The 72,089-nt window shown below is 41.3% G+C and overlaps 2 protein-coding genes across 2 annotated transcripts; one reads left to right on the top strand and one right to left on the bottom strand.

The window, feature by feature from the left end:
• Nucleotides 1-28,300: 28,300 nt before the first annotated feature.
• On the top strand, nucleotides 28,301-35,241 carry LOC103183845 (homeobox protein DLX-6). Its single transcript, XM_007901555.2, has 3 exons — nucleotides 28,301-28,763; nucleotides 29,681-29,871; nucleotides 33,707-35,241. The coding sequence occupies exons 1-3, from the start codon at nucleotides 28,460-28,462 to the stop codon at nucleotides 33,953-33,955; spliced, it is 744 nt and encodes a 247-aa protein (XP_007899746.1). The 5' UTR covers nucleotides 28,301-28,459; the 3' UTR covers nucleotides 33,956-35,241.
• Nucleotides 35,242-47,394: 12,153 nt separating this feature from the next.
• dlx3b (distal-less homeobox 3b) lies at nucleotides 47,395-52,854 on the bottom strand. Its single transcript, XM_007901556.2, has 3 exons — nucleotides 52,306-52,854; nucleotides 50,009-50,199; nucleotides 47,395-48,626 (listed from the first exon to the last, which is right to left on the bottom strand). The coding sequence occupies exons 1-3, from the start codon at nucleotides 52,646-52,648 to the stop codon at nucleotides 48,324-48,326; spliced, it is 837 nt and encodes a 278-aa protein (XP_007899747.1). The 5' UTR covers nucleotides 52,649-52,854; the 3' UTR covers nucleotides 47,395-48,323.
• Nucleotides 52,855-72,089: the final 19,235 nt, after the last annotated feature.

Raw genomic sequence — 72,089 nt, 5'->3', positions numbered from 1 at the left:
AGGGTTAATAGGAGCTGCATGGGATGACCCCTGCCCCTAATGACTCATCTGTCCTTCCAGGTCCTGCCGATGAGCCAGGCTGTCCGTGCTGGCTTGATTCCAACATTCCATTGCCAGGCATGTCACCTTGGAGCCAGTTCAGCTGCAAGGAGATTGTGTGAACAGTGATTCACTGATTCAAACTCCTGTGCTTCTGAAGTGAGCCATATAAGCAGCCCTCCACTAGTAGAAAGGGCTGCAAAATATGTGCTCTTGAAACAGTGATTGTAAGAGGTTTCTCTGAATCACCTTTTGATTTCCTTGACAACTGACAAGTGAAGCTGATACTCTCTACAGCGACAGTGCCTGATCAGATGAACTTAAAAAGTAATATTAAGGACACACAGAGGCTATTGTTAAGGGGCAGTTTCACTTTAAGTGATATTTTGAAAAATGGCAATTACGTTACAGATACTTATATACACTTAATGTGCACTGCATGTTGAAATCCACAACTTCTAATTCATCCACAGTACTGTAGGCTGCATGTAAAGGGCCTTATTATGTGCGTTTGTATTGTTTAAGTGTAGTGTGAGTAAGATTAATAATAATAATAATCCTTGCATTTGATATAGTGCTTTTACGTCGGGAGGCTGTCCCAAAGCGCTTCACTGTAAAATGAATTGACTGTATATTTGTGGGCAAACGCGGCAGCCAATTGCGCACAGCAATGTCCCACAAACAGTCGTGGATTGAAAATGACCAATTTATTATTGTTTTTGGTTTTGGAGAGATTATTATTGGGCTCTGTGTGGAGTAAGGAAACTTGCCCAAGGTTTCGCCCTACCTGGAATTGAACTCAGGTCTCTCGCTTGCAAAGCGAGTGCTCTAACCAGTGAGCTGCAGGACTCCAAGATTAATGAGAAATTGCATGGTAGCCTTTGAGAGTTCTTCCTTGCTAAAATATATGAATTCCCTTTGGTTACAATATGGAACGCTTCACCGCAAATGTACTCTGAAGTAAAGCCTACAGCAACACGGAGAAGGAAACTGGATCAATATTTGAGGAGAAATTATACATTTCAAATACTAATAATAATACTTGCCTTTGATTTAGTGCCTTATCACGTCATCAAGATGTCTCAAGTGCTTCATAGGATACACCACAATGTGGTGCGACTGCATTTTGTGGACGAAAGCATTCGCACAATCACTACGCTACACTACAGTCAAAATCATTTGAAGTGCTTTGAAATGTAACAACAATAACAAGTTACATTTGTATAGCATTTTTCACATCAGGAGGATGTCCCAAAGCGCTGTACAGTCAGGAATCCATACCAATGACATGATAAGGCACCATAACAAATGCAAGGATTATTATTACTGTTAAAGGAGCTGGGGAAGAGCAGGAAAATGGGATTGAAACAGCTTAGCCACTGTGATGTTCTTCGGTGCTGTATTCCCTGCTTGATTATCAGAAAAGGTTTGGAAGCGTGCTCCTTTCCTTTGGAATTATTTTACGCGATTCACAATGACTTGCTGCTGCTCCTTCTGCACAACGGCAATTATTTTCCTGGAGAAACATTCATTTCATGACAAGGTGGCAATGTGTCAGGCATCTAAACTTACAAAGCGAGCCCAAACTAGGCCAAGTCTTTGTACCTCTCTGCTATGATAACAGCCACGAAAGAATAATAGGGTACCTAATATTGAGAGGTGCAAATGCAATCCACATTGGTTGATAATTGGGCGGATTGAAGCCCAGAGCTTGAGGAACTAATACACATCTGTAACACATTACTCTCAAGGCTTTATTTACTTTACCTCTACTCATTGGGTTCAGTTGAGTGCACAGCAACTGTTGCTAATAAACAATGGGTGTGTGATATCCAAGGTCCAATGAGGATCTGATTTTCCTTCAAGTTAAAGTCGGCCTTTTTTTTGTCGAAAAGAGCATATTATTGCAATATTTTCAACTGTAATTGCAACTTTAAACTAATAATTTTCTCCCCCCTAACGACAGACAGAAAACACATGCCGAAATAGTAAGGGCAAAGAAGGGACATCCACTGGAGAGGTAATAATAATTATAATAAAATAATAAACCTTGCATTTGATTTAGCGCCTTATCATGTCTTTGAGACATCTCAAGCGCTTCAAACAATATACTGTAAAGACAATTGACTATATATTTTGTGGGCAAAGTGTGGCAGCCAATTGCAGCAGTGTCCCACAAACCATCGTGGATTGAAATGACCAATTTATTATTATTTTTTGAAGGAATTATTACCCCAGGAAAAGCGATCCGCTAATTAACTAACAATCGGGTTCCTACTTACTGCTAGGTAAATAGAGACGTGTGGAATAAGGAAACTTGACCAACATTTCACCCTGCGGGAATCGAACCCAGGTGTCTCGCTTGCGAGGCGAATGCTCTAATCGCTGAGCTATAGGATTCCACATGGAAGTTCTGTATGAGGTGGAGAAGGAAAGGGATTTGGGTGAAATCGATCATTCACTGAAAGTTTCCAGTCAATGTGAAGCTGTCATCAACAAATACGAGGTTTCATCTCAAAGACTAACAAGTAAATGGAGTTATTCAAGCTTTGTATAGGTAATTAATGAGGCCAACAACAACAAAACCTTGCATTTATTTAATAATAAAAATAATCCTTGAATTTGATATAGCACTTTTCACGTCTTCTAGACATCTCAAAGCGCTTCACAGAATATACTGTAAAGTGAATTGACTGCATTTTTGTGGGCAAAACGCAGCAGCCAATTGTGGACAGCAGAGTCCCACAAACAGTCGTGGATTGAAGTGACCAAATTATTATTGCATTTTTTTCTTGAGGGATTATTATCAGGCGTGTGGAGTAAGGAAACTTGCCCAAGGTTTCGCCCTACCGGGAATCGAACCCAGGTCTCTCGCTTGTGAGGCAAGTGCTCTAACAACTGAGCTACAGGACACCCTATTTATGTACTTCATGTGGGGTAGTGTCTCAGTAATGCACTTAATAATGGCGAAGCTTGATGCCGAGCCAGGGAGAAAGGGGAGATGATCTTAGGCATGGTCAAAGAGGAAAGACTTCATCCAAGCTTGGAACAGTCAATAGTATAGAAAACCCTGTCTTCAATAGAGCAATGAGACATTGGAGAGGATTGAGAGAAGAACTGGGATGATTGCAAAGAGAGGAATAAGCCTAATGGATTTTCTAGCTTCATCTTGTTCCATGCTTTTTTTACCTTCTTTTGGTCTTAAACTCATGTCAACAGGAGTCAGGTTGTGCTTTGAATATACAGTGGTTACACAAAATATACAATTCACTTTACAGTATATTCTGTGAAGCGCTTTGGGACGTCTTGCAGACATGATAAGGCACTATTTCAAATGCAAGGATTATTATTATTTACAGTGGAGCGAACATTGTGTTTGACTGGCATGAGCAAATCTTCCAATGGGAAACCAGGTTACAAATGTGGAATGCAAGGACACTAAAATAGAACATAAAACAGGTGTTAAATGACAACTATCACGGATAATTTTATCTGGACCATTGAGCTTATTTGGGAATGAAAATTAAGATGTTCCTCAACATGATGTATTGATACTAGCACGTGTTGGATTTCTGTGTCTCTGAAATAAGAGCAAATTGCACGTTAACGGTTTAGAATACAAGGAGTGGTTGAAACAGTATTTTGAGAGGAACAGAAGGAGAATTGGAACTAATTTCCAATAATCAAGGCAGCAGTTATAAATATCTCACTGCAATGAGTGAGTTAACCAAGAAATACTGGTTCCCCAATTCCAGTTCAACTACCCCCTGTTTTTCAGACACGCAACAAAACCCTTCACATCTCTCGTTTCATGAGAATGGTACATTTTTATTTCCATTGTTTTGACGAGCAAACATGGGGACCGAAGCCAAACTCAAAAGCAGAAGTTCCAACAAAACAAGCGGCACACTTCAGGGTGAGAATTTTGGCAACATGAGTGAAAGCCACGAGTGTTACCCTAAGTCAAAATACTTCGGAGCTTCGTAGAAATGCTATTTAAAGTGAAGCAGATCCTCGCTGCGAGCCAAAGCGATTTTCCAGAGGAAAACAAATCACAACTTCCTCTACATTGTTTACTGACTGTGGCTAGCAACCAAGAAACAAGGCATGTGTTGTCTAGCAAAGTGTAATTTCATCTGTAAGGTGGCGAGGCTGACAGGCTGTGGTTTTACTTGAAAATCTGTATTGATCTGGGCAGGAAAGCAAATCTCAAGGCAACTTGGAAGGCGAGGAAAAGAGGAGGGGGAAACGACAGCACAAAAGCAGCTAAAGCTATTAATTACAGTGTTTTACGGCTGATGTTCATGAAGTAATTTGAACTCACATTACTTGCTGAAAATGTATTTTTACCCCCTGTAGGTACAGATAGTCACTTGTAAAAAGTATTGAGTTTATATACATCTTCAAATACTTTTTCGCTGAAGATGTTCACTAATTGTCAATGCAATGGTAAATTAATTATAATCCTTGCATTTAATACAGCGTCTCATGTCAGGAGGACTACTCAAAAACTTCACAGTAAAGTGTAGCAACTGTGCATTTTGTAGGTGAATGCTGGCAGACAATTTGCACAGCAGCATTCCCCCAAATGACCGTAAAATAAATGCCCAATTTTATTGGGGTGCTCGTTGGACAGGATTAAATCCCTTCTCTTTTTTGAAAAGGGCTCAGGTCCTATCTGCCTGTTCAGGTGGATGTTAAAGATCCTGTTGTATTATTCGAAAAAATTAGAAGGGACCTTTTCCCAAAGTATTGGCTAACAATCCTCCAGTTAAATTGGTTGTTCACTTCATGGCTGTTCATGGGACATGTAAATTTGACTGCCTTGGTTGCCTATAAGGTTGAGCAGTGGGAACCCTGAGATGTAGGCTCAATACCTCCTCAATGCCCCTGGAGTGCTACCCCTCACGCGGCTGAAACTCTGGTTCACGCCTTTGTCACCTCAAGGCTGGACTATGGGAACTCTCTCCTCGCCGGCCTTCCCGCCACCTCCCTCCACAAGCTGCAGGTCATTCAGAACTCTGCAGCTCGTGTACTGTCCCGCACCAGGCTTCGGGACCACATCACTCCCACCCTCGCTCGCCTCCACTGGCTCCCCATCCCCCAGAGGATTGATTTCAAGATCCTCATCCTCACCTACAAGGCCATTCACGGCCTCGCTCCCTCCTACCTCTCCAACCTACTATCCCCCTACCTACCTGCCCGTACCCTCCGTTCCTCCGGCTCCGGTCTGCTCCACGTCCCCCGCCCCAACCGCCCTACCATCGATGGTCGGGCCTTCAGCCTCTCAGCCCCGAGGCTCTGGAACTCTATCCCCCAGTGCCTTCGCCTTGCTTCCTCCCTCTCCTCCTTCAAGGCCGGTCTCAAAACCTTTCTCTTTGACCGAGCCTTCAGCTCCCCTCTCGACTCTCTTCCCCCTTCTCGCTTCCTCCCATCCCTCCCCTCACCCTGACCATTTCCTCCCTCCTCGCTCCCTCCCCTCCCCTCACCCTGACCATTTCCCCCCTGCTCGGGTCATGACCCAACTGTGCAGCGCCTTGGGACGTCCTCCTGACGTGAAAGGCGCTTTATAAATGGAATCTTGTTGTTGTTGTTGTACCTTACAAAATATACAGTCACTATACTTTACAGTATATTCTGTGAAGTGCTTTGAGACGTCTCAAAGATGTGATGTCGCTATATCAAATGAAAGGATTATTATTATTATATTATTATTGTAGGCACAATATTAGCTGACAAAACTGCAGTAGAATTTACCTGTCTTGATACATTCTAGAATTACAAAGCTCTATTGCTAACATACATGTTTAAGAGTGTTGCAGAAATTCAATGTGTACTTTATTCTACAAATATGAAGTTTATTTGATTGAATTAAATATGTATTCCTTGCTGGTTCCCGCAAAACAATAAAATTGTTTAACAATAATTGTGGTTGAAAATATATCTTTGGCATGTGTTATGTGTTCATGTTACCAAATTGAATGTGGTCACATGCCGGAAATTAAAGTCTATGTCCACTATACATGGGCTCTTGTTTTGCCAGGGATCATGTGTGTAAAACACAATCGGATTTCATTAAATCCACTGTTATTTGTTCTCGGTTTCAATGCACTTTTTTTGTCCAATGCAGTAGAATAGAATTGGTTTCCCCTCAAGTGAAACGCTCTTCAGGGAAATCATTGGCTTGAATAAATTCTTCGCTCCAATTTGTGAATTGAAGAATTGATTGCTTGAACAGAAATCATTGATCTGACACCAACTTCCCAGCTGTGTGACCACCAGGTAATATGCCTCTGAACAAGCCTGAGCATCTCTGGCGATGCTCTGGCCTTAGGTGAGGGGATGTCTTCTGGGCCCAAGTGTCCAGTGGTCATCGCAAATAGCAGCAATTAAGTTTTCTCCACAAAATCTACTTTTACCTTGAAGTAATAATAAATATTAATCCTTGTATTTGATATAGGACCTTGTCACTTTTTTGAGACATCTGATACGGTACCTTATCATGTCATTGAGACGTCACAAAGTGCTTCACAGAATATACTGTAAATTGAAATTGTAGTATATATTTTGTGGGTGAAATGTGGCAGCCAATTGCGCAGCCAAATAAACAAAGCTTACCAGGCAGCTTAGTGGTGCTTTGCCCTGTTAGGTGAAGTTGACCAGATTTAAACTTTTCGGATCAGATGGTCACAGGTCAGTTCTCCTGATCTCGAAAACTGAGTTGGCTGATTTCAGAAGGGGTGCTGAGATTGGCTTTCATATCTCCGGAGTAAGGAATGAAAAAAATGAGTCAAGGTTCATGTGAGAGATTGAATGGGTGTAAATTGGCATGGAAACAAAACAAGTGTTTCTTAGAAGTAATTGAAAGAGTACCATTTGTTCTTTAAGTTGAGTGGGTGAAGGGTAAGAGAGGAAGGGTGTGGTAAATCAATGAATGGCCGGGGGGAACCTGATCTGTTGTTCTGGTATGAGGTAAAGATGACAAGCAATGCATGAGATCTGACTTGCATATTAAATCCTCATGTAGGTTGTGTTTTCGTGCAGTGTGCACATAAAGAATTTTTATGTTACATGTTTTGTAGATTTAACACACATGCAGTTTTGAAAATGCCAAAGAATATTTCTGGTCAACAATGTGGAAGGTGTCAGGCAAAAACATTTCAGAGCATTGATCCTTTTGCCAAAACAAGATAAATCGAAAGTTTAAGGATAAGGCACCAAGACTGTACAACAAAAGGATATACTGGTTTTGCAGCACTGACACAAAGGTTTTCTTCACCCAAATTAACAACTGGAACGGATGCCATTTGGGTGGTTGAGGCCAGGATGCTGGACTCATTTTTTTAAAACAAACTGCTTGACCCTGTGATGGGAGGATGGATATTTTGAGTAAGATTGAATTGATCAAAGGGCATTCTTCATCAGAACTGATTTTGTGATAAAAAGCTCTTGAGAGGGAAAAGCACTGGAGCTTAGTCTGTTAATAAAGATGGTTCTTTATTAACCAATCAACAATTGGCCATTCACTTTATGGCTGTTTGTGAGATATTGCTGTGGGCAAATTGGCTGCCAAGTTCAAATGCAATAATAATAATCCTTGCATTTGACATAGTGCCTTATCATGTCTTCGAGATGTCTCAATACACTTCACAGGATATACTGTGAAGTGAATTGACTTTATATTTTGTGGGCAAAACGGGGCAGCCAATTGCGCACAGTCGTGGATTGAGTGACCAAATTATTATTATTTTTTTGGAAGTACACAGTCACCACACGTTGCAGTAAATCCTGCTTTTGACATGTTTCAATAACGCAACATGCCGCTATTTCAAATGTAAGGAAATTGGAAGGATTATTCTAAAGATTCATTTGGAATATTGTTTCAGTTTTGTCAGTTTTTGTTAAATTCCAGTGTTATTCCAACTCAAAGAGCCATGTCCTAACAAGTTTATCTCAATCGGCAAGTTGAATAGCCAATTTTTTTTTAGCAGCAGACATTATTTTGATTATGGAGCAATACAAAAGCAGTGGTTTGGGTAGGGAGTTTCTTTCATGAAACTGAATGGTCTCCAGTTCACAAGAGCATTATGCATTGCTTTCCGCTCTTATCACAGCAGGGTTTGATTTCCCATCAGTTGCTTTGTGCTACATTTGCAGTACTCTAATCTAATCCCTTATATGTACCAGCAGAGTGAATAAATTCCAGTATTATTATTTCAACGTAAAAGGACATATCCTAACAACAAGTTTATCTCAATCGGCGAGTTGAATAGCCATTTTTTATCCAGCGGCAGTCTGCAAGCCAAATTCCTTTTACTTTTCATCAATGCTATTTTTTCACAAAAGGAGCAGTTACATTTAACATCACATCACTTTTTGAGCTGTTTGTATTTACTTATTGAATACAGGATTGGAGAAAATGGATAAACAATTAGGCTTTTTGAATTTGGATGACTAGCCTTTCTGTCTTTCAATTCCTATTGAATGGAGATATATATATTAAAAAAATCCACCTCCAGATACCATCGACTTTAAGGCTTTAGAATACATTTGTCATAAAAGGCAATGCTTTTAGTGCTCATGTGGATTGATTCGAAATTTCTAGACAAGCGGTGAATGACAGAAAACGCAACACAGCCTGAGATTACTTGGCCCATGGGGTCCTTGCTGATGCTGGCTAGCTCTGCCACGGGAGTTAGTCACTCTAAGTGCAATTTCCAAAGCAGCAACGAGGGGTTAAAGTCCAGAACCCTGTTAGCTTTCAGATATTTCACTCTCTGTTAGGTGTTTTTTTTCTGTATTATCCTCACTTTGCTGCTAACCTTTGTTCCTTATTACGGTGCAGGGTTGAACTTCGGAACCTTGTTTCACAGTGGGTCTCTAAACTGTGTCATTTGTGGGAAATAAAGAAGCTGCAAAAAGGCGAATCTGGAAATCAGTCGGCTGTCAAAGCCAGAATTCCAACATCAGAATCCAAACTGGAGCCCGGCAAAGGTCCAGACACACATTGCAGGATTCTCTACTTAAACATCCATTTGTGAATCTCACAATTTAGACCCCATTGTGATGACTACATTAATATACAGTCAGATACAGTTTTTTTTAGAAACCTTCCTCCAGCAGGCAAGTGCTTTCGAACCTCTCTAGGGCGACCAATTTGCTCACAGCAACGTCTCACAAACAGTCATGAAGTGAATGACAAATTAATCCCCATTTGAACACTTTGAATTCTTTTCTAAGGAATTCTGTTAAGAAACGTGACAAATTAAACCCAGTAAGCAGCATGGTAGTGATTTATTCATTGGTTGTCAGAATCAATACTGAGTGTTCTTCCATATGGAAACAAACCTTTGTTCAATTATTTGTGATCCACAAATTTTCATCATCTTGTTTCCAATAGGCTTGAAGGCAATGAGTAAATGAACCGATGTTAATGGTTAAATCCTGTGGGATATGTCACTGCAGCAGAAAGAATTCCCTGTGGATAAAAATAATTATCCTTGCATTTGATATAGCACCTTATCACATCGTTGAGACGTCTCAAAGCACTTCACAGGATATACTATAAATCGATTCATTGTGTGTTTGTAGGTGAACACGGCAGCCAATTTGCACACAGCAATGTCCCCACCTACAACCATGAAGTGAGTGACCAAATTACCCCTGGAAAAGCAATCCACCAATCGACTAACAGCCAGTTCTTACTTACTTCTAGGTAAACACAGGCATAAAGAAACTTGCCCAACGTTTCGTCCTGCCCGGGAATCGAACCCAGGTCTCTCGCTTGCAAGGCGAGCGCTCCAACCATTCAGCTACAGCACTCCACAGGATCAGGAACAGCCAACACAGGATTCAAAATTGGATGAAATGAATTGTTCACCTTAGCTGATTGTACCTAATCTAGAGTCCAATCTATAACTATCTGACTCGGGAAACTACTGTTCTAGAATGCAGCAATTCATTATAGTTCATTTGTTGCTCGGTCAAGTAGATCAACAACAACAACAACAAAATTACATTTATAGAGCGCCTTTCACATCGGGAGGACATTCCAAGGCGCTGGACAGTCAGGGGTCAGGACCTGAGCATGGGGGAGGGGTGGGGTGGGGGTGAGGGAAGGCAGAGAGGTGGGAGGGCGACTGAAGGCAGATTGAAGAGGAGGGTCTTGAGACCCGCCTTGAAGGGAGGAAGCGAGGCGAAGTGACTGTGAGATGGAGTTCCAAACTATGGGGGCAGAGAGACTGAAAGCCCGGCCACCGATAGTAGGGCAGGTCGGTCAGGAGATATGGAGCAGGCCAGAGGCCGCTGAACGGAGGGAGTGAGCAGGATGGTAGGGAGTCAGCAGGTCAAAGAGGTAGGAGGGGGCTGAAAGTGAGGACAAGGATCTTGAATTCAATCCTCTGAGGGATGGGGAGCCAGTGGAGTCAGGCGAGGGTGGGAGGGATGGAGTCACGGAGCCTGTGAATGAGAGTACACAAGCTACAGAGTTTGGGATGATCTGCAGTTTGTGAGGGGAAGAGTTGGGAAGGCCGATGAGGAGAAAGTTTCCATGATCGAGCCTTGATGTGACGAATGCGTGGCTGAAGGTTTCGGCAGCCTGAGGGGTGAGGCAGTGGCAGAGTCTGGCAATATTGCGGAGGTGGTGGTAGACAGTGCCGGTCATGGCGCAGATGTGGGGGAGAATGGACAGTTCAGGGTCAAACAAGACACCCAGGTTCCTGACTGGCTTAGTGAGGTTGAGTGTGCAGCTGATGCTGCCAGTGCCCGAGGTGCAGAGGCGCTGGTGCGAGCCAATCAGGAGGGCCTCGGTCTTGCTGACGTTCAGTTGGAGAAAGTTGTCCCTCGTCCAGGACTTGATGTCGGACAGGCGGTCGGTCAGGTGTCCAGTAATCCTGGAGTTGAGGGTGGAGGCAAAGCGATAGAGTTGGGTGTCATCCGCATACATATGGAAATTTACCCCACGTCTGAGGATGATGTCACCAAGGGGGAGCATGTAGAGGGTGAAGAGGAGGGGACCGAGGATACAGCCCTGAGGAATGCCACACGAGACGGTGCGGGGGCTGGAGGAGAAGCCATTTGCAGAGACGAAGTGGAGGCGGTGTGAAAGGTAGGATCTGAACAGAACCTTAAAGGTTGAGGTGGGAGGAGAGGCGGTGGAGGAGGATTGAGTGGTCCATAGTGGACAGCATGGAAACCCGATTGGAGGGGCTCATGGAGGGAGTTGGGGGGGGAACAAAGAGCGAAACTGAGAGGCGATGGCTCTCTCAAGGACCTTAGATAGAAAAGGGAGGTGGGCGATGGGCCGATAGCTGGATAGCTATGCTGGGTCAAGAGAAGGTTTCTTCAAGGTAGGGGTGATAGTGTGATAGTGACTATTTTGAGGGGGGTAGGAACAGTGCTGGATGACAGGAAGCAGTTGATGATGTTGGTGAGTAGTGGGGCAATGAGGTGGACCTGGAAGTTAAGGAGAGCGGTCGGATGGGGTCCTGGGAGCAGGTGGTGGGCTTCATGGAGGATATGGTGGTGATGACAGAGGAGGGGGTGACAGGTTCAAAGGTGTGGAAGGAAGGATGGGTAGTGCTTGGAGTTTGGGGGGGTAGGGAGGGGGTGGAAGTTGGGAGGGCAGTGGCAGCTGAACTGATTCCCTCGATTTTGGACTCGAGGAAGTTCAGCATTTCAGGTTTGGAGGCAGTGGGGAGAGGAGTTGAGGGAGATGAAATAGTGGTCAGAGATGGCCTTGTCAGTGATGGTGACATCCGAGACACTGAGGCCCCAGGTGATCACCAGGTCGAGCGGGTGTCCGTGAACGTGGGTAGCAGAGTGGATGTGGAGAGAGACGTTGAGAGAGGAGAGGAGAAGTCTGAGGAGGTGGAGCAAGAGGGGGTGAAGTGGAGGTTAAAGTCGCCTAGGATGATGAAGCGGTTGGAGCAGAGGCAGAGGGAAGCTAGAAGGGTGGAGATGTCAGAAATGAATGTGGGGGAGGATTTTGAGGGGCAATAAATCAGGAGAATTTTTTAGTGAGAGATGGGAGGGATGGCAGAGGGTAAGGTGTTCAAAAGAGGGGAATGAGCCAGCGGAGTAGGGGGATAGGTCAAGTGATGCCCTGGAGATGAGGGCCACACCACCGACACGGCGGTTGGGGTGTGGGCCATTGTGGTAGCCGGGTGGTGTGGCCTCAGTGAGGGGGAAGGTGTTACCTGGGGTGATCCAGGTTTCCGTGAGGGCCATAATATCAACGTTCTCATCAAGGATGAGATCATTGATGGCCAGGGTCTTATTGTAGATGGAGCGGACGTTTTGAAGGCCAATGAGGAGTGGGATGGGTAGTGGATTGGTTAGTAGGAAGGGTGGGGATGCGGATGAGGGAGGAGAGGTTATCCCCCAGGGTCTGGGTCCGGGATGGCTTGCGGTGGTAGTGGGGAATGGGGCAGTCGGTGTGGCTGCTGGACAGCCAGCGCTGAGTGCCACAATGAGCCCAGCGGAGGATTCCCAGGCTGGAGCAGAGAGAGGCAGTGGGGGTGTCAAGCAGAGATAAGAGGCGGGGAGGGCGGAGAGAGAGCAGGATAGAGCGGGAGAGTTGCAGGGAAGGGGGAATTTTGAGGTAAGGCCAGCTCGGGTCGGGGGTGGCAGTCAAGATGCGCATGCTTAAACGAGAGGCGGAGGGTTTAGTGGGACTTTGTCAGCCTGCAGGAGGCTGTGGGGGCTAGAGGTGGTGCAGAGGGGGAGGGCGCTCATTGTGGTTAGCAATGAGTAGCCTGCAGGGGAAGAACAGGGGAGGGCGACAGACAGAGGATAGGAGGGAGACACACTGGTATAAACTATACTATACCTGCTACCAGGGTTTCAAACCTTGAGGGTGGAAATGACGTCACGCAGAATGGAAGCTTCATCCAATGAAATGCATGGGGTTTTTTCATAACCTACATCAATAAAACGAGTTAGAAAGGGTAAAGTATTAACCCAAAATGTTGGAAATCTGTAGCAATCAATATCTGAACGAGAAAGACAGGTTGGCGCATTAGGTAGGTCACTTCCTCAGAACCACAGGACAGGGAGTGAAGAGGTGCAATGGTGGTCACCATGTGCCTGATAAAAAACCATGGATGTGACAATCCCTCCTGAATGCCAAGAGAGATCCAGGCTGGGATAGTTTCCACACTCCTCCATTGATGGCTAATGGAATGTCAGCCTAGACTATGTGAGTGCAAAGTCTCGACATGGGGCTTGAAACCACAATGTTCTGATTCAGAGGTGAACCTGCTACCAAGTTGGGTATTCAATTTTTTTAGGAATGGTTAGATAAGGTAAATAATAAAGAGTCATGAACGAGAGACAAGAAAATAGTGAGGATTACCGCTGGAGGAAAGTGGGGAAGCATCGAAGAATTATTTTTACACAGAGAGATTGAATGTGAAATCCTTCACCACAAACAGCTGCTCATGCCAACAGCATAAACAGCATTTAAAAGAGAATTAGATAAATTTTCAAAGAGAAAAATATCAATAAAGGGAATAGGAAAGGAACTAGAGAATTGGATTAGAGCAAATAGCTCCAGTGGAGACAGCACAGCGACAACAAATCAAACGTTTTTTTTCTGTGCTGTAAAATGTTCTATTATTTTGTTAAGAGAGAGAGAGTGAGAGAGAAGGAGGTAATACAGGGCTTCTTGGGCAAAATGCTCCTTCCCAGTTTTTTCTCCGTTAAGATAACATGGTACTTGCTGGAGCAACCTATTCAGTTGGCGATCTGCCACACTTGCCTTGTACAAAGCCCGACTGTGCGGAATTTCAGCTGCAAAGACATAATTGGTGGAAACTTTAATGGTTGCAGCTGTGCAGCTGACAAGAAATGATATCATCCTGCGCGAAGATGTTAACATGCTAACAAACGATGGTTCAAGAGCTTTTCTATTTAATATTCCTTCTCTCTCTCTCTTCCTCTCGCTCCCTCCCCTGCAGGCGGCCCAAAAAATCATTAGACTGTGGAATTAATGGTCAAATGCTGTTCTAGTCATTTGGGTTTGAATAGCTTCCCAGCCTTTCTGGGCAAGCCTTGTGCCAAATTATGAAGCAAAGGAAAACATAGTTGTGGTGGGAGCCAGATTCTAGGACGTAAGTGAGGGTTACTAAAAAACAAGTGACTTTACATCATGGTAGAGGATATACTCATGAGACATATGTCATTATGGAAATGCTTCTCATTAATAGGATAATTAATATTTACGTAAAACTAGCAATAAGTCTTGCTTACTGTATAAATCGTATAATCACCTAAGTCGTACATCTGTCCAAGTCCCATTCAAGTGTTTATGTTGCCCACAAACATCAGATATTTTTTCCCACAGAAATTCACTTAACAGTATATTCTGTGAAGCGGTTTGAGACGTCTCGAAGACGTGATAAGGAGCTATATCAAATGCAAGGATTATTATTAATGTATTCTATGCAAGTTTGACATCACTCATACTTTGCAGAAGTCATATTAAATGTATGATCCCAACTGATCTGAGTTATATGAAGTTTAAGGCAGTTTAAAAAATTAATTGGTTTGCTACCCCCCCAACTAAAGTGAGCACTCAGTCAATTCAGATTTGAATCCTGGTCTGTGCTGTATTGGCTGAGCTCGGATAGAATCATAAAATAATACAGCACAGAAAGAGACCATTCGGCCTATCATGCTGGTGCCAGCTCTTTGGAAGAGCTACCCAAACAGTCCCACCCCCCTGCTTTTTCCCCATATCCTTGCAACTTTTTTCTTTTCAAGTGCCTAAGTAATTAAGTATTTATTTATTATATTTATATTTTTTGGTTTTATATTCGTCATTCATCTGGCTACTACACCTGGCAAACACTGGGAACATGCTGAGGATTGTCAAAGGTTTCTAACCCTTTTCTTATCCTTTATTGCTCCCTTTTCCTTTCCGAAAGAAACTAACCTGTTGAGTTGCCCACAACTGCTAGAGTGGAATATGGGTTCAGTCATGAGTGCCACAGCTTACTGCAGAGAGACTGGCAGTGATGGTGGGTTCTGTCCTTCTTGCTCTATCAGAGTGGAGAGTGATGGGATATTCCGTTTTCTCTGGAGGAAATGTGCCAGAGGCTTTCCTCTGTTGGTTGTCGGCCACAGATGTTAATGGGTAAGATGAGGAAAGACAGCGGTGCAGACAATATTCTTGCCTTATTGCTTGTTTGTGTATCTGCTGTAGTCTCTTGATATGTATCGTTCAGTGCACCACACAGAGTGACTCTACTCCAGCAGTGGGAGACTGATGTCAACCAAGTCAACAATGGGCCAATAGTTGGCTTCATTATCAGTGGATTAGAGTGCAGGAACATCAGCCAGGATACCTGCTCCTAAACCTCCAAATTTCACTTGTTTTTTGCCAGTAAAACCTATTTGCCTTAGAATGAAGATCATGTGAAAAATTCTTCAATTCCATCCTCGATTTGGAAGCCAGCTCTTTTTAAGAAATGTAGAGGCACTGGCCTCCGAGGTAAAACTCAATTTAAAAACCTAAGACAAATGGTCTTACAGAAACAGACTAATTGAATTCAGGGCACTAATCACTGTCCATGGAGCCTTGCTAACACAGTTTTCATGCATAAATGTAGTGTAAAGACTGAATCAGTCTCAGCTGTGAGGCCCACATGGATGAATACCCTTCCAACACTCACTGTTAGCAACATTGGTGACATAACAGTGTCTCACTTGAGTGAGATACTGGAGGACTTAGGATTATTGAACAGGAAATACAGGAGGAGGCCAGCTCACCGAGCATGTTCCAGCAGTATAGTAGGTAATAATACCCCTTACATTTCGTACAAACTTTCACGTCGAGAGGACGTCTCAAAGTAATAATAATAATAATCCTTGCATTTGGTATAGCGTCTTATCACATCTTCGAGATGTCTCAAAGAGCTTCACAGAATATACTGTCAATAATAATAATAATAATCCTTGCATTTGATATAGCGCTTTTCACGTCGGGAGGACATCCCAAAGCGCTTCACAGAACACACTGTAAAGTGAATTGACTGTATATTTTGTGGGCAAAACGCAGCAGCCGATTGCGCACAGCAGTGTCCCACAAACAGTCGAGGATTGATTGATCAATATATTCTGTAAACGCTCCCCCAGCACTGCCCTGGAGTGTCCCCCACCCCACCACCAGATAATGAGCTCCAAATGTGTCCAAATGTGGGACCTGATCCATAACCTTTTGACTCAGAGGGAGAGCGCTAACAACTGACCAGGTAATTTTCAAACTGTAACGTTTTGTCTTAAATGCACTTAGCTACTTTGCCAGACTTTTGTTATGCCTATTTTGAGAGCTGCAGTTGTTTCTGGACCACAGCTGACATTCGAAGTTGGTTTAAACCCTCCACCCCCCACAACCCACTGACTAATAATGTACGGTTATCATGAAGCTATGAACGTGTTCATTAAATTGGGCTGAAGCTGCAAATGTAACAGAATTGCCATAACAAACGAATTACAGTCAATTCCGCTTAAGTGAATATCTGACAAATAAATTTTCCCACTGATTGTAAAGAAATTGAAAATCCCAAACCAATTTGAAATCAGCCTTTATTGGGTTCATTCCGATCCACTGAATAATTTCAGCTCTGCTTCTGTTCACTAAACACTTTTTTGTACAGGTCTTAGGGAGAAGCATTCCACCCAGGTCTGGATTTACTCCGTTAACATAGCATTTTAGAGCATCAGGATTTGGAAAATTGTAACATACAGCCTCAATTTTCAAGCTGGATTTCTGCATGTTTCTTTTAAGAGCTTGTAAGAATTTGTCTAGTTCTAGATGTTCTGAAATCTGCATAAATGGAGCGAATCCAGGTGGAATTTTCCCCCCAAAACCCACTTCTGGGGTAGCTTTTTTTGGTTAAATACTTCATAATTTCCTATCTTTTTAAATGCTTTAAAATTTTGTTACTTTACTTACTGGTTGTACGTTCTGATTATGCAGTATTATATCCTATCCATCCTTTACCAGACTTGTGTCTACAACAAATAACAACAAATCAAATTGATATCATGCCTTTCACGTCGGGAGGATGTCCCAAGGCGCTTGACGGTAAAGGGTTTGGACCTCGAACTGGGGGCTGGAGTCAGGAAGGATGGAGGGCAAGGGGGAGGTGTGTGAGGTGTAGAAGTGGGAAGAAGACCAAAGGCACGGTCAAAGAGGAAGATTATCTATTTGTAATGTGGTTTTGGAGGCCCCAAGAGGTTTTTCTTTGTTGGTGGTGGTGTGAATTGCCTGACGTACCTAAGCAGGAGGTGATACAGACAGTGCTTCTGTCTTGTCTGAGGTGGGGAGTGAGGTGGGGGGTAGTTTTTTTTTAGGATTGGTTTGTTCTGTTCTGATCTGTGCATGCGATGACAACAAACAGCGCAGCGAAATGTTCAGTCCACGTTTCAATGGTGTTTCCATAGAGGAAAGATTCTGTGTGCATCTCCAGAAATAGAGCACAGATTGTTTCAGTAAGATATCCATTCTTGGGAGAAGGCTAAACAACATTCTTTGACTTACATAATCTCAATGTAACTGCCCATGGTGATGGAGTGGAACTCCACTAGAACAACAACAACTTGCACTTATATAGCACCCTCCACGCAGGGTAGCATCTAAAAACGCTACCTTTTGTCTCTTGAGGTAAACGTGATCCCACAAAAGATTGGAGTGAATTATTAGTTTTATCTCGGGGCCAGGACACAGGGAGTAACCCTCTATTCATTTAGAATAGTACCATAGGATTGTTAATATACACGTAGAACCATAGACATTTACAGCACAGAAGAAGGCCATTCGGCCCATCGTGTCCATGTCTTTTAAGAGCAATCTTTTCAGTCCTATTTACCAGCCCTTTCCCCATATCCCTAAATGGGCAGACAGGATGTCTTCTCTGAAGGAAAGAAAATATTCATATAAGATTAATTGTTTTTTTATTAGTGTCTGCTAAAAATGTCACACAACAGGGGCAGTAAAAATTCTTAAAAGAAGTCAGTGATGGAGGAAGACATGAAGTACAGTATGAGGTAAAGTAACAAAAAAAGGCATCTGAATATAGCAGTTTGAAAATTACAAGGAAATAAATAATCTTCCTGTTCTGACATGGCAATGTATAGATTACAGGACAAACCAATTCCAAAATTACAAAGAAACATTTTGTATATATTATTAAAGGACTAATATCCATTATAATATTTACAGTCTTGCAAATGAGCCATGTGATGATGGCAAAAATAAATCATGCGTTGTCGTGCTCACATATTCACATATCGAATTAGATAAGGGGTGAGACAGTTTATAATAATAAAAATAATCCTTACATTTGATATTGCACCTTATCATGTCTTCTAGACGTCTTAAAGATTATTATAAGATTATAAAAGCTTCTTTCATAATCTTACAGGTGAATTTTTGACCTAGATTTCACAAATGTGAAAGAATATGATTCACCAAGACAAAACATATGAGTTGTAAAAAAAATAGATTTGAAGAGGCTTTAGAGCCCATTTCACGTTAAATTAAAAGACTCTCGACTCTATGCTGTGTTTTGTGTCTCTCTTTAATACTCATGGTTTTTTTTTGTTTATTCACATGCTTCGCAAGAATAGCATTGCTCCAAGCTTCCCTCCCCACTCCCTCTGTATTTGCATTCTGTGTGTGTGCGGAATAAAATCAAACATTATTCAATTTCCCTCCTCCTCCCCTCCCCCCCAAAAAATTACAGAATAAATGGATTGAATAATTCTGAATAATTCTGAAGCCAATTGCAAAGAATAGATTCCCACCATGCTGGAAACCAAAGATATGTGCTACTTACTCTGATAAATTATTTAACAGCAGCAGCCTTCACGTTTATCGTGTGTTTGTGGCTGTATTAAACGGCAGGACGTTTTTGTTTGCATATTTATTACAATTTAACGAATAACAGAATATTCCCAAAAGATTATTTTTTGCATTTTCGCTTAAGGTGATTAATATAACGTCTTGCTTTCAAATATAAAGTCTTGCATGTTAGTAGAAGGTTAATAACAAATGCAAGAGTTATTATTATTATTTCTATTAAGGCTAGCAAGAATAGAGAAACGAATATTGCAGCTTTCGAGACAGAGAAAGAAACACATTCTTACATTTGATGGCATAATTTTTTCCAATTTATCCTTTCTAATAACAAAAAGCGCACAAATATAATATAATGCAATTGTGTGGCTTAAAATTGTTGAAAGATGAGAACTGCATAGCAAAGGGGGGTATGTCAAACAATAGTTTAATGAGCCATGGTCAATTTTGGGGAGGGGAAGTGCGAACAAGATGGGAGCAGAAATTATTATGTTTACCAGGGACTTCCCTTGTTAAATCGATTGAGGCAGCTCAGGCTATCCCCCCCCCCCCCCCCCCCCCCCCCAGCCACTTGTCATTCATTCATTGCTGGGGAGAGCCACGGCAACAGAGCAATTTCATCTCATCAGCGATAAATGGTGGAGGAGAGGAGTTTTGAAATGAAGAGCCCATGTGAGCGAAGTCCAAGGGATCATTGCTTCTTCCTGGAGTCATTTATTTAACTCGGTGGAAATACTCTCCCAAACCCTGCAAGCTTAAACACAGCCAGTGGTTATGTGATGGTTCACCTCTGCCCAGTGCCTCGAGTGTCACAGAAATATCATGCTAATTCTACATCACAGGCTTATTCCTGGTTCATGTTAGCTGTGTATATTTCTATTGCTTTACCCTCCTGTCCACCCCAGTCTTTCTCCAAACGGAATTTGATGATCTGTTTGTTTACGGGCCTGTTGTTGTTTGTAACATTAAACCTCGTTGATTGGAGAGCGAACGGTGCCTGAATGTTAATACATAATGATGTTGAGGTTAACGAAATCGTTGCGAAGGCTGCATTATGCGAATGAGAAAATTAATCATCCAGTGTACACTTTATCCTATGATCAGCTAATCTGATTTTGTTGGTGTTATTGTTGTTCTCTCCCCTTCACTGCAAAGTTGTGAAGCAATTTGGGCTTTTTTTAAACAAAAAAAATGATTTCTTTTAAAATATATATTTTAAGGGCAAAACAAGACGCAACGATTCGACTGCAATAGCAATAATATTGGAGCAATTGTGTAGAAGTGTGGAACAATAATAATAACAAAAATAACAATAACAAGAATAATAACAATAATAACAGTAATAATAACAAGAATAATAATAACAATAATTGCTCTACTTCACACGAAGTGTCCAATATTATTGGTTGAGTGGAGTGGGTTACCTAAATTCAGTTTATCCATAAACAATAAAAAGATGCAAATACACAACACTTATTAGTCCCAGCTCTCTCAGTCCCAACGTACCGAGAAAATTGTTTTGTTATTTAGCTTTGTTATTTATTTCAGTTAAATACTTAACACTAATCCCTCGTTATTATATTAATTGCGTCAGTCAGAGAAAGAGAGAGAGGACGGGGTGAGTGAAGTAATTAAGAATTGAAAAGTGACAAAAACAAAGCAGGAGAGGCAATTTGCTGTGGGAATAATTTGCACATCTTTGTAGAGAAACCATCGCCTTGAAAGATTGTTATAATGCGATATCCGATGTAAGAAAAGACATGTTAAGCGTCGAATGAGAGGTGTGGCAAAACAATAATCCGACAGAAATCCGCTAACATTAACATTGGGCAATAAAATAAACACATTTTCAGTAATAATAATCCTGACATTTGATACATGCTATTTTTTCAGGTCGGGAGCACGTCTCAAAGCGATTCAAGTGACTTACTGTCATGTGTAGTGACTGTGTTTTACAGGCACATGTAGAAGCTGCAGTGATGGACATCTGGTCAAGTTAGTCAAATATTCAGTGGTGCAATTCAATTCTGTTTTAGTTCTCCCTTCGCCTCTCCTCTCCTCCTCAGCTGAAGTGCTTTGAGGCGATCTCCAAACCCGTGTCCAATGTAAAGGGTGGATATTATTTATTGTAATCCCTCCCCCCCTAAAAAAAGTTTCAATAATGGAGAGCATCAATTCATTTTGAAATAAATCTATCCTCTAATCTGCCATGGGTTTACAATGCCTTTGAATGTCTTAACTACTTAAGGCGTGTGTTAAACAATACAAAATAAACTTTTGAAGGTTAAACTTTTAAATCCACTTCTGTGAAGCGCTTTGAGACGTGATCAATTACCCTATCAAATGCTAAGAATATTAAGATTATTATTATTCTGATTGTAGCACGATAAAAAGTTTATTGTCAACGAAAACCAGTTCTGGTTCTTAAATGGTTCAAACCTAGGGTTTAAATAATTAACACAAGGTACTATTAACCTCACCAACTTTAAAATCAGTTGTATTTAATCGATTTTAATACATATCTATACTTACTATTAATTGCACGTTGAAATCCCAATACTCGGAGTGATTTTCATTAATATGAAAGAAGTATTGTGTGTGTGTGTGTTTCGTGTGTTGAGCTATGAGACTTCTTGAACTGATTGGGCGAGTAGAGTGATTGCTCCTATCTTCGGCTGTTCTGTGTCCTGGTTAATCGAATCTGCGCTTATTTCCAGCAAATAGACTGCCAAGCAATGGTGCGAGGCGATGATTAAATGTAAGGAAAAGAGTCATGTTTATTTTTACATCTTGATTTTTAAGTTAAATATTCGGTAGAATTTAATGGGAATATGGGGGCAGGCCAGGTGAGACTACAATGTCACTATAAAAAGCAGTAATGTTCGAAACCTCACTGAACAGCGAAAGATGCATTTACTCTTGATTAAAAAGCGCGTCCTTGCTTTTAAGCGAACCAAAACAAAGTGGATGCGCATCTATAGGGTGACCAAAAAGTTGTGATAACTACCCTATTATCTAAAAAAATATTGACGATTGTATTGTGTTGCATGCACCACATATGACCAAAAAGTCGTGATACCATTTCAATGTCTAATAAGTTTTAAAGAAACGATCATAATATATAGTAATTATTATTAAATAAATGGTATCACGACTTTTGGGTCACTCTGAATTATTGATGTCTCCCTTACACCGCGATTTTCTTTTATTTAAAGCTTATTTATTCGTTTGGAAGCCATACAGTGGGAGTGTTGAGACGCCTGGATGTCTGCTCTGATATTTCCAGGTCGAGTTATTAGAGTTTCTCCTTTTCTGCTGCGAAACATTGAAGCTTTAGCTTCTCATGCCTGGCTTCGGGGCTTTACTCTTTGCTTTGTTGTTCTTCCTATATCCATAATTATAGCTGTTAAACAGGCTACCTTTCCTTTTTCTCTACTCTTCTCCGTGTTATGACAACTACTTTGAATTGTCACAGAATGATGTATGTCTCGCATTCATTGCACACGGTTTGACAATCCCATATATTTCAACGCATTTTTTTCCCCAGACTTTTTTTTTCTCCTCAAAAAAAATGACATGTACAAACGCATGAACAGTGGTGGGTTAATAATATGACTGTTGTTTTTACAATGATGGAGCAATGTCCAGCTTTCAGCTTATAATGCAAAAGTTATTTTTTTCGAATGCATGCTTTCAGGTAATCCCCATGACACACTCATTGCAAATAGCTAGGAATCTGTGTATAATGCTGCAATGTATTCAAACGACTCCCGCATGCTATTCTGTTGAGCTACATCCCTCAGTATGGACCACATATTTGTTCAAAATCATGTATGTCTAATATATATTTATGTACTGAAATCAGAGAGATGTGTGGCCTCCCTTTGTGTGTCGTTAGTGTTTTTATAATCCATCCTGCGCGAATGACCAAAAGTACCATTTTATTGTTCCTTTAATTCACTTATCTCATGTCCGAACCTACAACTGGATACGACATGATGTTGAGATGAATTCTTTGTTTTTTAAAAAAATTGGATTCAAATTCCATCTAAAATGACTGGTGTGTGATACCAGCAAGAACCGAGTCCTAACCCTTCCAGCGAGATACAAACTTAATTTATTTGGATTTAAAATAATTTCCCCTTCCCCCTCCAAAAAAAAGAGGTTTGCAAATACAGCTGAACAGTCTGTAAGATGTGTTATTTAACACATTCGTTTCCCCCAAGTCTGTCTGTCAGTCACAAATTCACAACTCGAAACGCTTCCTTGTCCCTTTGCAATCTGTTGAAGACAATTTGAAGGGATTTGGACATTTAGAAGTCAGAATTTATTGCAAAACGAAATGATCGACATCTACCGTGCAGAATGGACTAGTAATGAAATAGACAACTCGCTTACCTGTAAGGCTGACTTTCTCCAAACCAAATAGCATTGAATAAAGAGGAGGACCGTCCTTGAGGTACATTAGTCATCAGTTCTGAATGGTTGGGGGAAACAAATGGACCTCGATCATTGCAAACGATTTAGCATTTAAGCAAGTTTTCTTATTGAGCCTGAAATAGATTTTGGAACCGAGACAACAACTTATTGTGGGGAATACAAGTTAGAGCGAGCGGTGGGATATTCGTCTGGATAAATAACAGCGTTTGAAATGTCACAAGCTTTAGTTAGTTAACATCTAGGATTTGTTCTTTAAGGTCTAGATTCTCAATCCAATCTTTCAGTGCTGTTGGACTGCTTTTTTTTAAAATGCGACCAGAAGGAAATATGAAATATAAGCATCATAATTTGTTTTACAGACTGGAACGAATGTTACTTTTGCAGGTTGTTTAGATCAGGTTATAACGCGCACTCAAACATTTCACGTTGCTCACATGAATGGTTAAACAGAAACCTTCCAATTGCAAAGTCTAACTTTCGGCATGCTTCTAATGATTTGTTTACACAACACGCTATAGCGCAAGTAACATTAGAGAGTTACTGTCCCCTGTCGTGTGCACACAGATTTACCACAAACATGTGGAGATATCATAATTCTAAGTAGATATTATCCCACGAGACAGTTTTTTTNAGGCAGCAGCTGCGAGATGAGTTAAATAAAATGTTGTTTCCAATGCAGATTTAAAAATACTCTCGACAATTATGCCCAGATGCTGCGTGCAAGGTAAGCCATGCATTAATAGTCATATATGACCTATATTTTTCTCGAAGGTTGGACACTTTATTATGATAATAATAGTAATAATAATAATCCTTGCATTTGATATAGCGCTTTTCATGTCTTCTAGACGTCCCAAAGCGCTTCACAGAATATACTGTAAAGTGAATTGACTGTATATTTGTGGGCGAACGCGCCAGCCAATTGATGATGATGATGATAGTAATAATAATTCTCGCATAAGATGCAGCGCCTTATCACTTTATTGAGACGTTTCACAGCGGTTCACGGAATATACTGTAAAGTGGAGTGACTCTATTTTGTGGGCGAAATTTTCCATATAAAAGCCGTGGACAACTTTACAACACGAGCGGAATATTTGCGTTTCCCCCTTAAGGGTTAGGCGACTCTGGATGCCTTATGCAATCAGACACACTCACACTCAACTCACATACATGCTTAGGTGTGTGTTCATTCTGATAGAGGTTTCCGCAAATTGCGGTTGTTTCGTGTTAACTTAGACTCCCATGCAGTAAACATTGGGAGTCTGTGGGTATAAGTATCGCGCATTCTACCCTTTATGAGTTGAGCATGATTTACACTCGGGCTGATTTTCGAACTGGACAGGTCGAAAATGAGGAGCGTTGAATAAGGGAGTTTTCATCCCATCAGCATCGTGGGTTCATTCTGAAAACACGCCTGTTTTTTCTTGTTTCGAAATGTCAACTGATCATGAAATGAACAATGTCCATTTGAAATTAAATTAATAATGTTCATTTCATGACAATTAAATCAATTAAAAAAGAGGATTATTGCCCATCATTACCTCCCCCCACCCAAAAAAATATCTCTCACATACGCTCTGCTCCCCCCCTCTCTCACACTCACATATACATTCACACAAACCATCACTAACGTCAGACTGAAAAACGCCAGCGATTATATTGACTCTCTATTCAGTTCCAGAAACGGCGCGTTGCACATCTTTTCAACAAAAAAAATTGACCGAAAGCAAACAAAAAAAGGGCGAGGAAATTATCTACAATTTTGGGGGGAAGTTGGCTGCACCTGTTGGGTAATTAACTATTTAGCCTCTCGCTTCTCTTTTTTTTTGTTGGTGTGAGCCAATATGCTTTCATCGCCCGAGACCTGAATTGTGTCTCTGATACATTTTGTAAAGGCTACGCATTCTCCTCACAACGGGAGAAAGTAAACCTGCAGAAAGGAAGCATTTCTGCTCATACAATGGGGGGATTTGATTCACACTGCAGAGACGGGGAGTAATTATAGGCCGTTAGAGAACGCCAGTAGCTTCCTGCAGGCTCCTTTTATATATATATTTTGCCCCCTCAAAAAAAGCAATTTGGAAAATAAAATCGTGCTGAAAGTGGTCCAAATGTGTGTTTAGATGCCGACAGCCTAGCTCGACTCGACACGACGGGGGGGAATGAATTAAGACAGGACCCGTCGTCAATGGGCAAATATTGAGGCTTCGATTAACGTTGAGACTAAATTGAGGGCTTGATTCACAAACTTCACCTGTTTCATTCAAACGCCAAATTTTGCTCCAAACGCCCCGCAAAAAAAGGGTCTAAAACATGTGTGGTCGTTCATGGCTTACTCGCTCGTCTCTGAACGATACTAAAATTGGAGACAAACAGAAACACCAAACAGAAACTGCGCCAGTCCAACACTTTATTATACTTCAAAATAAACAAAAAAAACTCAGCATCACAGTTGTTTACTGTGTGTGCGTTTAAGAAATTGACATTGTTAACAAAAAAAACACATGGTCAGCAAATCTTAAATACAGTCAATATACAGGGTGACCAAAAAAGGCGTGATATCTACCTTTATCATCTATACATACAAAACAATCATTTCTTTAAGACTTATTAAACATTACAGTGATATCACGACTTTTTGGTCACTATATATATATATATATTACTAGTGGGTTGAATGTAATGTAGGTTCAGATCAGTCCTGTACACAGAATATTAAACTGGTAAAACAACAAACTGCCATTCGTGTTGCTAACGACTCGTTCGATTGTTTGCATTTCATGTATTGCCTTTCCCCCAAAGCGTCAGTCGAGAAAGAGAGAAAAAGCCTGGGATCGAGTTACTTTCTTGTATGTTCCCCTTCAAGGTTAACAAGCAAACAAAGGACATCTCAGCCTCCCCACATGCTTCCCAACACCTTTAAACTCTCCCCTCCCCTCAATAGGTGTAGTTGAGCCAAGTAACTGGACGTTTAACTCACAGCTGTCACCTGAAGTGGTCCCCATACTCTCTCCCCCCCCCCCCCTCTATTTCTCTCTCCACACACCCCATCAATCATTTTTCTATTCACACGTGCAAAGATAGAAATACATGTGTTTTTCCCTTGAAGCGTTTGTTTTAAGCGTCTGTTGGATCGCGTTCTATCCGCGTTACACAATATTACAAATATCAGCTTCGTTTTAGCAAACCTTTCTCATTCTTCTATATGCCCCCCCATACCCCTACCCCTTCCTCCACTTCCCCATCTCCGCGCCTTCCTCAAAATAATACTTCAGCAAATTCAGAGATATGCACGACACCCCCCCCCCCCCAACTAAGTTCTGTTCCATTTTCTCCCACCCAGATTTCCCTGTAACGCAAATTCTAAGTCTAACACCCCCCCACCTTCCACACACATACACACACCGACTATAGATATGACACAAATCCACAAATTAAGCGAGGAAATACATTTCATGGCTTTCACAAAACCGATGCATCTGATTCGTCAGAGTATTAATTCTCATTTAATAACATTATTAATCGATACCTCAATTCCCCCCCCCCTTTTTGATACCCAGTCCCCTATAAATAAATACCTGGTATTGTCCCGCTGTGATTCCCTTTATAAAGAGAGCGAGAGAGAGAGTGAGAAAGAGTCAGCAGAGAGAGAGGGATGGGGTGGGAGAGCCATGAAAGCGACAGAGAACTTGCCTCCTGTGACAGGACTAAAGACATTTTTTTTATATATAATTGCAGTAGGTAGGAGAATGCGATTGAAATGGCATTGATTCACAGATAGTGGAAGAAGAGATTGGGTGTAATTAAGGGATGGAGAATTACGGTAAATGTTCCAAACGCTTTCTCTCCCCCCTCCCCCCCCCCCCCCCTGACCCCCACACTCACACATACAAATCCATATTCTTTACATTGGTTCCATAATACAGTGACTCACGTTAAAAATCAACACCCATCCTCTCCTCTATTCGCGATGGCATATCTGTATCACGTGAAGCTGTACATGCTTTGCTAAATACAACTATTAAGTGACATATTTTCAACGTATAAGTCTAGTATAGTCAGGGTAGAGGCCTGATTTTGTTGTGTGTTTCCCCCCACCCCTGCGCCCCCCCGAAAAAAATACTGTCCTGTACACAAATATCGCCTGCTGAAAGAAACAGAAAATTCGAGCAGCTTGTTTTTCCACCCCCACACACATACATCATCCCCAGAAGAACATTTATAGAACAGGGAACAGTAATTTGTGAGGGGGGGGGAGTAATAATCATTTCGTTTGTTTAGAAACTCCCTTCTCTCTCCCCCCGTTCCCTCCCACCAAGAAAAAGGATTTTTTGAAAGAGTCCGCCATTGCTGCTGGAGTAATGGGGGGGGGGGAGAGAAAAAGAGAGAGGGGGGAGGGGAAAACGAGAGGGAGAGGGAAAGATAGAGAGGGAAAGATAGAGAGAGAGGGGGAGCGAGAGAGAATGAGAAAAATAGAAAGAGAGGGAGATAGAAAGAAAGAAAATTTCATAGCATGTTATAACGTGTTTGCATGAAACTGTCTTCTGAACTGTGTCGGATGGGCTGTCCGCATCTTTCATTAACTCAGTCTAATTAAAGTTCATTAGAGGACCGCCGGCGGCTCCTTCTGATGAAACAAACCCGGCGCCCAATGGGGCGGCTGACAGGCGGCAGCCAATTGGATAGCATTACATATCAGATCCATATGCATGAAGCGGCCATGCAAATCCAGAAGTTTTCCTTAATTTCACGGGGAATTCTCTCAACTTAACCCCCTTCTCCATCTTCTTTTTCTTCTTCTCCATCTTCTTCAGGTTTTTTTTTCTCTCTTGCGCTATGTGTGTGTGTGTGTTTGTGTTTGACTTAGCTTAACTAACAAGTGGCAGATTTTTTTCTCTCACTCACTCATTCTCTCTCTGTCCCCCCCACCTTTCGACTTGGGGAAGAAAGGAGGGAAGGAAAGAAAGGAAAGAGAGAGAGAGAAAGAGAGAGAGAGAGTGGCTGCTTTTGGAACCTGGTTGGCGATTGACTCCGTGTCAGTTTCATGTGGTGTGTCAATTTCATGTCAGTTTTCTCCACGCTGACTGCCAGTCAGCGCCTTGGACTTTGCCGTTGATGATGACTATGACTGCTATGGCCGACGGTCTACTCGGACCAGACTCATCCAAGTCGGCCTTTTTGGAGTTTGGACACCCGGTTCAACAGCAGCCCTCACCTGTCATGTCCCATGGACATTACCACGGCTTACACGCCAGCGGACTTAATCAACACGATGCCTCCTTCCCAGGTGCCTCCTCATATGGCAGATCCCTGGGTTATCCATACCCAACCGCAGTCAGCAATCACGCACCCAACCCGTATATCTCCTACCAGAACAACAGCAGCAGCACTTTGAGTCACACAAGGTTAGAGGACACGGGTAAGAACTTTTCGTTTAAAAAAACATTTCCCCCACCTCCACCCTGTCCCCCCCCACCCCCAACACCCCACCCCCAACACCCCCCAAAAAGTAAATCAAACTTGTTCAATTTAATGCGATGGGTTTCGATTGTCACTCAAGTTATCTCTCTATCTGTCTCTCTATTTATCTATCTATCTATCTATCTCTGCCGTATGTGTGTCACGGCGCCTGTGTGTTTGAGTGCTTCCGAGATTTTCTCTCTCTGTGTCTGTCTCTCTCTCCCAGGCCTGGCTGACGAGGTTATTTATATTCACAAAACGCGCGTTAATTGAGGTCTGGAAATAGACTGGCGTAATTAGGCAATTTAGCCTCTCGAAAATGAAGGGAAACTGACGAATATTATACCGTACAATAAATACATTGACCTGACGTTGCAGACTCAATTAGAGTTTCGCCCGAGAAATTCTCTCGCATTCTCCCCGCAAAACCTCACCATACAACCCGGTTAAACCGACTTATCGGGGAGGTTGTGTGTGTGTGTGTGTGCGGTAGGGGGTGTAATATATTCCTCTATCAAACAAAATAACTTCGTAATCAATGTTTTTTTTTAGTGTTCAGAATTAAAATGGACTTATCACAATCTTCTCAGTGCATCCAGTTTCTGTTTTGTTTTAAGCATTTCAGTAGAATGACATAGTTTCATTTACTATTCTCTTTCTTTCTCTCTCTATCTCTCCCTCCTCGAGCTCAATCAACGCGGTTTCTCTGTCGCACTTTTCTTTATTTAAAGATAAGGTGAGGAAGGTACTTTTTAACCTACCCCCCAAAAAAAAATCGGATTGTGGTTCAAATGTATTTTTTTCCTTCCCCCCACCCCCCAATCCCCTCCACACACACACAACCCTTCTCGCTTTTCCTCTCCATTTCCATTGAAGAACACGAGAAAACAATCATCGAAAACGGGGAGATCCGATTGAACGGCAAAGGGAAAAAGATTCGGAAGCCCAGGACCATATACTCCAGTCTGCAATTGCAAGCTCTCAATCATCGCTTCCAACAGACCCAGTATCTGGCATTGCCTGAGAGAGCAGAACTGGCAGCTTCGCTCGGACTCACCCAGACACAGGTAAAAAATAATAATAAATTGCTGTCGATTCCCTGAATCAACTCCTAACACAGAAGGGTCAAACTCCCATTTATTTATTTATTTATTTATTTATTCATCCATTCATTCATTCGTTCCTGCTATTGTCTCAACTAATTGCAGCTACAGCGAGCGAGTGAGCTTCGTGTGAGAAACACAAAGAGTCACAATTATTTGTTTGAAAGAAAAAAATCTTCAAATGTACACCCACGGCCCAACCATATATATTTTTAACATATATATATATTTACATATAGTATATATAAATAAAAATAAGCTCCAGTTTTAAGCGATTGTATGAAAGGCACTTTAATTGCGAAGCGGTGAGTTTCTGAAACGGATTCACTTGCGCGGTGGTTTGGCGTTACAAGGGCTGAATTAGAATTTTTTAAGCAAATGCATTTAATCCCGCGTTAGGCTGTTGGGACCGCGTCTAAATGTAATGTGCAGCTTCGATCTGCCAGGTGTTTTTTAAGCGAGGAAGAAAGATAGCGAGAACAATAAGGATCGAAGCGAAAAACATTGGCAACCAGGCATTTAATCACTTCAATAAAATGGCAGATGGGACATATACTTTGAGGTATAGAGTAGACAGTGTTTCTCTCTCTCTGTTCCTGTTGCAAAGATATTTACTTGTGCCATCGACTTTGCTGGGGCTTTATTCGAATTCTTAACTTGCAAAATAAGTCACAGTGGTTGTTTCGCTGCGCACTTGTGCAATGTGGGGAACCTGGTTTTGTGCGGCTCGATCAACAGTTGAGGAATTCACTGGGGAATCATTGATTGAATTTCCCGAGAATGAACATGGAAAAACAACAGCGCCTGTTAAACGCTTGTTTTCCCCCCACCACATCCAACATTGTTAATTTGAGACAATTCGCAGCCGTTTCATTTCCTTTTACAAACACACACACATGGTATTTTATAAGATGTTAAATTGACATGGGGCTTAATGGCTTTAGCGCCTAGAAGGAAGGCAGTGTTTCGCAGTACGTGTTACTTTCAGGTGTGCAATGTGATTGAGTGGTGGGGGAGGGGTTGCATGGAATCCTAGCTATGTGCAATCCTGTATAAAATCACCTTACCTGCATCTGGGCCGAGATACTAGTGAATTAAATGCTCCCTTCGGCCAAGCGCCGTACAATAGTCGATGATAAACACTCTGGTGAAACAGTATAGTGTGTCTAATGTCGCACACACTTAAGATCGCTGCTGTTTCAACGAGGCGATAATCTGTAAATGCAGATCTTTTTAATACATACATCAAGGATATCGAAATGCGCAATATAAGTATTCTAAATTTATCCAAGCAACTTTTTTCTCCGCTCACAAATTTTTTCATGAAAGGCGTGACCTTTTGTTGGATAACATACAGACCAAAGATTGCAAAATGCTCCAGTAACAAAATCGAATTGTAAAAAGCGTTGCAATTGACAATAACTAATGCAATGTTTCATGATTCAATACTTACGTACCTTATTTTTAATCCCCGTTATTTGGCTTTTGGGGCTTTGGGATTTATTGATGTGATAAGAAAGAGGAAACAAAATTCACGGAAAGAAACTATTTTTTTTAAAAAGTCTGCTGACTATATTTTGATTTTTTTTCAATTGTATATTAGCATTAAAGCAGCTTGCTCTTCTCAGTATAGAAAATGCATTTAAGTGTAGGAAGTATTTTAATTCAGGGTAGAAATATTATGAATGAAAAGTGATTACGGTTTAGGACTTACTTTTTATAGGTTGAAAAGTTAATAGTCGCAGCCAAGTTTTGATCCTTATCTTAGTAAATATAAACTGAACCCAGTGACAAAAACATTATTTATTGTTGAACCTAGTGGCAAAGTTTACTTTATAATTTAGAGATTTAAAAAAATGTCCTTTAACTCAATGATCTTCAAATACCTCGTAAAGAACTCCATTCAAAAAACAAGTCCCATCATGGCTGTGTATAATGGACCACAGGCAATACAATGCGTTTTCGTTAATTATTCCATGTATAAAGCTGTACCCATTTGATTGTTATTTTAATAATGTTGGTTGGTCATAACAAGCCACCTTCCCACCCCTCCACCACCACCACCACCACCCTTCCCAGTTTGTGAATAGATAAGTGACACACAGTGCTAGATGAGATTTGACGTCGAAAATCGTGTCCACAATACAAATGACACTGTACTGCCATTCTGTGCAATGGGGTTCAGGAAGCAGACACAAACGCATATATAAATAGTTCTCGAGTCAATGTTCTGAAAATACTTATTTTCCACACAACATTGGAGCATGCTGCTGAAAGTACAAAGAATGAAGTAACCCTTAAAGCAGTTTGTAATGTCAGCTCTCAATTAAATGCTGTGTAGCATAATTGGCATTTCTATACCAGTGATCTCCTAAATAGAAAATATCGGACAAAGGACGTTGCTTTGTTACCAAAAAAAGTCTAATTTAACGGGTCAATTTATGCAAGGGATTTGCTTTCTATGATCAGAACTTAAAATTAGATCTCATGAAAATAAGAGTTTCTAATTTTCATTTTCAATAAATAAGACGTAAAAAAGCTAATTTTCAGTAAGGCAGGGCAGAGAGAGAGAGAGAAACACTGTATTATTATAATAATCCTTGCATTTGATATCGCTTTTCACATCTTCGAGACGCTTCAAAGCGCTTCACAGAATACACTGTAAAGTATTTGTGGGCGAAGCGTATTGGCGTTTTTCATCACGTGCATTGCAACTTAACCAAATATACTGATGTTTGGTAAAAATGAAAGGTGTATCCCAGGTCCAACCAAGCCAACAATGAACTCATAAAACTTCGTATATATGTGTGTGTGTGAATATATATATAGTTTTGTGTATATGTTATAAAGGGTGATAATATCTAATAAATCTTAAGGAAATTATATGTTTCAGATAAGAGGGTAGTTATTTGGTCAACCTGTATATATATCATATATAATATATACCCATATATACATACATATTATATCCAAAAGCATTCAGCTCCGTTTAAAAAAAACAGAATAATCATCTGGAATTGAATTAAAGCTGAGCGCATGTCTTGGGACACTTTAGAGATGTGTTTTGCATAAAACCATTTTGGAAACAGTGGAACGCTCCAAATAATCGTCCACTTGAGGTTCTGCCAAGGGGGGAATCGATTTTATATGTGACTTTTGGAAAAAAAACTGCTGTCCTACTCACCATCCCCCCCACCTTTTTTTTGCATGTGTGTATTGAAGCCGTTTAAAACGACATCGCTTTCATTCCTTTATGTATAGCAGCGTTTCGTCCCACTCATTTTCTTTTCCAAGCTTTTTAAGCTTTTAAGAGTGATTGCAGTAATTATTTCCTGACGAGTCTGCTTTTAGATGGGCTTGAAAGCTTGGGATTCGCAGCTTTGACAAGGTGGGATGGGGGTGTGTGTGTGTAAGGCGGGGGGGCGGTGGAGGGATAGAGAGAGATTTGCAAAGCTATCTTAAAACCTTTCCAATTTACCCATTAAACACTGTAATAACCACGAAGGTGCTTTTTTAAAGAAAAAATTAAAAAATAAACTGCATTTATTGCAAATACAAATGACTTGAACCTTCAAATGGGTGGCATTTCGTATCTAGGTCTTGATTAAATGTGATGTGTGTTTGGAAAACAGATAATCCATTTCTAAAAAAATAGCACTCTGTCCTCTTGCCCTTATTAAAGAGGGAGAGAGAGAGCGAGAGATGGAGCAGGTCATTTTAACCTGCTTTAAGGGATATTATGCTAGAGCAAAACGATATACCAATCTGATACATTTCTGTCTTTTTTTGTTAATCACAGGTAAAGATCTGGTTTCAGAACAAACGTTCCAAATTCAAGAAACTGATGAAACACAGCGGCGTGCAAGAAGGGGATCACTTGCCCACCACAGCCGCTTTGTCACCCTGTTCCCCCAATATCCCCCCTGTCTGGGACGTTTCCATGGCAAATAAGGGGGCTACTCTGCCACAGAACAGCTATATTAACAGTTTTGGATCGTGGTACCCACCTCCTCACCAGGACACCATGCCCAGATCCCAGATGATGTGATGAACTCAATCCAGCAATCTCTACCTTTAACCACCACTTTGCAGATTGTCCTCCCTGAACGAGAACACACACACACACACAAAAAGAAACACACAAAGCAAAAAATCGCGTGACGTGGGGTTTAATTTTGTGGACAAGAAAGAAAAAGAAAAAAAGACTCAAATTAGCTGCTGACTATCTTCTTTTGATCAACTCATTATTACCCCGATGAAGGTTTGCTCTAGAAAATGCAATGGAAATCTAGGTTCAAACGCCTTCAACTGGTGCAATGCGGGCTTAATATGAATTTCGAATTGAATTGGAGAAGTCTGAGACATCTAAAATCTACGTTGTGAATTGCAACCAAAAAAAACACAAACAAAAGGATAGTTTTTTTTCATATAGTTCTGTTAATGATCGTTTTTTTAAAAAAAATACTGTAACGCATTTTGGCTCCCCAAGACTCGCAATCTTCCTGGATGGGTTGGTTATGGACACGGGCTGTATTTTCAAAGTGCTTTAGTGATGGACTGTCACAATTTGAGTTTGAAGGCTTTTGCCGTATCGACTGGGATCAATGTCACTCTCGCTTGAATGGTCGATAAGTAGTTACCGATTGAGGCAAACGTTAGAGAGAACCTTATTTTTAATTAAAACGGTGTTCCGGTAACCGGAATATCAAACGATTTGTATTGCTCCCTTCAAAGTCATTATCAAGGTGTCTATGTTATCAGCGTGGGAACACGCACCGCCCAATCTTGGGATTAGTATTTTCGAGAGGAAAGGATTCGTTTTAGTGGGGGGGAAAAACGATCTGAGTTATTTATGGCCATTTATTCCCCCTCTCCCCCCAAAAAAGTTTGACGCAAAGCATAAACTCGTGAGCTGAGTTCATTTTTTTTCTATGCATCATTTTGTCCAAATTTCTAACGTTGCAACCAAGCGACTTGATAAATATTCATGCCAAGAAACCTTCAAAGAGAGAAGGGAAATTCTACCGGCCCTAGTTAGTTTTTTTTCACACGGGGAAACATTAAGAGATTTGTCAGCGAAAGGGGGTAGAGACAATTGTGGAGAATTGTATGTGTATTTTGGATACCGCTAACTGGACTCTTGGATTACAGTCTTATGTGGAGGAAAGGCATCGAATCGAGCTCATCCAAGCAATATGAAGGCAGAAAAAACGTGATAAATCCTGGAGCATAGAAACCACAGCACGTGTGTGTACATATATTGTTAAATTAGTTGTAAATAGTGCATATGTATTATGTCTCATTATTCTAAGTAATTAAACAGTGATAACCGTTCAAAGTATTCTATGTCGACCCGATTTGGATTATGTGATCTCTGGATTTCATCCTAGATTGACTCTGAGAGAAACGTGGCTTTTTTCAGGACATGGCAAATTGTTGAATTCATTAATAACTTTCATTTTAGTCCTTGAGAGAAGCTTACTTAACTACCGGCTTCGAAATTGCCACATCCTGTACTGGGCGCTCTGAAGTAATAATAATAATCCTTTGCATTTGATCTGGCGCCTTGTCACGTCTTCGAGACGTCTCAAAGCGCTTCACAGGAGATACTGTAAAGTGTAGCGATGCGTGTTTTGTAAACGCCAGATTAATAGAATAGCAACATGAACCTTGGTAGAATTTCTACCCCCTGGTTTCGGCATTAAAAAGAAAGACAATTCTAGTTTAGTGATCTGACAAAGGGAGCCGCGTAGGTTCAATCAAACTATTTAATTCATCCAACTTCCACCTCCACCGTTAATCATTTTGAGTCACCTCTTACCCAAGCGACGACTCAATGGTTAACGATACTTTTTTAATTTAAAAAAATCTATATATTTTTATTGCATTTGAAAAGACCTCAGTCATGGAGAAAACGGACTTACATTTTGTTTTTTTGTATGACCCCTCATTCCCTTGGTTGTTAAAAAAGGTACAATTTCTGCAACAACAACAAATATTATTACTTTTTTTAACTATTAAAAAAAACTGGACTATTTTTAAAAAAATAATCCAGTTGTGGTCTCCGAACTGGTAACCAAGATATTTCGGATGCATTTTTAATTATTTCGATGTAAGCGAGAGAGTTAACTTAAATTTAGAACAAGAAACAGTTAATAAAGATTTTTTTAAAAAAGGGATTCGTTATTCCTATTTCAATGATATCCGCATTATTATGTAGGTCTTGAGGCAAACGATGAAGTCTTTAAAAATATATATAATTTTCAATGAAGTGGATATTTTGCATTAAGTATTGCGGTTCATATAAGCGGAACCTGCGGCTTAGTTGCAAGAGTGACACCGATTATTATGTGAAAAAGCGGGTTCCCTGTCGGTCAACTGAGCCAATGCAAACCGAAGGGTTATGGTAGTAAATAGTAATAATAATTATTATAATTATTTCGATCCTTGCAATTGTTATAGCGCCCGATCACGTCGTTGAGACGTTTCAAAGCGCTTCACGGGATACATTGTAAAGTGGATTGACTTGTACATTATGCGGGTTAAATTGGCTGAGTTCTGTTGGACGCTGGACTTGAGGGAGATGACCTCAGCCCTGGTGACTTGGACGCGGGGAAGTCTTGTCCTGCCAGGGAGAGACTTGACGCTTATCTGAACGCTGTCCAGAAATAGCTACTGGAATGTCAGCTGTTGGATGTTGGATGGATGTGCAGCATAACTCAAGCTGGTTTGCAATCGCTCCCTATACGATGAGCCAACTTGGCGGTTGTTTGTTTTTGGGGCAAAGAGGCGCTGACAAGACCAATGTCATGAGAACCAGATGATTGTTCCAGATGAGTCAACGCTGTCAAGAGATGGGGGGATTTGCCGTGCATCTACAGTAATATATAAAGGAAAGTTTGTACTTATTGCACGCAATGAGAGAAGGATATAAGATAATAATTGGAGCAACTAACTTGCCTCTCCTTGGTTTAGGCTCAAATTCTACCGTTTAACCCATGGCAGGTACGAGCTCCCTAGGAATATATAGGACGTAAATATTTGAGACACTCTTTCTTAAAATAAAAACAGAATTCCCCATTTTTTTTTTGCTTGTGCAATCCCCTATATTCTGTGAAGCCCTTTGATGCGTCTGAATGAGGTGGAAAGCCGCTATATCAACGGCAAGGGTTATTATTATATTTAAAATAGTTCTGGAAAGTTTCAAAACTTGGGTTCGAATTCCGCCAACTTTTACAAAACAATTCTTTTTCTTTCTGAGATAAAGCGGTGGGAATGTTGTGGTCGTGTGAATGAAATGTCGTATGTCTGTCTTTCAAAAAAAAACACAAGACTATCTTATTTGAGTCTCTCGCAAAACATTCACGCGACGGGTTTTCTAACTTTTTTTTGCTGTGGGAAAAAAATACCCCCAACAGCATCTCTAAAAATTTGGGGGGCAATGGAGCTGTTTTTTTAAATTGAATGTTAATGTCCAGTCAATCTCGCAGGTCTGTCTGTGGTCGACGGAACAAGCATATAAAAAACGCCCCTTTCGTAGGTGATTGATTAAGTGATAACATATAAGTGTCGATTGTTAGGTCGGGATAACGGGTTTCTGTGCCTGTAGGCGCGACTGATTTTGGTTAACTATTTTTTTCACATAAATGTGGAAGTGAATAAATGTCTATCGCTGCTCAAAGCTTGACAGATACACCTGTCATGAACATTCCTCCTATAACTTACCACGTGTTCCAGATCTCTGCTGACCAACAATGACAAATATATATGAATTCAGACCCATGTCCATTTATTTTTTGGGGAAGTGGAAATCAGTTAACAAAACCGTATAACGCATTATAGTGCATTAAAACCCAATCTGGCTATGCCTCCCCCCCCAAAAAAAAACGCATGTGCGGAGTCCACCTCTGTGCAATTTTCAGAGAACTTTTGTTGTCAATAGGCTTGTGTGAAAGGGATTGTAATTAGGGCAATTTTGAAGGTGGCTCCCTGAAATAAAAGCGCTCTCCATCAAGATAATTACCAGCAATTTTCAGTCAACTAAATGAACGCCTTAATATGTGTGTAACAAAAAAAACACAGAGACAGAAAGAGAAAAGGGGGGAAAATAGCAAATCAAGGGCAGATGCACTGGCTTGTGTCTGCTCAGTCTCAAGTTTATTAATCCAAATTCTTTGCAGGTGTGTATAATCATCAGGAAAAAAATACTGATAAAGGCGAAAGGAAGGCCGCAAGGACATAAAAAGCATATGAGGAAATCTCCACTATCAACAAAGGTATTTTATTCCCAGGGGACTTTTACATATTAATATGCAATACTATCACCGCTGTATCTTGTGTTGCATGTTAAATACATAGTTACTGCACCTCGGTTTCTATAGTGATGGATAGTTTATCTAATTGTGATTTTGATATATGCTAAAACAAATCGTTTGGTAGAAAATTGGAATGATTTCACTGGGCTGTATGTTTTTGCTCATTCGCGTTTGTTTTGAGATGGGGGGTGGGGGAGGCTGAATGGGCGAATGAGGGTGAGTGTGAACGAGGCATGGAAGCCAAACGTAAAATGTTGCTAAAAGGTCAGAGCGGAATGACACCGTTTGCGACCCTTGAGTAGCTCGTCAAGAAAATGAACATAGGAACAGGAGAAGGCCATTCAGCTCCTGAGCCTGTTCCGCCATTCTATTAGATCATGGCTGATCTGTACCTCAACCCCAATTAGGGTGGTGAAAGGTGGGTGATTCAAGCCACCACAATCCGGTTTCCGGCATAAATACGTCTAAAAGGTGCATTTCCGGAAAAAGATTCCCTTTATTCCACGGGTATTATTATAGATGCATTGCAATTAGTTTTACTCACACACACAAACAAACATAGACGCACAACCCCTCTCCCACCACACCACCAATGCTTGCAATCACCAAACACCAAACCGTGGTCATTGCAAATGACCCTCTAGTTAGGCAATTTCACTCCAGTTTGGTAACAGCAAATCAACGAGGTGAAAAGGCGCTGATCAAATTCAAGGATTATTATTACTATTAGTATTTAACAGCAATCAGAAGCAAAGTTGTAGGTGAACAAGTAGCACTAAAATTCCATCTAAATGAACCTGGATTCAGCGGAAAATCATCAGCTTTTCTCATGAATTCCAATGCATTCACGTCAATGAAAAAAAACTCGAAAAAATGGCCTTAAAGATTGCAAAGCTAAGACATTGTGTCTGTGTGTGTATATCCCTCCCAAAAGGGAGCAGTAGGTGTGTATTTTTTTGCCCCCCCCCCAAAAAAAGAAACTTTATATCTTGGCTGATGTAATGTAGCTATTGGGTTTCCCCACTGACCCTTCACACAGAAACTACTGTATGTCATCTGAACACTTAGTTGATATTTCTGACCGATTCGAAAACAGAGATCTCAGAATAGGCTTTAACGAATCGACCAACAACATAAGACGCGATTGGAGAGTGGGGGGGAGGAGGGGAAAAAAATAAGGTCATTCAATAGATTTACTGAGGTTACAACGTGCTCAGAGGAGAACAGATTACCACAAACAACCACACGGGTGAGCAGAATGCAGAAGACACAACGTTATACTCCCAGTCTTACTGTCATTTCTGGGAATATTGCAAACACCTGGATGCCATTTCTGTCCATTTCCAAGTTGAGATTTCTTAACTCGAATGGGGAGAGACAGGAGAGAGAGAAAAAAGTCATTTTAGCGAGCACGAAAAAANCACAAGTTAAGGGTATGACTTACCTGTTGTGGATGAATTTTTTAACTTTTTTTGTAGACAGCAAAGAATATGTCAATTAACAGCTTTGACTGAAATACCTTTTTAAAAAAACAAAACACACGGTAGAAAAGGGTAAGGGATGAAAAGCACCAACGCCGACACTGCTATCTCTAGGTAAAACTCCAAGTGTGAATTAATTCTGCTATCAGCGTCCCCCTTTATATTCCCAACTCAATTAGCTTTTATTACTGGCCATGCTTACTCGTCGAGAGATGGGATAAAATGTGTTGAATAGAGAAATTGCTCATCTTTGCAAATTATAGGTAATTTTAAAGCTTGAGATTATAATAATAGCAGTCCAATCTGGACAGCTTACGTAGAGTCTTCCAAACAGCATAATTACCAGAAAGGTTTAGCAACTCTAGAGAACTGAATTCATTATTTACTCTCCTCTTTGACGAACTTGGGGTTGTTTGATGAATACAAATCGTAGAGATATAATTACAGTTAGGATTAATTCTCTCTCTCTCTTAGAGGCCCCCCTGGCACAAACATATATGTACTCCAGTAAATCTGGGAGGTTTACCGTCTCGCCAAACTGAACAGTTCAGATCAAACGAGGTCGCTCCCTTTTTCTCGAATACTATGTGCAAAGACGGAGGAGGGAGAGAGAGTGGGGGGGGGGGGGTAACATACACGTTTTATGTCAGTTGAAGGCTCACGCCATGGCTATAATTGAAATACTTTCCATTGTGATCGTTTGGAAAAAAAAGAGAGAGAAGGGAGTTTTAAGGTCAGACTGGACTCTTGTGATTCCAATGAAAGTGATTGTGTCCGCTTTGATGTCTGGCGATCCAGGGAGTGTGTAAAATACGTTGTAAATAAAACCATAGCATAATATCCCTGGATTTCAGGACTTTGTCTGCCTTTAACCATGATCATCTCCTGTTAACTCCAGATCCGAATGGTGCACATCAGATTCAAGAAACCCATTCGAGGGATATTTATTTAACCCCTAAGTGACCGGAGACAGGCTTCCCCCCACCCCCACAAAAAAGTAGGCATGGCTTGAAGACATCGGATATAGGCCAAATCCAATCCACTGGAATACTCCAGCGATTTCTCAAACAGGCTCAAGTTCTTTTTATTTGTGGAATACAGCAAATTGACGGCTGACATCAGCCGCTACAGTGAGTTATTATAAAACGCGTTATGACTAGTGCCATGTTTTAATCTAATTTACATCAGATACACCTGATACACTGATCGTTTGAGCTTATATATATATATATACCATGCCATCGGTCACCCCCCTTCCCCTCCCCCTCCCCCCAGCTCAGGTCTGAAATGCTGTACACTGTCCAGCGCCTTGGGACATCCTCCCGACATGAAAGGCGCTATACAAATGTAATCTTGTTGTTGTTGTATTCCTTGTGATACAACGCGTCATTTCGCTGCTATTGTTTGTGAGGCACTATTTGCAAAGAAGGAAACTTTTTTTGCATCGAATAAGAAGCAACTCTGAGAGAATTGATGCACTCTTTCCCTCTCACTAACTCACTCATTCACACTTTTGCTTGATTTCTCCTTATCGGTGGCACTTTAGCAAGGCAATTCGCTGTTCAGCGGGTTAAAATGCGCAGTGTTAATCCAAGTAATAGCTACTAATTGTAATCATCTCATCGCCTGATCTCTTTGTACAAGCAACATCTAAATCCGACTGAAAACCATCGCAGCCTGTTGCTCCCTCTACTTGTGTTACTTCACATGTGCAGGGAATCCATTAGTAAAACATTGGCCACAACCCTCCTTTCTTCTGGATAATGCGAGATAATGAACAATAAACGTGTGCATTAATCGTCTCAAACGCGGGGAATCAGAGCCAGTACTATAATTCACATTCATTTCTATCCGTACATGTTTTGCTAGGGGTGGGGGGCTGGAAGCAAGCTAACAGATTATTGCTAACTAGAACCATTCTATAGGGACAACAGTGATAAACTTCACATGTCAGAAAATTACAAAGAACATGATATGAAGATTATGTATGATATGCACTGTAAAAACTAGCCTCTTGATATATAGAGTGATGTTTCAAAGAGACAAACCCTTGAAGCCTTTTGATGACTTTCAAAAGCCAATACCCACAGGCTTTGCTTTTTACCGACTGGAACACCAGCCCCAGACAGCGAACAGTCAGATCCATATTTATGAAGACTGTATAAATAAATGCCTTTAGTGTAGTCCAGATGATATTTTTTAAGATGCTTCGATTTTTTTTTGAAGGTTTTATTTCATTGGGGGAAATTAGGATGCCAATTTTTTTATTTGACATTGGAGAAGGAATACATAATTGTCATCTTGTGATACTATCGTTTGGAACATAAACAAAGCTTTTCATCATATGCAGGTATTGAACACTATGGCTAAGAACACTGCTGAAAGTTTATTCTAATCTAAGCCCTATTTTGGTATCACATTATGTAAAGAATGGAGGTGAGGTAATGTTATGTGAATTATAAGCACTCTCAAATCGTTTTGTGGGGATGGAGTATGAAAATACGGTTCTACAAACGAAGTATATGATTTCATAGAATCATAGAATCATAGAGTGTTACGGCACAGAAGGAGGCCATTCGGCCGATCGAGTCTGTGGCGGCTCTTTGACAGAGCAACTGACTTTTATTAACCCCACTCACCAGCTTTCTCCCCATAACCCTGCAAACCTGTCCTCTCCAGATACCTATCCAGTTCTCTCTTAAAAGCTGTTATCGAATCGGACTTCACTGCCCTTTCGGGCAGATCATTCCAAATTCTAACAATTCACTGAGTGAAAAAATTTCTTCTAACCTCCCCTCTGCTTCTTTTGGTAGATATCTTAAAACTGTGACCACGAGTCGCAGACACACCTACCAGTGGAAACAGCTTTTCCCTATCTAGCCTGTCGAAACCTTTCATGATCTTGAAGACCTCTATCAGGTCCCCGCGTAACCTTCTTTGCTCTAATGGGAAAAGTCCTAACTTCTCCAGCCTGTCCTCATAGCTAAGCTTCCCCATTCCTGGTATCATTCTCGTGAATCTCCTCTGCACCCTTTCCAGTGCCTTAATATCCTTCCTGAGGTAAGGTGCCCAGAACTGGACGCAGTACTCCAGCTGAGGCCTAACCAGTGTTTTGTACAGATTAAGCATAAGCTCCCTACTCTTATACTCTATGCCCCTACTAATGAAGCTCAGTACACCAAATGCCCTTTTTATTGCCCTATCTACCTGCTCTGCCACCTTCAATGAATCGCTTACTTGAACGCCCAGATCTCTCTGTACGTTCACCCCCTTAAGATTGAGCTACCAAGCCTATATTGCCTCCTATCATTTTTCCTACCTAAGTGTATCACCTCACACTTATCTACATTGAAATCCATCTGCCACATGTTAGCCCATTCCACCATTCTGTGTATGTCTGCCTGCAGTCCGTCACAATCTTCTTCACTATTTACTATCCTACCTAACTTCATATCATCTGCAAACTTGGAAATAGTGCTCCCTATACCCAAGTCTAGATCATTAATATATATTAGAAAGAGCAGTGGTCCCAATACCGATCCCTGGGGGACACCGCTGCACACCTCCTTCCATTGTGAGAAACACCCATTAACCACCACCCTCTGCATTCTGTCACTCAGCCAGTTCCTAATCCAAATGCCTACTGTCCCCTTAATACCGTGGGCCTCCAGTTTTTTTGTTAACCTCTTATTAGGTACTGTGTCAAAAGCCTTTTTAAAATCCATGTAAATAATGTCCACCGCATTTCCCTCATCAACCCTCGCAGTCACCTCTTCAAAAAATTCTATTAGATTTGTTAGGCAAGATTTGCCTTTAACAAATCCATGTTGGCTGTCTCTAATTATCTCGTAAGTAGAGATTTATTTTGTCCCGGATTACGGTCTCCAGTAGCTTTCCTATTACCGAAGTTAGGCCGACTGGCCTGTAATTTCCGGGCTTGTCTTTCTGTCCCTTTTTGTAGAGGGGGGTAACATTAGCCACTCTCCAGTCTCTTGGCACCACTCCTGTGTCCAATGATGATTGAAATATAATGGCCAAAGCCTCCGCTATTTGAACCCGTATCTCCCACAGCAACCTTGGGTGAAACCCATCTGGTCCTGGTGACTTATCAATTTTGAGCCCAGTCAATCTTTTCAGAACTTCCTCTCTGTCTATAGTAATCTGATCTATGTCCTCTACCCTGTCATCCAATACTGTGGCATTTGGGGCATCCGTTTCTGTTGTGAAGACAGATAAAAAGTACTTGTTCAGTACATCAGCCATCCCTCTGCCTCCACAACAAGATGGCCGTCATTGTCTTTGATTGGCTCCACCCTACCTTTAACCAACCTTTTTTCCTTTATGTGCTTATAAAATATTTTAGGATTCCCCTCTATGTTACCCGCTAACCTCTTCTCATGCAATCTTTTAGCCTGTCTTATCGTTCTTTTAAGATCACTCCTGCATTCTCTATAATGCGCTTTGCTATCCTCGGTGTCTTGCATCCGCCAATTGTCGTACGCCATCTTCTTTTTCATCCTAGACAGAATATCCCTGGTCATCCAATAATAATAATAATAATAATAATCCTTGCATTTGATATAGCGCTTTTCACGTCAGGAGGACGTCCCAAAGCGCTTCACAGAACACACTGTAAAGTGAATTGACTGTATATTTGTGGGCGAACGCGGCAGCCAATTGCGCACAGCAATGTCCCACAAACAGTCGTAGATTGAAAATGACCAATTTAATTATTGTTTTTGGTTTTTTGGAGGGATTATTATTAACCAACTATTAACCAAGCAGGCTTGGTTCTCCCACATTTCCCTTTTGTGGGAATATATCTATTTAGACCCTGAGCTATCGTATCTTTGAAGATTTCCCATTGCTCATGAGTCGTTTTACCTGCCATTCTTACTTGTCAGTCCACCAACTCTAGGTCCCTCTTTAGCCCATCAAAATTAGCTCTTTTCCAGTCAAGCATTTTCACCCTTGACTGTACTTTGTCCTTCTTCATGAGTAATCTTGAACAAGGACTAATTTCTATCCATAGTTTTGGTGCCTTGTCTGTGATATAACACGTTTTCAAATCTTTTGAAATGCTAAGAGACATTTTGTTTTTAACTATACAACTGTTATCTACCGTTGTACCTATTTACTCGAGGGCTTTTAAACTTGGCAAAATATCTATTCACCACCAACTCACATCCCAGAACAGGAATACGATCAGCCATTCATTGAAGCAATCACAACACGCGCGTACAATCAGATATTATTGTGAAGAGGTAAGATGCATTAATGCTAATAATAGTGCACACACCAGCCATCGAAAATACAGCAGCGCAGTTCTTTTGGGGATAGCGCTACATCAGGCTATTGTGAACGTGAGACACCGCTGACAGAAATACCAGTTAATTTAACGCAGCTGATATCCACAGTTACTGACTGACTGGGGTGATTGATGCCTGGTGATTTGATTCTGTCTGTAACATTTAAAGTGCTACAAGATGCTTGACACAGAAGCTGGCGAACACGTTTTATTGCATAGAATGACATATTTAGGAAGCCTCCCTGTTTCTCCTCCCTTCCTTCACCGACCAGAAGCATGGTCACTACACTTTTAAATAAATCCCGTGAAGTGCTTTGATGCACTCTCGACATGAAAGGCGCTGTATCTAATATAAGAATGATTATCACTTGCACATATAAATAAGGCCGATGCTGGTAAATGGACAACTGAACGACTGTTCTTCAAATTGTTAGGGGTTGTGGAAGTATGAAAATTATTACTGCGGGGTAATAATTCCATTAATTGCACCGTGGTTTAATGGTGAATTGTCGCATTCACTTTAGTGTGGACCTAGTCCACACCTCCCCCCCATCCCCCCATACACACACATATACACACACACACACACACAAAGGTTTATTACTGATTGGAAATGTATCATTTACCACGTGAAGCTCATGTTTATTTCAGTTCCAATGAAAGAGGTCCCATCCAGAATAGATGCCCGCAAAATACACAGTCACTCCACTTTACAGTATATTCTGTGAAGCGTTTTGAGACGTCTCAATGATGTGATGAGGCTCTGTATCAAATACAATTATTATTATTAGATGCTAAAACACAATACTAACAGGGTGCCTTGGAAAACCATCTAAAATGTGTGTTAATTGCTGCTTCCCCTGTGAAAGGCGCAATACGTAAATGTAAGTTTTATATTTATCATGTTTTAATACAGAAAATTCATTTCTGATTATGAACTAAATGCACGATTTAATTTTATATATATTTTATGTATATTGTAATGATTGTATGATCGCTTGTATGATTTCTTCTTTTCAGACTGTCCCTGTCTGGCGAACTTTAACAAATGGGTTGATTTGTCAACGTTTAACAACATTGTTAATGGGTTAAATATCGACGTGGCTTCTTTATTTATCGAGAAATCGAAGTTGTTCATCCCCTGAAAAGAAAATGCCCCCCAAAATACACAGTCACTCCACTGTACAATATACTCTGTGAAGCGCTTTGAGACGTCTCAATGACGTTACAAGGTGTTATATCAAATGTAAGGATTATTATTAATATTAGTATTATCCCATCCCTCCCCAAACATCCCTCCCCAAACACATACGTTTCCCAAAACATGGGTTTTGATACATTTAAAAGAAAAAAAATACTCCTGACCTCTCCAAATGAAATATTGGGGTTTGGGAAGGATGGAGTTAAAAAAAAAACACAGGCGGCTCGGGTTACAGTCAGCCTGGCAATAGCAACAGCTTTGATGCACTTGCTGGTATGTGAGCTTCAGCACGACATTAACCCCAGGCGATGGAGCAGTTTTTCTGGCAGTCGGTGCCTAATAAAATCCTGCTCTACACAACCCGTGTCTCCAGAATGTCTGCCTGCCTGTCGCCTATAGAGCTTTTGCACGCAGCCCTTCAAACTAAACTGCCTTTAATAGAAGGAGATGGGGTGTACGTTTAACTATTGCCTCGCCGCTTTGTTTTTTCAATAAAGATAATTTCTCTCTCACCAGAACACAGCTCCTCCCCCCCCCCCCCCACCACGCCTACCCCAATGATTGAGACCTCTCTCGCTTTCTGTCTGCCAGATAATAAAGTATGTACCTGATATCCACCAGGTATTAATAGTTACCCATAGGATCATAGCGAATTAACATGCACTAGTACCCTTGGATTCGCCTATCAAGTCATAGCCAAACGTCTCAACGCCGTTCCTATGTATTTGTTCTTGTGTAGTGACTGTGCATCTCTGGGCATATGAGATGCTCCAACATACACAGTCACTACACAAAAGCAAATACATGGGAGCGATATACACGCAGAACTCTTTTGATAAATCTTGAGCATGTATTTTTCTGCAGCACCTAAACACACACATTCATTTTGTTTGCTTAAGATATAATAGATATGTATTTACTCTATTTATATATAGTGTACTTAGAATTCAACTACAATGCGCTTTGGATTGCAAATTTGATTAACTTGTTTATTTTATGAAAACTCCGAGTTTCACAACCCTCAGTTGCTATGCGAATGTTTCGTTGAAAAAATGTGAAATTTAACGCAATTTAACGCTCGAATGCTCTGCCCTGGACCCACGTGACGGACTTTCAGCTTGGCTTTAATTCGCATTTTGTTTCCCACGAATAAATTAAGAATAAAATAATATATATAGTGGCATTTGTTTTTTTATTAACATTTTCGCATTAAGAAAGAACATCATAAAAGAGGGGCATTTATTTTTTTAAAAAGATTAAATACAAAACAAACAACAGCTACAAGGCAGTCAGGTGCAGGTGGTAAAATGCGAGTAACTTTACATTTCGGTGAGGAAGATGGGCGAAATATAACTTCACAACTGCTCAAGGGGGTTTGTTTCCTCTTAATTGTTATTTTACAGTTTTATGCATGAAATCTTATGTACATCTTTTAATCGTTTCGTACTGTCTGGGATGGGATATAAATACAGTTGTATTAACTTGTGAGCTTCCAATTCACTGTAAATTAAGCTTCTATAGTGTAGTTGCAAACTACCAGCTAAATGATTAATTATTTCCTTACCGTTTGAGAAGGGTTTTCAATGAGTGTCAGTTACATGGAAACGAAACAACGTCTTATTGTTTTTTCCCCTCGTTATTATTATTATTTTTATTACAAAAAAACATTTTACATACAAGCAATAATTTAAACCAGTTCGTCGATCCAAAAAANGAGACTTAAATAATGAAAATATAAGAGACAGCGGACAAAAGCGGTTCAGATTTGGGTCTGAGTTGAATTGGGAAATAACAGCAATAACGGTGAAGAGACAGTGTTTGAAGTTCACAACTATTACACTTTTTAGGAGAAAGAAAGAGATAAATAGAGAGAGAGAGAATAAAATGCCCTGATTAACGTCCGCCTTGTACTTGTCCTTCGGATATTATATACAACATAGTGTTGTGTGCGACAGTTTCACACTTAATTCTCGAAGTTAGTCTCAATGGTCCCCGAGAGTTGAGGGTTCTTGGTAAAGGTGAGGGGGGCGAAAGTTGTGTTTTTGTTCCCCACCCCACCCACAAAAGTTTGTTGTGTGTTTACAAAATTCCCCCACCCAAAGTTAATACAGTTAATAGACTGAGCCAGCGCTCTGGGGAGGCGGCTGGTGAAGCGAGTTTGTGCTTTGTAGATGCGAGCCTGAGGGAGTTGGTGGATACCAGTGACTGTAGTCTTCAAGGTAAGTTGGAGAGGAGTTATGTGATGGCTGTTGGAGGGTGTTCCTGACTGTATTGTGGTTCTCCCAAACGGTGGGAGAAGCCGGGGAATTGCAAGCCATGGAGTCGCTGTTATCGGGGCTGTGTTCCATTGTGAGTTCCCCGTTCTTGTACAGCTTCTTGAACTTGGATCTTCTGTTCTGAAACCAGATTTTCACCTGGCAGAAGACAAGTCAAGAAAAATCGCTGGTTGGTTACAAAATAAACCCAACAACGCTTGCCCAGGGCAAACCGAGTCAGCAACACAACACGATAGACAACATGGATTTTTGGGGGGAGGGGATTTTATTATTAATATTATTTACCCTAAAAACATACCTCTCAAGAAAGCTTTGGTACAAATGGCTCATTGTTTGACGTTCCTCCTTTAATCCCCAAACTCACTGTTTTATCTTCGGTTAATAGTTAAACGTTTTGTTTTTACCATTTAACTACTAACCTCTTCCCTTGTTTCCATCTGTCAAGCAACCCAGTCCGCAGACGCTCAAATACTCGTACAAAACAGATTTCTGGAGGGTTTTATTGGTTTTAAATAGTTTCCATTTGATTCAGGAGTTTTAATTATTTTATTTTTATCCCCCTCCAAAAAAAACACACAGACAACAACAGTGTCTGGTTAACAATGGCAGAAATGAAAGGTCTGTCGTGCATAACTAGAATTATAGGATTTGTTTTCTCCAAAATAGCTTAGACTGAAAAACTTTAGACAAAGGTAGGCATTTATATCTGGCTACATACATCTATATTTGTCCACATCAGCTCCTGCATAGATAACTGCATCAGTGACAAGCCTCATGAATACATTCTAAATAAATCCACAAATATGTAAATTTGTTCCAAGGAAATCCTAAGAGATATAAAGCTTTCTCAACCACACCTTTGGCCAAGGTTTAGTAAATGCTGGTTTAAGCCAATGCTGTCATAGTGAAGTCTAGTTACATGTTGCCTGCTGTTGCTGACTACCAATTGCACCTCATAGAATTTCATTATAACCTTTAGTCTAGTCTAGAAATGTGACTAAAGATAACTTGGAACCAAACAAACATGACAACTGAAACCCTTAATACAGGACTATGTCAACGTGTGGGTCAGGCAGTGTAGAGACAGAGCAAAGGGAAATTCAAGCGCTGTTTCAAGAGTACGTTTCACCCAAAACAGATACAGTCCATTCACTTTACAGAATAATCTGTGAAGCGCTTTGATACGTCTTGAAGACGTGATAAGATCTATATCAAATGCAAGAATTATTATTATTACTATGGAGAAATATTTGAACGGTCCAGAGATTAAAATAAATATGGTATAAAATTATTGTGTTATGATGGTTATACTTGGGGGTACAGGTTGTTGGTGTGTGTGTGTATATATATAGGAAGATATCTCTATGGGAAACAAAACCGCCTGTGTCTCTCATTACAAGACTGTAGGTCAATATACAACATGCTCGGTACAGTCATAAACCAGTGACAGTGGGTGAGTCATTTTATGAGGAGGCCACGGTGTGCAGGAAGAGGTGGTACTGGGAGAGGGTGTTGTGTACCTGTGTTTGTGTCAGTCCTAAGGAGGCAGCCAGCTCTGCTCTCTCCGGTAAGGCCAGATATTGCGCCTTTTGGAAACGTTTCTGAAGGGCTGCCAGTTGAAAGCTGGAGTAAATAGTCCTGGGTTTGCGGATCTTTTTCGGTTTGCCGTTCACCATTCGGATTTCGGGTTCCGGCTCCTCTTTGACTGAAACTTAACATCACAAAGAGAAGTGTAAACAAAGCGAACAGACTGCACAAATGGTTGAGATTTCAGATCAGACTGTCTGTCTGTCCGTCCGTCCATCTGTCTGTCTGTCTGTCTGCATTGCAATCGTTAAACCCATAGGTTAAGCCACAGAATTCTGGATATGAGGCGCCGTTTTGAAAACGCCATGTAGAAAAGAAATCATTTGATGCTCCCGGTTTCTCAGAAGTATAACACAGTCACTACACTTCACAGCACAGCCCTGCAAGCGCTTTGACATGTTGCATTAAATATCAATAGATGTCAGTATTAATAAATATCTATTAATATATATCATAGTATTTATGTCAATATTTCAATATATACATATGTATTATATATTATAAAGATTAATAATATTATAATACAATCTAAATGACTGATGTAACAGACAGCATTTTGATGCGATTTATTTCCCAGTTTTCGTGTCGTGTATGAATATAATAGCGAGAGACCTGGCTTGTTGTGCTATTAAGAAACACGAAAGCGTATTAATTTGAGAATCGAATCCCCCCCCCCCCCTCCCCCCACCACCACCACCGCCACACACACACACACACACACGTTGTTTAGACTTAATCATTGGAACCACCCGAATAATTACAATCATTTGTATTTATTGAACCGGCCTCAAAATTGCCACTAAAGTTCTGAAAAAATGGATTTTAACACATTGTGCAGAGCTTCACAGCGCCCCGGGACGCTTCTAACACTATTATACCAACAGCCCATCACTAAACAGTCACCTTGTCATCTGCAATTTGTGTCAGGTTCCAGTTTATATAACTTATTTGCAAGCTGGAGTCGTTCCAGTTCATTGAGCCCCCACCACCCCTCCAGAAAAAAGTCTCACCCTTTCTACCATAGCGTGTGTATCTGATTAAATATACAGTATAACCTGCTTTTTTTATTTTCTTCTATGTCCCAGATAATTGATGTCGAGGTAAGGCTCTTGCTCGCTTCCAGCTTCTGAACCTTTTCCTCTCTTTAATCTACTGAGAAGTAAGCTTTTTTATCTTAACTTCCCTAGTGTAAAAGAACCCCAGTTGCCTTTGATGCTAACTTGCATTTGATAACGTCCAGTAAATAATAATAATAATTCTTGCATTTGATAAAGTGCTTCACAGACGTCTCAAAGCGCTTCACTGTTAAGTGAATTGACTGTATATTTTGTGGGTGAAATGTCACATACACACACACACACACACACACACACACACACACACACGGTGTAAAAATCTGCAATTAACTTTTTTTAAAAGAAATTGAATGCATTTTGCTTCTTCCAATAGCAGACGCTTCACTCCACTCATAACATAACACACTGTTAGGGCACTTCACGTCGCGTGTTCTTGTCTGTATTTTATCATCTCACGTTTATCATTGATCCCCTGGCATAATGTGACCTTTACAACAGCTCACACCTTGATTAATCTTTCCCCACATATCCATACACAGTATCTCCATTGGTTAATATTTATAGACACAGAGGCTGTGTCTATATAATATGTATAATATAATCCATATAATATGTATAATATGTATATGAATTTCATCCATACAATATTTAACCCTTTATATACAGTAATTCTACTGTACAGTATATTCTTGGAAGCGCATTGAGACATCTCAATGATGTGATATCAAATGCAAGGATTATTATTATTATTCTATTTAACTTTCCTTTCTTGGTTAGTGATATTAACTTTGCGTCCAAAGTTTAACTGATTATCAATGCACCTGTATATTGTCTGGCTTCTGCAACGATTTACAGATTAAGTAAATGAGATGAGGTGGGGGTGGTGGGTTCGAACGACTTAGATAGAATAGTGCCAATTATCGCTCTTAAGAGGCGCTCGACAACTTGACACACGGTGACTGGACCCTGGGTGTGAAGTGACTGCACAGTGATACGCTCTAATGGTGGGGGTGTGGGGAGAGGCAGACAAACCATTTTCAAGATCTCTCCAGCGAAAGAAAAAGCGACATCATATCACATCACCAGGTCTCCCAAACACGATCGCTGGGGGGAAAAAAACATCCATCCATCCATTAAGGCGACACAAGTCTTACCTCTGTCCATCGGTGCGTTTAGATGTTCTCTGTTGAAATGTCCATACTGACGGTAGGAATTAGTGGTGTAAGAGTAGTCGGGTTTTTGCGAGTAAGAGTTGGGTCCCGAAAGACTGTTGAGGTTGAACTGGTGGTGGTGGTAAGGGTAGTGGCTGATTGGCTGGGAATAGGCTGGAGTCTGGTAGTAATCATGTTGAGGATGGCAGAACTGGGGATTGTAATAGTTGGCGTCTGTGGCTGTGGACTCCGGCAGAGTTGGCGAATCCTTGGCTGGGTGGCAACCTAGAGCACCTTGGATATCAGTCAGGAGGCTGGGCAGCTTTTTCTCAAAGGTCCCACTCATTTTTTTTTGTTCCAAGACGGGGAAAGAAATACAACAAGAAGAACAACAACAAGAACAACCCAAAGGCAAGGCGATGTGATCTGCTTTAAATGGGGTGAAAGGAGAAAAAAAGGAGCTCGGGATTATATAGACATCAGTGTGCAGAAGAGAGAGAGAGAGAGAGAGAGATCTGTTCAGCTCACAGTAATTCAGAACAAACTGATGTAACCTAGAAAGCCTTGCCGTGGTTAAACCCTCTAATTATACGGAGCCGAAGGGTGGATACAGAAAGCTTATTGGTTCCAGCCTTGCCGCCTCGAAAACTAGTCTTAAGTTTCTTTTAGTCTTCCCACGCTCATATTTGTGGAGCCAAGTGTATTTACCATTCTCTCCCTCTCCCCTCACTCACTCACTTCCTCCCTCCCTCAAGTATTACAAGTGTCTTGTTTTTTTAACGTGCTCGCATTTTTTTTAACAAAAAAGGCTTTGCAGGGTTTAAGAAGAGTTGTCAGCAAGCTCTGACTTGCAGTTAGTCTGTCTGTGTCTGTCTTGTCTGTCTGATCTTCTGCCTTTAAATCTAATGTTGAATTTAAAAAAAACGATACTCAACTTGCGTTTAACTTTGAAGACAAAGCACAGAACATCCAGAGGATGGCTAGTTAGATTTCTGGTTGTAAATGGAGCATCCGATAATCTTTTTTTTTCACCCCACCCACCTTTATGTCACTTGTTTGGGAAGGAGGGTTAATATGATGATATTAATCATATTTATAGGAGTTTGTGTGGAATTGAAGCTTTTTATTTTTTTTAGTTCGGACAATTCAGGCCTGAATTAAACTGCTGTCATTTTGTTTTAAGGTAACCATTCATACAAGAAACTGGAGGGTCAACAAAAAAACACTAAAAGATTTTGAGGGGAGATGAAATGAAAAGGCGATGTGGGAAATCACACCCAAGTGTCAAATATCGGTTGTGTGACAAAATACACAGAGAGGGGGAGAAAATATACATAATACATATGTATATATATTTCTATGCAATGATAAAAAGAATCACTATTTGTAACCTGTCTTGATTAAAACGCAACTACCTTAAAGATAGACGTACATTGGAATAAAGGTGTTCCCTTTGCGAAACGCAATAGAGCCAAGGTGCAGCAATATTTTGCTAAAAATATTTTTTTTGGGGGGAAGGGGGGAAGAATCTACATCAAAGTGTCAGATTGTTTTGGTTGCAGGGTGTTTGGTGTGTCCTAACCTGTCCGACAGGTTCCCTCTCTCGCTCTCTCCCTCTCTCTTCGTGGCTCTTTCAGGCGCCGTAAAACAACACAATACTGTCTCCACCTTTTTTTTGCGAAACATCATTCCTCTCTCTATGGGCCTAAACAGACCAGAGGTTTGCTTTGCTCATGACTCACAGCTAACTTCATGTTTCCACATTGTTTCATAATATTTACCCCAGAGTGAAACCTCAAACCCCGCTGAGTGACTCGTTGCACAAGGAAACTCACTCATTTTTTAACTCACACGATCTACCAAACTACCTGCCTACATACGTACCTACCTAACTACCTACCGATTTACTTACCTAACTATCTATCTACCTAACTACTTACCTACCTACCTACCTACTTACTTACCTACTTAACTATCTCCCTCCTTACTTACCTACCTCACTAACTCACTCCCCTCACTCACTCCCTCACTATGGTAAGACAAGGCTCTGGACAGAATTGATTTTTTTTGTCACCAGGATGGGTAAATTTAAAATTCACTTCATGTCAATTATTCCTCCTGAAAGGATGTGAATATTTTAATTTAAGTGAAAATCTGAAGAAAAAAAGTGATATTTAAAAAAATATGCTTGAAAAAAATCTCGTCCCTGAATCAGGCTGACTGAAATATGTCCACCCTTATAGCTGGTCAGACAAGTTTTGATGTTAAAGCCAACAGCAATAACAACAAGTTACATTTGTTTGGTGTCTTTCACTTCAGGAGGATGTCCCAAGGTTGTGGAAAGATAAATGATTCTCCAACTTTCGAAACTTAAATATCAGTCTGACCGATTTATTGTTAGCATGGAGGTTTTTAAAGAAAAGTTTGAACTAGATTCCTTGTTTGCAATATATAATGTACAGTAAACTCCTGATAACTCGACCCTGGCTTAACTTGTCCCCACCACTTAAGTCATCATTTTGTGAATATCCTGGCCGCATTTATTTATGTATTTTTACATTGGCTTAGCTCATCACTCTGCAGGGATATGGGGCAAAGACGGATAATTGGAATTCAGGTGCAGATTAGCCATAATCTAATAGAATAGTGGAACAGACTCAAGGGGCTGAATGGTTTACTCCTGTTCCAATGCCTAACTCGTCCAGGCAGCTTTCCTGTGAAGTGATGAGCTAACAGGAGGAGTTCACTGTATGTACCAATAACACTCTATCCAGCTGACAATTTGCAGTGAGCCTTTGTAGTTCCCATTCAAATTCCTATCAGTTTATCACATTACATTCAAAATGTTGAGGCAAGTGTAACTGCAATTGTACATTATGTACCATGGCAGATCGCTGCTGCTCTCCTGCAATTTTATTTGTATTTTCTAGTTTTTATCTGCTCTTTTTTGATTGAAGATAAATTTGAGTGATTGAGTGTGCGCGTTTGTGTGTGGTGGTGGTGATGGGGGGGAGAGGGGGAGGAGGGGCAGTGTTTAATAACGCAGTACATTTCAGATTTTAAAGTCTATTTTGCAAACTTTGCTATTTGTTCCATTTGCAAATGGAAATTGGTAAATAAATCTGTTGCAAAATAGAGTCGCTTTCAAACTTCTGCAAAAATACACAGTCACTCCACTTCACAGCATATTCTGTGAAGTGCTTTGAAACGTCTCGAAGACGTGATAAGGCATTATAGCGAATGCAAGGATTAAACTTGAAGAGAGCAAACGTTTATTCGATGTCCAATTGCGCCACCTGGTGTTGATGTGATGCTTTGCAGCTCAGTTGATAATCTCTGTTTTGTTTGGTACAGTAGAGAACAGTATTCCAAATGCTCAAGCTCATTACAAACAGTGGGACTTATCATGGGCGATTCATCCATTGCTCCCAAAATATTAAAGCATCTAATTTAGGTCATCGCATTTCACCCACAAAATATACAGTCAATTCAATTGACGATATATTCTGTGAAGCGCTTTGAGACGTCTGAACGACGTGACAAGGCGCTGTATCAAATGCAAGGATTATCATCATTACTATTATTATTTTAAGCAACAGAGAAACTCAGAAAGGACTGTTAATTTTTTTCATACATTTCTTTAAGCCATTCAGTAATTCTAATTAAAATGATACGTTGCAGAATTGTTACAGGCAGAATTAAAGCAGATGTGAGTTGCAATTGTAACAATTTAGACGCTTATCATGTGCAAACATTTGAACACTCCATTCACAGGATATACAGTACTGTAAAGTCCAGTGACTGTGTATTTTAGTTACTTTTTTAGTATAACACTGATCAAAATACACAGCAAACCAAACTTTTTGATATGTTTTCATCCGTGAAATAAATGCACAATTATTCTGAAAAAAAACCTTTGCCGAATTAAATGATTTTCATCAAATATTTAATTCATTTTCTTTATTCATAATCCCATGATACTGGACTGTTAACATATATATGTTAAATCTCCTCCAGGAAAAGAGTTGACAAGTTTATTTCAATGATTTTATCAATGGTCATTGGATTTAGGGGGCATTTTTCAAAACCTTGCTGCAACACACCAACCAATAATAATAGCAATCCTTGCATTTGATACAGTGCCTTATCGTGTCATTGAGACATCTTAAAGCGCTTCACAGAATATAGTGTAAAGTGAATTGACTGTATATTTTTTGGGCAAAATGCGGCAGCCAATTGCGCACAGCAGAGAAAAAATTAGCAAAAATTACACCCAGGTAAAATTGGTCGTTCACTTCATTGTTGTTTGTGGGATGTTTCTGTGCACAAAATGGCTGCTGCGTTTGCCTACAAGTACAGTCACTGCAATCTACAGTAAATTCTGCAAAGCGCCTTGAGACATCTCAAGTTACTGCAGCAAATGCAGGGATTATTTATGTTTAGTCATTTATGACAGCTTCTTATCGCAATGCAGAAAAAAAAATCCCTTAAATACAGCCTGTTTGAACAGGGAGTGTTTTTCTTTCTCCTGTCTGTGGGATTTAATTCAAATATCAATGAGAGCAGCCATGAAAATATTCTCATTGTTTTAAAGTGTTGCATTTTGAAAGCTGACAGTATCATTACTTTACATAATGACGATGGATAATATCTGTCGTAAACCCTTCCTCTCATATCTGACTGCGATTGCTTCAAATATTTTAAACTTTTTGACAGAGAGGGAAGAATTGCTCTCTTAAGCGTTTTGGTATTAAAATCCACTTTAAACATTAAACATAACTGGCACCTTGTTTAAATTGTATTGGAATCAAATCAGTGCTCTTGAAGATGAAAACTATTTGTCCAATTCCATGCACACATAGAGTTTGTTTTGTTACATAGGTTATGGCTTAGTCCTGGTCGTTTTTAAACTGTCTAAATATATCAGTCCAACTGCATTATTTTGTTTTAATAAGAGGGATGTTTGAGGTGTCAGCCTGACTCAGTTGGTACTGAGGTGCTCTTGCCTCTGAGCCAGAAGGATGTGGGTTTAAGCCCCATGTCGGGGCTTTGAGCTCATAATCCAAGTTTACTCACTGAATGTATTGCATGGCTGGAGCTCGGATGAGACATTGAACTGTCCCTCTTTTGTTCATGAGCTATGACACTATTTGCAAAGAGAAGACTCTCCTGTCTCTTAATATAAGCTCCTAAACAACAACAACAAATTGCATTTCTATTGTGCCTTTCACATTGGGAGGGTGTCCCAAAGCGCTGAAATGTCAAAGGATGTGAAAGAACTTTGATGATCATAATAATCCTTTCATTTGATTCAGTACCTTATCACAGCTTTGAGATGTCTCAAAGAGCTTCACAGAAAATATACTGCAAAATGGATTGACTGTATATTTTGTGGGCGAAATGCAGCAGCGAATTGTACACAGCAGTGTCCCACAAACAGTCGTGGATTGAGTGACCAAATGCTTTTTAAAAAATCACTTAAAGAAACACGACTTACTATTAAAGTATCTTAATGAGCTTCACAGGTATACATAGTGTTAAGATTAAGTGACTGTAGAGGACGTCTAAAAAGGGCTTCACGAAGCGAGATCGCCAGGTTAGAGCTGTTAAGCGCAACATGTCTCGTTAGGACATTCTCCTGACGTGAAATATGGAGAAATTTAAATGCGGAAATCAGGGTCTTGAACTCAATGAGTGGGAACAGTGGCTAGTAAGGATGGGGCGATATGCTCACAGATATTAATAAGCTCTTTCCACATGTCTCGTTTCACCCACAAAATATACAGTCAATTCACTTTACAGTATATTCTGTGAAGCGCTTTGAGATGTCTCAATGACATGATAAGGTGCTATATCAAATGCAAGAATTATTATTATTATCCCTTAACATCTTCACGTGCTTATAAATGCTAATAGAATGCGCATACCATTCCAACAATCTGTCTCTGGGATTTCCACTGTAGGTGGGATGCATGGAAATCTCAGCTTGGTTTGGATACATTTAAGCATGGTGATGGGTTTCCGCATACGGCTGACCCCCCCAAAAAAGTGCTGATACAGTTCTTTTTGTGAATGGTTATATTGATCCAGACTCATTAGCCAGTCTTGATGATGAATCACAAATCCTAATCACTCTTAATGGAGCAATTCCTTCGAACTTCATAGCTCCCTCTTCCTCCCTCTCTCCCACCTCCCCCTCAACCCCACCACTCCCCATCACTGATTTCCCAATTAAAGGGGCTTTAAGGGGGATAAACTGGAGTTTGCTCTGTACTCTGCACATTTGATTTGTTTTGCTTAGAAAGACAGCTTGCATTGCATTCAATTATCAATTACTTAAAGCGTTTGCCTCGCATTAATCTCCGCAGCGTTGAGCTGCAATAATTGGTACAGCGGGAAAAGACTATGTGCATATGAATGTGTTGGAGCTCTTTGATTATTCTCGTGAGGGTTTCGGCTACAGAGATCTCCTGCGTACAGAATCCACAGGATGGATAATTGACACTTCCTTGTGTTGCTAAGTCACGGTTGTCATGGTTTCCCCACAAGGAAATTAAGTCAGAACTTTAACAAACCTATTTTATCTTGAACAAAGCCTTCCATTCTATCTGCGAATCTTTCAAGGACCTGTTTCCAGTAATGGCACTTACTCATTTAGTTCAATACATTTTCCTTTACCATTCATTCTGGGCTGTATAAAATATCATCAATAGCAATTATAATCTTTGCCTTTATTGTACTGGCTTTACTGTCGAGAGGACATCTCAAAGTGCTTTGAACAATGCCTAGAACAACTTTACATTGTAAAGTAAATTGACTGTGTATTTTGTGGGCGAAATGCGGCAACCAATTGTGCACAGCAGTGTTCCACAAACAGTCGTGGATTGTGTGACCAATTTTTTGGGGGAGGGCTTATTATCCCCCAGAAAGCGATCCGCCAATCAACTAACAACCGAGTTCCTACTTACTGCTAGGTAAACAGAGGTGTGTGGAGTAAGGAAACCTACCTAACGTTTGGCCCTGCCCGGGATTCGAAGACGGGTCCTCTCTCATGCGAGGCGAGCGCGCTAACCACTACACTACAGGACTTGACAAATTTATCTACGTTATCATGTATTTAAGATTCCAAGTTTGGTTCGGGTGAAGAAGGCCCATTTGAAAATCATGGCATCTGATTATATATCTGTCATTTCATTACTTTTTAAAATAAATTTGCAAATGATATTTTATTTTTTACTCGCTGAAGTCTCAAACCCTTTCATCATTGTGAACAAACCCATTAGGCTTTGATCTGTACACAGCAAGGCTCAAATCTAGCTCAGGGAAAGAAGGTTCGCCTACAAAATACACAGGAGCTTGCAGGGTTTTTAAACTCATCTGAACTCACACGGTCCAGACCGACATTACAGTGCAGTGGAAGCGGAGTGCTGTATTGTCCGAGGTGACATCCTTTGGATGAGATGTGAACTCAAAGTCCAGTCTGTCTGTTCAAGTGGGTGTTATACAAATCCCCTTTCAACAAGAGAAGGGAGTTTTTCCTGGCGTCCCGGCTGATAACACCCCAAATAAGATTGGTCACTCACTGCATGACCATTTAATAATAATAATAATAATCGTTGCATTTGATTTAGCACCTAATCATGTCTCCGAGATGTCTCAAAGCGCTTCACATAAAATACTGTAAAGTGAATTGACTGTGTATTTTGTGGGCGAAACATGGCAGGCAATTGCACACAGCAACTACGTGGTAAGGCACCAAATTAAATGCAGGGATTATTGGGTTATTGTAGCAACACAACAACAACAAAATTACATTGGCAAAGTGCCATTCAAGTCGAGAGGACGTTCCAAAGATAAAGGATCACTGTCCTGAGAGCAAACGGCACGTTTAATTCTCCCGTGGTCCTGCTCGCGTCATGTATTGCGTTGGGCCGGTAATTTGTCCAGCGTGGGTGACCGTCGACTTTCTGAGGATTGGGCGAGATCAACGTGGCGATAAACGTGGGTGAGCAGCATAAAGGGGTCTTCCACCTTTACTCAGGTTACAGCTAAGCAGCCCGCTTTAAAAAGCTTACCTTTCGAAAGCTTCAAAAGCCCCCCCACCCCCAGCGCTGTTTGGAAGTGAAAGTCACGCATGATCTCTCGCCGTGCGTGTCTCTCTCAGGCTGTTCAGAATTATCACAGACATACTTTACCCCAGAGGCATGCTGTTAAAGTGATCAGCCCTACTCACCAGAATATCAAGTACCCACAGTGTCTTTCTGATTGCTGCTGTCTGTCTGTCTCTACTTTTCTCTTATTTTCAATTATTCTTACAGTTGCTGCTTCGCATTATTTTATTTTAATCCTTAAATTTAATCCTTACTTTAATTTCTGCCACAAAATATACAGTCATTTCACTTTTCAGTATGTTCTGAGAAGCGCTTTGAGAGGTCTCGATGACGTGATAAGGTGCCAATATCTAATGCAAGGATTATTATTATAATTTTTTCCAGAAATTAAGCTGAATGTTCAAGAGATCGTCCCTTCGATCAGTTGCTGGCGTTTAGCCAAAGGAACGCTTTTCCCCCTTGGGGAAACCTTCTAAATGCCCGTGAAAGCCAAACCTTAAATGCTTTTCTTTTGCCTTGCTTCTCCCAGGTTAAGTGCTTGCAGATAATGGGTCTAATAATGCACTTTTTCTTAACGGATTTCTTAATTAAGAAATCAGCATTGGCCAGGCCCTGCTGGTAATTGCAATAACGTCATGCAAATGCGTCAGACTTCTAGATTTTATTTAATCAAGAAATCAGTTAGGAAATATCGCAAAATTGACTCCAGTTTCTGTAGAAAATGCTGGAAAATTCTTCCCTCTTGGCTCCCGTTAACACTTCAACTCATAACCCTAAACAGCCAGGATGGTCCTAGCTGGACAAGCAGTGGGAAGCTTGCTAGGCAGTGCTCTCTGTGACAGGCTATGAGGATTCAACTAGCTAAAATATAGCAGTTACCCCAGCACACACTCTAGGGTCTCCCGAGCCTTGGCTCTCACCAACCTGCACTGAATACTCTCTGGAATTAGGTAGGTATGTCCCTCCAGGGTGAGAAAGAGAGTGCGCATTCCAGACATGGAGAAATCTCTATCTGTTGGTAAAATACACATGTGGAACTCTCAGTCTGGTTTGGGTACTTGCTCTCTCCCTTGCCTCCTTCAAGGCACGTCTCAAGACTCTCTCCTTCGATCGCGCCTTAGGCCACTCTCCTACCATCCTTTGCCCTCAACCAACCCGCCAGCTCAAGTTTAAATCACTGACTGACTGTCCAGCACCTTGGGACGTCCTCCCAACGTGAAAGACGCTGCACAAATGTAATTTTGTATTGTATTGTATTGTACTTTAAACACGGTGATGGGTTCCCGCACGGATCAGATACGAGGTCTACCAAAAAGATTTTTAAAAGCTATTCTACACCTCTATGAATAGATTGACCTATAAGTTTTATATAGTCTTACAGGAACAAATACATCAATATGAAAGAAGTGTATTACTCTTTTGTGAAACTATTATCAAGAAAACTGCCTTGTTGATAGCCAAAGTGTCCATTTGAATGGAGTCCTGTAGTTCAGTGGTCAGCAAGCAAGAGACTTGGGTTCAATTCCTGGCAGGACGAAACGTTGGGTAAGTTTCTTTACTCCATACGCCTCTTTACCTGGCAGTAAATAGGAACATGGTTGTTAGTCGATTGGCAGATCGCTTTTCTGGGGGTAACAATTCCTTAATCCATCACTGTTTTGTGGGATAATGCTGTGTGCAATTGGCTGCAGTGTTTCGCCCACAAAATATACAGTCAATTCACTTTACAGTATATTTTCTGTGAAGTGCTTTGAGACGTCTTGAAGATGTGATAAGATGCTATATCAAATGCAAGGATTATTATTATTATTATTAGCATCTATCCAGTAGCACAAGTAATAGTGAAAATTCCTCAGTGAGGTTCAATGTCATTGCAAGGTATTGGTGCCTCTGAACTGGGAGGGGGAAAAAAATGACATTAAGTTTCAACAACGAATCTATGAACATCTGGCAGCACTTTGGATGTGACGTTAATGGAACAAACACTGTATGTGCCTGGGAGGATGTACAGTATCTTTGGTAATGATGGTATTTTTGCTTCTATATGTAACAATGCCAGGGAATTGATCATTGACCTACAAAGGGAGAGAAATTGCGTGAGACAGTAATAACTGGTGAAACGCAGAACAATGTCCAAATTATAGATATTTTCTGAAATGAATGATTCTGATATGATGCTCTAACTGTAGGCATTTCGACACATGAGCAAGATCAATGAGCAAGACCAATGGCGATGACTTTACTTATTACCTAAGCGGTGAATTACACTGAACTGTATCTGAAGGACAGTGGTAATAACAATGTTTTCTCTTTGACCGAGCCTTCAGCTCCCCTCTCGACTCTCTTCCTCCTCCTCGCTCCCTCCCTTCCCTCCCCTCACCCTGACCATTTCCCCCTCCTCTCTCCCTCCCTTCCCTCCCCTCACCCTGACCATTTCCCCCCTGCTCGGGTCATGACCCAACTGTGCAGCGCCTTGGGACGTCCTCCTGACGTGAAAGGCGCTCTATAAATGGAATCTTGTTGTTGTTGTTGTTGTTGTTTTAGGTGGGAATGGGTGGGAATGAACATGGCTTTGAATCCTAATATTACATAGGTGTCAGCATTTCACCAGTTATTACTGACTCACCCTATAGGTGAGACATTAAATCTGTGGAGTCCTTATGTTAGGACTTTGAGCTCAGTCTAGGCTGACACTCCAGCCCAGTGTTTGGGGAGCACTGCTTTGTCAGATCACTATTCACAAACAGAAGGGAGTTTCTCTTGGTGTCCTGACCAACAATCCCCCAGGTGAAATCGGTCATTCACTCCATGGTTGTTTTTGTTAAGGGACATTGCCACACACGAATTAGCTGCCACTCTCTCTTACAAATTACACAGTCACTACACTTTACAGTAAAATCTTGTGAAGCGCTTTGAGATGTTTCGATGAATTGATAAGGTGCTGTACCAAATATTAGGCTTAAAACAACAAGATTTAATTTATAGAGCGCCTTTCACGTCGGGAGGACGTCCCAAGGTGCTGGACAGTTGGATCGGGACCCGAGCAGGGGAGAAATGGTCAGGGTGAGGGGAGGGAAGGGAGGGAGCGAGGAGGGGGTAGAGAGTCGAGAGGGGAGCTGAAGGCACGGTCAAAGAGAAAGATCTTGAGACCGGCCTTGAAGGAGGAAAGGGAGGAAGCGGCGAAGGCACTGGGGGATGGAGTTCCAGAGCCTAGGGGCTGAGAGGCTGAAGGCCCGGCCACCGATGGTAGGGCGGTTAGGGCAGGGGATGTGAAGCAGACCGGAGCCAGAGGAACGGAGGGTACGGGCAGGTAAGTAGGGGGATAGTAAGTCGGAGAGGTAGGAGGGAGCAAGGCCATGAATGGCCTTGTAGGTGAGGATGAGGATCTTGAATTCGATCCTCTGGGGATGGGGAGCCAGTGGAGGAAAGCGAGGGTGGGAGTGATGTGGTCCCGAAGCCTGGTGTGGGACAGTACACGAGCTGCAGAGTTCTGAATGACCTGCAGTGTGGAGGGAGGTGCCGGGAAGGCCGGCGAGGAGAGAGTTCCCATAGTCCAGCCTTGAAGTGATAAAGGCGTGGACCAGAGTTTCAGCAGCGTGAGGGGTGAGGTAGTGCCTTAGTCTGGCGATGTTTCGGAGGTGATGGAAGGCGGTGCCAGTTGTGGCACGGATATGAGGGAGAAAGGACAGCTCAGGGTCGAACAGAACCCCGAGGTTCCTGACTGACTTTGAGAGGTGGAGAGTGCAGCCTTGGATGCTGATGCTGTCAGTGCCTGAGGTGCGGAGGCGCTGACGCGAGCCAATCAGGAGGGCCTCAGTTTTGCGCACGTTGAGCTGAAGAAAGTTGTCTCTCGTCCAGGACTCGATGTCGGACAGGCAGCTGTCAGGACATCGGGGTCGTGGAGTTGAGGGTAGAGGAGGAAAGGTAGAGTTGGGTGTCATCTGCATACATGTGGAAGTTAACCCCATGTCTGTGGATGATGTCACCACAGGGGGAGCATATAGAGGGTGAAGAGGAGGGGACCGAGGACACAGCCCTGAGGGACACCGCACGAGACAATGCGGGGGCTGGAGGAAAAGCCGTTTGTGGAAACAAAATGAAGACGGTGGGAGAGGTACGACCTAAACATTATCAAACATTGGGCCTAATTTAGGATATTTCTTGATGTAGAACCATAGAAATGCAAACCACAAATAGCTAAATCTTTGACAATTGCATAAAATTTGCTGTGTGCAAATTAGCTGTTACATTTGCCTACATAAACACAGTCACTGCCCATTACAGTAAATCCTTTTTCGAGACCTCCTCCCAACCTGAAAGGCTCTGTATCAAATGAACGGATTCTTATTTTACTTATTATTAAAAATTGCTAGGCAGTGTATATTAGTTCGGCAGATCATTTTGTAATTAATAATTTAATAACTCGCTCATCCAGCAATCAGTTTGAATAAAAGCAGAACATAAACAATAGAAGTAATGAAAGATCTGCTCTCCTCTCTCTGGGTAAAACTTGGCAGAGGATTGAATGATTGAATGTGTTTAGGACTGAGTTTTCAAATGCCCAGGAACAGACTCATGTCCACTCAAAGATTGGCAGCGAGCACCTATGTGCTCATGATTGTAATTACATGCATGTGCTTACACATAGATTTATATCCATATTATTGGCACATGTTAGAGGGAAGGGAACAGAATGGTGTCTATGGGAGAGGGGATTGGTTGGAGGTGTATAAACAGCAGCATGGACCAATTGGGCCAAATGGCCTTGTTTTGGTGCTGTGTTACCGCTGTGCGCAATTGGCTGCCATGTTTCGCCCACAAAATATACAGTCAATTCACTTTACAGTATATTCTGTGATGCCCTTTGAGATGTCTCGAAGACGTAATAAGCCGCTGTATCAAATGCAAGGATTATTATTATTATTATGTAATTCAATGGAATTCTACGCTTTTGCACAGCAACTGTCATATCAAAACAAAACGTCTTGAAGAGCCTCGCAAAACATTAGGTGCATGCCAGAAACACTGAGTGCGAAGCAAACAGCAATGAAAGATAATGGATGTGTAAGGGAGCAAAATAAGCCAGGATAAACCATGTAGCATCTTTGGTCAAGGAAGTCATTTTAAATATTGCCCTATAGCCCTGCCAGGATGGTTATTTGGTTAATTTAAGTTGCTTTCCTTTTCAGGGAAGTCCAGGAAGTGTAACCCTTATTTTTATTTCCCTGATCATCATCTGCAAAGACTGTAGCTCAGTGGTTAGAGCACTCACCTTGCAAGTGAGAGACCTGGGTTCAATTCCAGACAGGGCGAAACCTTGAGCAATTTTCCTTACTCCACACGCCTGATAATAATCCCTCCAAAATAAAGCAATAATAAATTGTTCATTTTCAATCCACGACTGTGTGCAATTGGTTGCCGCGTTTCGCCCACAAATATACAGTCAATTCACTTTACAGCATATTCTGTGAAGCGCTTCACATAATATACTGTAAAGTGAATTGGATGTATATGTTTGTGGGCGAAACGCAGCAGCCAATTTTGCACTGCAGAGTTCCACAAACAGTCGTGGATTGAAGACTATTCCTTCTCCTCTACCTTTCCACTGCATGTACTTGTCTAAATCTTTTTTAAATGCCCAACCAAAGTTTTTCCCCTGTATCCATAACAAAAGGCAAATCTTTTACTTACGACTTAGTGGTTTGCAGTTTACTGTATTTTGGAGAAAGCACGTTTGATTGGTTGACTGCTTATAAATAGGTGCTTGGCACAACCCCTTCTGTTTGTGGCAACTGTGCCATGTGTTTGACATTAGTGGGGTTGAAATGTTCTACTCCCATTATGTGCTCAGGAAACAAAGAAAATTTGCGAACAAGTTTTACCCCAGTGCCTTGTCTTAAAATAAATCATTGTGGCTTTGAGTAACCAAATATAAGAATTCCAGCGCCCGCATTGTATTTTAAACCTCAATTACCATATATACATAGTACTTTTACAGCAGCATTTAAGTCCATTGTAAATTCACATGCACTTATATTAGTTTTCAGTGGTTAAAGCACTTGCCTTGCAAGCGAGTGACCAGAGTTTGATTCCAGGCAAAACCTTGGGCAAGTTCCTTAGATTCTGCAGATTTGTTAACAGGAACTAGACAAATTCGGACTGTCAAAGAACTGACTGGCTTCTTGGGTCTTTCCTTTCTATGGCAATGCCTCCCAGTAGCTGAGTTTCAGAGCCAGTGCAAGTTCAAGTCCCTGTTAGCCAGATTAAGCGCCAACCTTTCTTTGCCAGTAAGTTAACATCTAATCTGCAGAGGTACTATCAAATGCTAAGGTCTTATTGAGTTCTGTAGCTCAGTGGTTAGAGCACTTGCTCTAATGAGAGATCTGGGTTGGATTCCGAGCAGGGCAAAATCTTGGGTAAGTTTGCTTACTCCACACGCCTGAAAATAATCCCTCAAGAAAAAAAACAATAATAAATTGGTCACTTCAATCCACAACTATTTGTGGGACACTGCTGTGCACAATTGGCTGCCACATTTCGCCCCCCCACAAAATATACAGACTTCTGTGAAGTATATTCTGTGAAGCGCTTTGAGATTTTTCAAAGACATGATAAGGCGTTTTTCAAATGCAAGGATTATTATTATTGTAAAATTATTAAACATCCATCCACATGAGAGTAGACGTCTCTAATAGACCTGGTAGACTCCGTGATGAATCGTCAACTTCAGGTCAACAGTTAAAGACCAACTTTTCAAGACATCCCAAAGTCAGTAGTTATTATAACACACGGTAAGGAAGACCCCCTGACTGATTGTAAAATTATTTTGCGGATTGACGGTTTTGATTTCAATCACGCTCCACTAAAATCATTATCCGGACTAACCTTGGTGAAGTATATTATGTTTTAACTTGCGTATCATTTACCATTTTTTGGGGGCTCTTTAGGAATTTAAATCCCATAATAGTTGCATTATCTGCTATTACGTGCACATTATGAGGGATTTAAGCCTCCTGCTGTTCAGACAGCAACAGAGGAAGCAATTTGAGTCTATTGTTAAATAGAACTAAGTAGCAATGGTTCAAAATGATGTGGATTAAGGTCAAGTTGGCCTGCCTGGTAAATGGTCTCCCCGCCAAAAAGTTACATTTGCTTAAATATTCTGTACTTTTATAGGGAATTTACCGCCGGGGTAGTGTGTGGGGCAATAACCTGCATAAATGTTTGAATAATAATAATCCTTGCATTTAGTATAGCGCCTTATTACGTTTTCGGGACGTCTCAAAGCACTTCATAGGATATAATATAAAGTGAATTGACTGTATATTTTGGTTGCGGAATAGCATTTATGTTCATGGACCAAATATTATAATACAATTAGCAACTAACATTGTGGGTTCAAGCCCCACAGACTTAACGAGACTCTGAGCTCACAGTCCAGACTGGGACTCCAGTCTAGTGCTGGGGGGTGGGCAGGTGACATTGTTGGAGGTGGCGTCCTTTGGATGAGACGTTAAACCGAGATCCCGGCAACCTGTTCAGGTGGAAGTTAAACATACCACGGCACTATTCGAAAAGAGAAGACAGTTTCTCCCAGTGTCCCGCCCGACAATCCCTTACACAAAATTGGTCACTCACTTGACAATAAAATCTTGTTAATAATAATAAAAATCCTTGCATTTGGCACAGCGCCTTAACACGTCTTCGAGACGTCTTAAAGTGCTTCACAGAATATACTATGAAGTGAACTGACTGTATATTTTGTGGGTGAAACGTGGAAGCCAATTGCACACAGCAGCATCCCACAAACAGTCGTGGTTTATAGTGACCAATTTATTATTTTCTTTAAAGGAATTATTACCCCTGGAAAAGCGATCCGCCAATCGACTAACAACCGGGTTCCTACTTACTGTTAGGTAAGCAGAGGCGTGTGGAGTTGGGAAACTTGCCCAACATTTCGTCCTGCCGGGAATTGCTTGCGAGGCTTTAACCACTGAGCTACAGGATTCCCACTCACGGCAGAGGAAAACGAGACAGCAGGAAACTCAAAACTTACTCATGTAAATTGTTGAAAGTTAACTTTCGCAGTGTAGCTATTTATAAATCGTCTTTATTTATAACTCACAGTAAAGTTGGTTGAAATTGTTTGGTCCACAATGTGTGATCTGCCTTCTGAGAGACTTGACAGACAGGACATGTCGTTCCAGTACAAAACATTCTCATTGCTTAATGGAATCACAACACGGTCGGCTTGATGAACGAGTATTTGTTGAACAGTAATCCAATTCACAGTGAGTGAGTTCCCATATCACAGAGAGTTGTGAGGGTGTTCAAAGGGAAATAATAACAAAAATGCTTGCATTTGATAAAGCGCCTTATCCCATCATCAAGATGTCTGAGAGCGCTTGACACAATTCACCAGAAAAGTGTAGTGATCGTACATCTTGTAGGAGAACATGGCAGCCAATTTGCACACAGCAACGTCTCACAAATGTTCATGAAGTGAATGATTGATTTTATCTGGGGGGATTGTCAGCCAGGACATGTAAATGGGACTTCAGTGTAAAATGCACTTGAATCCACTTACTATTTGTTCACTTATCCTTGTTGCCTCAGACATTAGTATGCTAGTATATCACTGGGGGAGAGAGAAGTTATTGTAAATTTACAGAAATTTACAGAAATTTACAGAAATTTACAGAAATTTCTTTGAGGAACTGCAGCACACCAAGTTGCCAGGTTAAGACTGAATCCAACAACTTACCAAATTGCTCTGGAAAGAACGCGAAGAAAATAGAGTAAATCGAGACTCAGGTGGAATTTCGCCCTTTCCATTGGGATTACAAAAATGTCTGATTTTAGAGCTGTGAGACCGAAATGCCACCTAGTCTTAGCCTATAAGACCGGTTTCTAAATTGAGGTTGAATTGAAGAATTTTCCGTAGCTTTGCACGGCAACCTTACTGTCTAGGCACCCGAGGTGGGGGTGTAAACCAAAGGGAGGGCCAAGATAATGAAGAGAATTTAAACCCAAATAATCTTACAAGTCTAGGTAGAGTTTGGGGTCTATAATAGTAAGAATAATCCTTGCTTTTGATATAGTGCTTTATCACGTCTTCCAGATGTCTCAAAGTGCTTCACAGAAAATACTGCAAAGTGAATTGACTGTATATTTGTGGGCGAAACGCGGTAGCCAATTGCGTACAAAAGAATTCTGGGTCTCGGAATTCTGAATTCTGCAGTTCAGTACTAAAATCAGCTGTTTTATACATCGCCCCCAACCCCCCCACTCCCGTTCAGTAACAGTAACAAGGCTGAAAATGATCTGAGTATAGAGGAATAATAATAATAATCCTTGCATTTGATATAGCGCTTTTCACGTCGGGAGGACGTCCCAAAGCGCTTCACAGAACACATTGTAAAGTGAATTGACTGTATATTTGTGGGCGAACGCGGCAGCCAATTGCGCACAGCAATGTCCCACAAACAGTCGTGGATTGAAAATTACCAATTTTATTTTTGGTTTTGGAGGAATTATTATTAGGCTCTGTGTGGAGTAAGGAAACTTGCCCAAGGTTTCGCCCTCTGCCTGGAATTGAACTCAGGTCTCTCGCTTGCAAAGCGAGTGCTCTAACCACTGAGCTACAGGACTCCAGTTGGGATTCAGATAACCTGAAGTTTCGGAGAAAAATAAAAGAGGCAGGTATCTTGATCATATTCACCTGACAATACTCAGACCAATTAATCCTCTTATTTACCTGTAATTTAATCCTGCGACCGAGGTACGCAATTTGAATCAATACAAAAGCTACAGAGCATATAATTGTTTCAATCCCTTCTACTGCAGGACCCTGGGCTTAAATTTCAGTCGTGCAACTTACACTTAACTATAATCGAATAATTTTCCCCCATCAATGCAGAACTGATCACAGAGAAAATGACACTCAGGAACTTTGGCATTTTGGTCCTGAAATAAATTGTCTTCATTATAAATGGTTTAACCCTGTATCTTCTGTCAATGATTTCCTTTCTAAAAATTTTTTTGGAGGGGTTCAGCTAGGTGTCTGACACAAATGGAAAAAACCCAAATACCGTGCTTAAGAGTACCCAAACCAAGCTGAGAATTCCATGCACCCCACCTACACGTGGAAATCCCAGACATATGATGGAATGATGGAATGCGCTCTCTCTCTCCCTGGAGGGATGCATCCTGTTTACCTAATTCCGGAAAGTATTAGGCGCAGGTTGGCAAGAGCCAAGGCTTGAGGACCCCAGAGTGTGCTTTGGAGGTAACTGCTGGGGTCTAACCAGCTAAAACCACATAGCTTCCATGTACAGTAAACACTTGATAATATCACTGACATCATCAACCTGTCCCTCTCCTCTGGCTCTGTCCCCATTCCATTAAAAACTGCCATCATCACGCCCACCCTGAAAAAACCCTCCCTTGATGCGTCGCAGCTATCAAGCTACCGGCCCATCTCCAACCTCCCCTTTCTCTCCAAGGTCTTGGAAAGAGTTGTCGCCTCCCAACTGCGCTCTTTCCTTTCCACCCATTCTCTTTTTGAACCCCTTCAGTCAGGTTTCCGTGCTGCCCATAGCACAGAAACTGCCCTGGTCAAGGTCACCAATGATATCCTGACCATCTGTGACCAGGGCTCCCTCTGTCTCCTCGTCCTCCTCGACCTATCGGCAGCATTCGATACGGTCGACCACGCTATCCTACTCCACCGCTTGTCCTCCCACCTAAACCTTCAAGGCACTGTCCTTGAATGGTTTAGGTCGTACCTTTCTCACCGTCTTCACTTTGTCTCAACGAATGGCTTCTCCTCCACCCCCCGTACTGTCTCATGTGGTGTCCCTCAGGGCTCTGTCCTCGGTCCCCTCCTCTTCACCCTCTATATGCTCCCCCTCGGTGACATCATCCGCAGACATGGAGTTAACTTCCACATGTATGCGGATGACACCCAACTCTACCTTTCCTCCTCTACTCTCAACTCCACGACCACCGATGTCCTGACAGCCTGCCTGTCCGACATCGAGTCCTGGACGAGAGACAACTTTCTTCAGCTCAACGTGCGAAAAACCGAGGCCCTCCTGATTGGCTCACGTCAGCGCCTCCGCACCTCAGGCGCTGACACCATCAGCATCCAAGGCTGCACTCTCCACCTCTCAAAGCCAGTCAGGAACCTCGGCGTTTTGTTCGACCCTGAGCTGTCCTTTCTCCCTCACATCCGCACTACAACTGGCACCGCCTTCCATCACCTTCGGAACATCGCCAGACTACGGCACTACCTCACCCCTCACGCTGCTGAAACCCTGGTCCACGCCTTTGTCACCTCAAGGCTGGACTATGGGAACTCTCTCCTCGCCGGCCTTCCCGCCACCTCCCTCCACAAGCTGCAGGTCATTCAGAACTCTGCAGCTCGTGTACTGTCCCGCACCAGGCTTCGGGACCACATCACTCCCACCCTCGCTCGCCTCCACTGGCTCCCCATCCCCCAGAGGATTGATTTCAAGATCCTCATCCTCACCTACAAGGCCATTCACGGCCTTGCTCCCTCCTACCTCTCCAACCTACTATCCCCCTACCTACCTGCCCGTACCCTCCGTTCCTCTGGCTCTGGTCTGCTCCACGTCCCCCGCCCCAACCGCCCTACCATCGGTGGTCGGGCCT

This window comes from Callorhinchus milii, unplaced genomic scaffold, assembly GCF_018977255.1.
Source record: "Callorhinchus milii isolate IMCB2004 unplaced genomic scaffold, IMCB_Cmil_1.0 Scaffold23, whole genome shotgun sequence".
NCBI classification, from domain to species: domain Eukaryota; kingdom Metazoa; phylum Chordata; class Chondrichthyes; order Chimaeriformes; family Callorhinchidae; genus Callorhinchus; species Callorhinchus milii.
The sequence above is the reverse complement of the archived record's forward strand: the minus strand, read 5'-3'. Positions and strand labels throughout refer to the sequence as shown.

Coding starts and splice junctions, on each gene's coding strand:
- LOC103183845 (XM_007901555.2), top strand. CDS start 28,460: ATGATGACTATGACTGCTATGGCCGACGGTCTACTCGGACCAGACTCA. Junction 28,764..29,680: donor CACAAGGTTAGAGGACACGG/GTAAGAACTTTT, acceptor TTTCCATTGAAG/AACACGAGAAAACAATCATC. Junction 29,872..33,706: donor TCGGACTCACCCAGACACAG/GTAAAAAATAAT, acceptor TGTTAATCACAG/GTAAAGATCTGGTTTCAGAA.
- dlx3b (XM_007901556.2), bottom strand. CDS start 52,648: ATGAGTGGGACCTTTGAGAAAAAGCTGCCCAGCCTCCTGACTGATATC. Junction 50,200..52,305: donor AAACGCACCGATGGACAGAG/GTAAGACTTGTG, acceptor TGTGATGTTAAG/TTTCAGTCAAAGAGGAGCCG. Junction 48,627..50,008: donor TAGGACTGACACAAACACAG/GTACACAACACC, acceptor GTCTTCTGCCAG/GTGAAAATCTGGTTTCAGAA.